The sequence below is a fragment of the Homo sapiens genome, chromosome Y, assembly GCF_000001405.40.
Source record: "Homo sapiens chromosome Y, GRCh38.p14 Primary Assembly".
Taxonomy (NCBI): domain Eukaryota; kingdom Metazoa; phylum Chordata; class Mammalia; order Primates; family Hominidae; genus Homo; species Homo sapiens.
In genome coordinates this window covers 25,949,783-26,021,871 of record NC_000024.10, presented here as the reverse complement: position 1 = coordinate 26,021,871, position 72,089 = coordinate 25,949,783, and the positions used below count along the sequence as shown (strand labels likewise).

Here is a 72,089-nt window from a genome sequence, read left to right as displayed (position 1 = left end):
GGCAGCCCTTCTAGCTACTGATAAAAAAATATGCAGATTCCAGCTTCAACCTGGGTGTTACTTGTACCTCCCTGGCTAGAAGCAGAAGGGTGTCCCCATATGGCAGCATTGAAAACTCTAACTCTCTACTTTCCCTTATGTGATTCCACTCCAGCAGAGGGTTGGGGTGCCTCATTACTGCCTGGTGCTCTCTATGTTTCAACTTAAACATTGTTGTCCTGGCTAGCTTTTTTGGTTTGCTTTGTTTTCTGTTGTAATGTTTGACTAAAGTAGGAAGGCTATTGTAAAAATATTTTTCTCTTTGTAAGGTGTCCCTTTCCTAGCCATGTGGCTATAGAAGTTGGGTTTTGGGAGAACTTTTTGCCTGTACTTATTTACATTTTTGGGTACCAGCTCCATTAGGATCAAGTCTGTGATAACACCAGGCAAAAAGAATCCAGGAAACTCAACCATCTTATCACTTGTTGCATCTTAAATTTCCTCACCCGTTTATCTTCTTGCTCCATCCTTCAGTCTTATGTTTGCTTTATATACATTATGTGGTGCTATTAATTGTATTTATGTAAGGGGGAAAGTACATTTGCTCCATCTACTTCATTACTCAAGTGATGACCCAAGATGAAGAACGTCCGTGATGTTCCTTTTGGGCAGAAAATTCAAAGTAGTTTTTGTTGTTGAAACAGTTTAGTTTAACCTAGATGGAGAGAGAATACCTAAGAAGGTACAAGGTCTTTGAATCCTAGAGGAAGCTAGGATATTTTCTGGGTTAGACTACTCCGTGATTGATTACATTAAAATCTTGTCAGGATGTTCCTCAAAATACAAAGAATTTGCAGAGAGTGGGAATGAACAGATATTCTAATCATGCTGATTACTTTACATTTTGCATTTGCTTTCTCTTTTTCCTCATTCACCCTCTCTCTACCCCTCCCTGTGCTTGTTTTATTGTTGCTTTTGTTGTTTTTTTGACACTTGCATTATTCTGGCCTTAAATTTACAATAATGTATTCCTCATTTTAATCTGTCTCAGTCCATCTTTCATTACTTTATCCTCACTTTCTAAAATATCATTTTCTTTTTTCTTTGTTGTCTTGGGGTTCACCCAAGTTAATCTTTTCACTTTTTATTTATTTGGCATTATCCATTTTATTGTTGTCCATTCTTTTGAGATGAAGTCTTACTCTATCACACAGGCTGGAGTGCAAAGGCAGGATCTCAGCTCACTGCAACCTCCACCTCCCAGGCTCAAGTGATTCTCCTGCCTCAGCCTCCTAACTAGCTTGGATTACAGGCACACATCACCAGGCTTCACAATTGTTGATTTTTTAGAAAAGATATGGTTGCACCATGTTGGCCTTGAACCACTGACCTCAGGTGTTCTACCCATCTTAGCCTCCCAAAATGCTGAGATTACAGGCCTGAGCCATCACCACTGGCCTAATTTTTTTAAACATTCTTCATATTAACTATTTAACCATGTCCATCGCACTACCCTCTGAAAATCCAGCGTGAGAACTAAAAAGTTAATAGTATGTGGACATAGGTGAAATGATCTTTGTCTTGTGTCATGCTCTGCCAGGAAAGGAAATCAGGATTCCCTTTTTATAGCATTGATTCTAAATTTCTTCTACTTATGCACAATCTGAAAATATAGGCATAGGGTAAGATGGCACCACTAGGTTTCCATACTGAGGAATCTGTCTGACCAAATCCATACTCCATTCCAATTTCAGTTGTCCCAGAAAACTGAGTGATGAATCTTGTCAGGCCTTAGCTGGTGACACCAAATGTTGCATAATATACCAAATCCACAGTGAATGCTCCTTCTGAACAATTGTGCAGCTGGATCCCCAGTGTAAGCCATTTCAGCACAACAACTGAGAATCTCTACAGCAAATAAAGGAAGGAGTGGCAAAGATAAAGCTATTCTTTCAGGCAAGGACCTGCCAGTCAAAGCAGAAGATGAAAAATAATTTTTAGAAGAAGCTGGGAAAAATCACAACCAGACCTTTTTTTCCAAAATGGTGGAATAGGAACAGCTCCAATCTACATCTCCCAGTAAGACTGATGCAGACGATGGGTAATTTCTGCATTTCCCACTGAGGTACGGGGTTCACATCACTGGGACTTGTCAGACAGTGGGTGCAGGACAGTGGGTTCAGCGCACTGAGCATGAGCCAAAGCAGGGCAAGGCATCACCTCACCCAGGAAGCACAAGGGGTCAGGGAATTCCCTTTCCTAGCCAAGGAAAGCTGTGACAGATGGCACCTGGAAAATCAGGTCACTCTCACCCTAATACTGCACTTTTCCAATGGTCTTAGCAAACAGGACACCAGGAGATTAGATCCCACACATGGCTCGGAGGATCCCATGCCCACAGAGCCTCACTCATTGCTAGCACAGCAGTTGGAGATCCACCTGCAAGGTGGCAGTGAGGCTGGGGGAATGGCACCCACCATTGCTGAGGCCTGAGTAGGTAAACAGAGTGGACAGGAAGCTCGAACTGGGTGGAGCCCACCCCAGCTCAAGGAGGCCTGCCTGCTTCTACAGACTCCACATCTGGAGGCAGGACATAGCCAAACAAAAGGCAGCAGAAACCTCTGCAGACTTAAATGTCCCTGTCAGACAGCTTTCAAGAGAGTAGTGGTTCTCCCAGCACGAAGTTTCAGATCTGACAACAGACAGAGTGCCTCCTCACATGGGTCCCTGACCCCCAAGTAACCTAACTGGGAGGCATGCCCCAGTAGGGGCAGACTGACACCTCACATGGCTGGGTACCTATCTGAGATGAAACTTTCAGAGGAATGATCAGGCAGCAACATTTGCTGTTCAGCAATATTCACTGTTTTGCAGCCTCCACTGCTGATAACCAGGCAAACAGGGTCTGGAGTGGACCTCCAGCAAACTCCAGCAGATGTGCAGCTGAGGGTCCTGATTGTTAGAAGGAAAACTAACAAACAGAAAGGACATCCATACCAAAACCCCATTTGTACATCACCATCATGAAAGACCAAAGGAAGATGAAACCACAAAGATGGGGAAAAAACAGAGCAGAAAACCTGAAAATTCTAAAAATCAGGGCACCTCTCACTCGCCAAAGGAACACAACTCCTCAGCAGCAATGGAACAAAGCTGGACGGACAATGACTTTGATGAGTTGAGAGAAGAAGGCTTCAGACAATCAAACTTCTCCAAGATAAAGGAGGAAGTTCAAACCCATCACAAAGAAGCTAAAAACCTTGAAAAAAGTTTAGCTGAATGGCTAATTAGAATAACCAATGTGCAGAAGTCCTTAAATAACCTGAGGGAGGTGAAAACCATGGCACGAGAACTACATGATGAATGCACAAGCTTCATTAACTAATCCAATCAACTGGAAGAAAGGGTATCAGAGATTGAAGATAAAATGAATGAAATGAAGTGAGAAGAGAAGTTTAGAGAAAAAATGAATAAAAAGAAATGAACAAAGCCTCCAAGAAATATGGGACTATGTGAAAAGACCAAATCTACGTCTGATTGGTGTACCTGAAAGTGAAGTTGAGAATGGAACCAAATTGGAAAACACTCTGCAGGATATTATCCAGGAGAACTTCCCCAACTTAGAAAGGCAGGCCAACTTTCAAATTCATTAAATACAGATAATGCAACAAAGATATTCCTCGAGAAGAGCAACTGCAAGACACAAAATTTTCAGATTCACCAAAGTTGAAAAGAAGGAAAAAATGTTAAGGGCAGCCAGGGAGAAAGGTCGGGTTACCCACAAAGGGAACCCCGTTAGACTAACAGTGGATCTCTCAAAAGAAACTCTGAAAGCCAGAAGAGAGTGGGGGCCAATATTTAACATTCATAAAGAAAATATTTTTCAACCCAGAATTTCATATCGAGCCACACTAAGCTTCATAAGTGAAGAAGAAAAAAAAATCCTTTACAGACAAGCAAATGCTGAGAGATTTTGTCACAACAAGGCCTGCCCTACAAGAGCTCCTGAAGGAAGCACTAAACATGGAAAGGAAAAACTGGTACCAGCCACTGTAAAAATGTGCCAAATTTTAAAGACCATCAATGCTAGGAAGAAACTGCATCAACTAACGAGCAAAATAACCAGCTAATATCATAATGACAGGATCAAATTCACACATAACACCATTAACCTTAAATATAAATGGGCCAAATGCTCCAATTAAAAGATGCAGACTGGCAAATCGGATAAAGAATCAAGATCCATCAGTGTGCTGTATTCAGGAAACCCATCTCACATGCAGAGACACACATAGGCTTAAAATAAAGGGATGGAGGAAGATCTACCAAGCAAATGGAAAACAAAAAGAGGCAGCGGTTGCAATCCTAGTCTCTGATAAAACAGGCTTTAAACCAACAAGAACAAAAGAGAAAAAGAAGGCCATTACATAATGGTAAAGGGATAAATACAACAAGAAGAGCTAACTATCCTAAATATATATGCGCCCAATACAGGAGCACCCAAATTCATAAAGCAAGTTCTTAGAGACCTACAAAGAGACTTGGACTCCCACAGAATAATAATGGGAGGCTTTAACACCCCACTGTCTACATTAGACAGATCAATGAGACAGAAAGTTAACAATGACATCCAGGAATTGAACTCAGCTCTGCACCAAGCAGACCTAATAGACATCTACAGAACTCTCCACCACAAATCAACATAATATACATTCCTCTCAGCACCACATCTCACTTATTCCAAAATTGACCACATAGTTGGAAGTAAAGCACTCCTCAGCAAATGTAGAAGAACAGACATTATAGCAAACTGTCTGTCAGACCATGGTGCAATCAAACTAGAACTTAGGATTAAGAAACTCACTCAAAACCACTCAACTACATGGAAACTGAACATCATGCTCCTGAATGACTACTTGGGTACATAACAAAATGAAGGCACAAATAAAGATGTTCTTTGAAACCAATGAGAAGAAAGACACAACATACCAGAATCTCTGCGACACATTTAAAACAGTGTGTAGAGGGAAATTTATAGCACTAAATGCCCACAAGAGAAAGCAGGAAAGATCCAAAATTCACACCCTAACATCACAATTAAAAGAACTAGAGAAGCATGAGGAAACATATTCAAAAGCTAGCAGAAGGCAAGAAATAACTAATATCAGAGCAGAACTGAAGGAAATTGAGACCCAAAAACCCTTCAAAAAATCAATGAATCCAGGAGCTGGTTTTTGGAAAAGATCAACAAAATTGATAGACCGCTACCAAGACTAACAAAGAAGAAAAGAGAGAAGAATCAAATAAACGCAATAAAGAATGATAAAGGGGATATCACCACTGATCTCACAGAAGTACAAACTACCATCATAGAATACTATAAACACCTCTATGCAAATAAACTAGAAAATCTAGAAGAAATGGATAAATTCCTTGACACACACATCCTCCCAAGACTAAACCAGGAAGAAGTTGAACCTCTGAATAGACCAATAGCAGGCTCTGAAATTGAGGCAATAATTAGTAGCTTACCAACCAAAAAAAGTGCAGGACCAGATGGATTCACGACCGAATTCTACAAGAGGTACAAGGAGGAGCTGGTACCATTCCATCTGAAACTGTTCCAATCCACAGAAAAAGAGGGAATCCTCTCTAGCTCATTGTATGCAGCCAGCATCATCCTGATACCAAAGCCTGGCAAAGACACACAAAAAAAGAGAATTTTAGACCAATATCCCACATGAACATTGATGCAAAAATCCTCAATAAAATACTGACAAACTAAATCCAGAAACACATCAAAAACCTTATCCACCATGACCAAGCTGGTTTCATCCCTGGGATGCAAGGCTGGTTCAATGTACACAAATCAATAAATGCAATCCAGCATATAAACAGAAAAAAAGACAAAAACCACATGATTGTCTCAATAGATGCAGAAAAGGCCTTTGACAAAATTCAACAGCCTTCATGCTAAAAACTCTCAATAAATTAGGTGTTCATGGGATGTATCTCAAAATAATAAGAGCTATGTATGACAAACCCACTGCCAATATCATACTGAATGGGCAAAAACTGGAAGCATTCCCTTTGAAAACTGGCACAAGACAGGGATGCCCTCTCTCACCACTCCTATTCAACATACTGTTGGAAGTTCTGACCAGGGCTATCAGGCAAGAGAAAGAAAGAAATGGTATTCAATTAGGAAAAGCTGAAGTCAAATTGTCCCTGTTCGCAAATGACATGATTGCATATCTAGAAAACCCCATCATCTCAGCCCAAAATCTCCTTAAGCTGATAAGCAACTTCAGCAAAGTCTCAGGATACAAAGTCAATGTGCAAAAATCACAAGCATTCTTATACACCAATAACAGACAAACAGAGAGCCACATCATGAGTGAACTCCCATGTAAAATTGCTTCAAAGAGAATAAAATACCTAGGAATCCAACTTACAAGGGATGTGAAGGACCTCTTCAAGGAGAACTACAAACCACTGCTCAATAAAATAAAAGAGGAAACATACAAATGGAAGTTTATTCCATGCTCATGGATAGGAAGAATCAATATTGTGAAAATGGCCATACTGCTCAAGGTAATTTATAGATTCAATGCCATCCCCATCAAGCTACCAATGACTTTCTTCACAGCATTGGAAAAAACTACTTTAAAGTTCATATGGAACCAAAAAAGAGCTCTCATTGCCAAGTCAATCCTAAGCTAAAAGAACAAAGATGGAGGCATTGCGCTATCTGACTTCAAACTATACTACAAAGTTACAGTAATCAAAACAGCATGGTACTGGTACCAAAACAGAGATATAGACCAATGGAGCAGAACAGAGCCCTCAGAAATGATACGACATATCTACAACCATCTGATCTTTGCCAAACCTGACAAAAACAAGAAATGAGGAAAGGATTCCCTATTTAATAAATGGTGCTGGGAAAACTGGATAGCCATATGCAGAAAGCTGAAACTGGATCCCTTCCTTACACCTTACACAAAAATTAATTCAAGATGTATTAAAGACTTAAATGTTAGACCTAAAACCATAAAAACCCTGGAAGAAATCCTAGGCAATACCATTAGGATGTAGGCATGGGCAAGGACTTCATGTCAAAAACAAAAAAAGCATGGCAACAAAAGCCAAAATACAAATGAGACCTAATTAAACTAAAGAGCTTCTGCAGACCAAAAAAAAAAAAAAAAAAAAAAGTACCAGCAAAGCGAATAGGCAACCTACACGACTGGCAGAACATTTTTGCAATCTACTCATCTGACAAAGGGCTAATACCCAAAATCTACAAAGAACTCAAACAAATTTACAAGGAAAAAACAAACAACCCCATCCAAAAGTGGGTGAAGGATATGAACAGAGACTTTCTCAAAACAAGACATTTATGCAGCCAACAGACACATGAAAAAATGCTTGTCATCACTAGCCATCATAGAAATGCAAATCAAAACCACAATGAGGTACCATCTCACACCAGCTATAATAGCAATCATGAAAAAGTCAGGAAACAACTGGTGCTCAAGAGAATGTGGAGAAATAGGAACAGTTTTACATAATTGATGGGAGTGTAAACTACTTCAACCATGTGGAAGACAGTGTGGTGATTCCTCAAGGATCTAGAACTAGAAATATCATTTCACCCAGCCATCCCATTACTGGGTATATACCCAAAGGATTATAAATCATGCTTTTATAAAAACACACACACGTGTGTATTCACTGTGGCACTGTTCACAATAGCAAAGACTTCGAACCAACCCAAAATGTCCATGAATGACAGACTGGATTAAGAAAATGTGGCACATACACACCATGGAATACTATGCAGCTATAAAAAGTGATGAGTTCATGTCCTTTGTAGGGACATGGATGAAGCTGGAAATCATCCTTCTCAGGGAACTATTGCAAGGACAAAAAAACCAAACACCTCATGTTGTCACTCATAGGTGGGAATTGAACATTGAGAACACTTGGACACAGGAAAGGGAACATCACACACTGGGGCCTGTTGTGGAATGGTGGGGGAGGTATAGCATTAGGAGATATATCTAATGTAAATGACGAGTTAACAGGTGCAACACACCAACATGGCACATGTATACATATGTAACAGACCTGAACGTTGTGCACATGTAACCTAGAACTTAAAGTATAATAAAATATACAAATATATATAAAAATATATACAATATATTTAGAAAAATATGCAAATAAATATACAAAAAATATACAAATATAAAAATATACAAATATAAAAAAATAAAATATACAAATATGTAAATAATATATACACATTATACAAATATATAATATATGAATAATATAATATATAAATATATAAATATTTTTTACAATATATATAAATATAAATATATAAATAAATTTTTTACAAAAATGTAAAATATAACAAACATATACAAATAAATATACAAAAATATACAAACAAAAATATACAAATATAAAACATATACAAATATAAAAAATACATATACAAAAAATATACAAATATATACATATATAAAAAAACATACCTATACCGAAAAAGAAAGCGTGATAGTTGAAATGATAACCAGGGATGTTAATCTCAGTAAGTCAAAATTATTGCACCTCTAGTGAACAAAACTCTGACCTACCCTTTTATGAAAAGTTGTGGTGAGTAATGAAGAATAACAAGTAATACCACAACACCAATAATGTTCATTTTTGACAATGAAAATAGATTTTATGGTTGTATGTCCACAGTCAACATTCACAAATTCACATACATATGTGTGTGTGTGTGTGTGTGTGTGTGTGTGTGTGTATATATAAATACAAAAATGTACATATATGTATTAGGTACTGTGTGACATCAGTGCTGGGTGTCCAGGAGACACAGACAGACAGACAAGAAAACTAATGTGACAGATAAGAAGCACCTCCTGGAAGGAGTGATGTCTGTGTTGTAGGAGTCTTAAGTAGGCAAATCGGGAGAGAGCATTTATCTCCAAGAAAAAATGGGGCCCAAGTTACAAGATAGGAAAGGGCATGGCTGAAAGTGGAGTTGTCCAGATGTTGCTCCAACTGGACTGTGGTGAAACAGAAAGACATGAAGCTGACAGGAAAATAAATATTAGGTCTGGAAGGGATTTGTTCAGCCATGCTGAGGATATGGATTCAGAATCTAAAAGGTATCAAATCCTGACAAAAGCCATGAAATCTGACTTTGTATAGATGAAACCAATGTGATGAACATCTGTATTAGAGGAGGGGTTTGGTGGCTCAACCTTGTAATTCCAGCACTTTTAGGGGCCAGGGTGGGTGGATCACGTGAGGCCAGGAATTCAAGACCATCCTGGCCAATTTGGTGAAACTCCGTTTCTACGAAAAATACAAAAATTAGCCCAGCTTGGTGGGCATATATAATTTTACCTACTCAAAAGTTTGAGGCACAGTAATTACTTGAACCCAGAGGCTGAGGTTGCAGTGAGCTGAAATAATGCCACTGCTCTCCAGCCAGGGTAACACAGTAAGACTATCTCAAAGAAAAGAAGAAGCAAGGAAATGTGCATTAGAAAACATGAAACATGGACTCTAACAGGAGGTAATGAAAGGCACAAACATGTTGGAATCCTTTAATGTAAGATCAAAAGTGTGTACTGTTAATGTTAGCTCCTGATCTAAAATGCTTCTTGTTGAAATCTTCATTGAATAAAGTAGGTATAAGTGAAGCATTTTTAACACCAATTCTTCTTTTCACCCTTACTAAATGCTGGGGACAGCCACGTTTGAAATTTGGATTATAATAAAACTTTAACTAAAACCAAAGAAAAAGGTAATTCAGTGCCATTTTAAACCGGGAGACAAGTGACAATAACAAACATAACACATAAAATATCAGATTTCTCTTTCGTCACACAAACTTAATGACATCAAATAATTCATGAACATTATTTGCTATTTTTAAGAAAGTGCTTGTTGGGAAAAAAAAGCACTCAAATTGTTAAGCCCTCAGGTGAAAACATGTTATATATTAATAGCAACATTACATTAAGTGGCTTTGATACATTTATTTGGAGTTCACTGGTAAGATTCAAAGTTTTAGCAACATTTCTGAAAACTCTGAAAGGTTGATGCTCAAGCTGAACTCAATAATTTCAAAAAAATAAATAATTTCTACCTTAATATTTTATATAATTTTCAACATCTGGTCTTGTTGCATGTATTAACATATTTACTGATGTTCAAAGTAAAATTACATACATACTTTACATAGAGTGGTAACTGAAATATGTTAAATGCTTTGCTTAAGGCATCGGATTCTTTCTCTTCTGCCAGAAAGGTGGCTAGAAAGGCAGATCTTTGAAAATTCTGTCGCAACGGAGACCTACTGGAGGCTTCTGAACCAGTTAACTAATCTTTGGGAGAAACATCTTGAATTTCTGAAGAAACATGTGCCATCTCAAATAAACATTTCTTAAAAGGCCGGGCGCGGTGGCTCACGCCTGTAATCCCAGCACTTTGGGAGGCCGAGGCGGGTGGATCACGAGGTCAGGAGATCGAGACCATCCCGGCTAAAACGGTGAAACCCCGTCTCTACTAAAAATACAAAAAATTAGCCGGGCGTAGCGGCGGGCGCCTGTAGTCCCAGCTACTTGGGAGGCTGAGGCAGGAGAATGGCGTGAACCCGGGAGGCGGAGCTTGCAGTGAGCCGAGATCGCGCCACTGCACTCCAGCCTGGGCGACAGAGCGAGACTCCGTCTCAAAAAAAAAAAAAAAATGAAAATTCTGTCGCAACGGAGACCTACTGGAGGCTTCTGAACCAGTTAACTAATCTTTGGGAGAAACATCTTGAATTTCTGAAGAAACATGTGCCATCTCAAATAAACATTTCTTTAGCTACTCTTCCAGCCTGCATGGTTTTCAAGACTGCGGCTTCAAATGCTGCTTCAGAAGGCCTAGGCAGGTAAAGAAATCTAGACCATCACGATGTTCCCAAGGTGAGTAGCAATGACATCACAAGAGGATTTTGGTCTCCTAGCAACCAACAAAAAATCTGACCAAAAGTGCTTCCTTCCCAGTCTGAGAAATGTATCCATTGAAAATCAAATATACACTGCTAACTTACACAGTGTCAGCTGCAAAAATCTCATCCCTTCAGCATGATTTAAATAAACAAGAAAATAGTGTCCTCAATCCCAGAAATAAATGTAATTTTCTCCCTGACACACACACTTACTAGATTGGTGACAGGAGCATAGGTAATTGCAAAACAAAACAAAAAAAGGAAATTATTTAAATAGCAAGTGCTTAATTGTGTTACCATACCATAAACAGAGAATGTGTCCCCATGTACAAATGTTCTCATTTCCCCAGCAAATATCAAAAACAATGTAATGATAATTTTAAAGCTTATAATCTTTTTAATTTATTTATAAAAAGGTAAGTAAATAATCATTAACATCATCATGGTAATTATGCCATAACTAACTTAAGCAATACTTTCTTATCAAAGCTTAACATATTTATATATAGCAATCCTTTGGTATCTGTAGGGGATTGGCTCCAGAAACATCTCAAATACCAAAATGTATGTCTGCTCAAGCTTCTGCTTTATAATGATGCAGTACATAAGTATAATGCACACCCATCCTCCTGTGTAGTTTACTTTATCTCTACATAAATAATTAATAAAATGTAAATGCTATGTAGACAGATATTTTACTCTAATGACTTTAAATTTGTTACATTTTACCATAGTATTGATTTTTTTGTTTTTGTTTTCAAACACTTTAATATATGTCTAGGGAAATCTGTTTGCAGAACCTTTATATGCAAAAGGTCTCTTATTTGTTGCAAATCAGAAAACATTACTGACACAGAGAGTGATGGCTATGTGGTTCCATATAGCCACTACTATCTGTGTTACTTCTCTAATATTTTCTTTTATGCAATTAAGCAGAATTTGGTGTGAGTAAACTGAAGATACAAAGTAAGCAATAATGATAGCAGTTAATACTTATAGTGCTTAAAGTCAAGGTAATACACTAAGAGCTGCACACATATTAATAAATTTAATCCTCACTGTCCTTTCTTTTTGTGTGACAGTTTCACTCTCTTCACCTAGAATGCAGTGCAATGGCAGGATCTAGGCTCACTGCAACCTAGACCTCCCAGATTCAAGCGATTCACCTGTCCCAGCCTCCCCAGTAGCTAGTATTACAGGCATCTGCCGCCACGCCTGGCTAATTTTCATATTTTTAGTAGAGATGGGGCTTCACCCTGTTGGCAAAGCTGGACTCTCTGTCTTATGAAAAGGTAAAACCTATACATAATACTTTAAACGGTGTGAATTAAGAGTGGCAGGCAGGGTGAAAAGAAATTGTTCCAAGTCTCAGAGGTGAAAATAGCAGGCAGTATGCTGTTAAAAATAAACCACAATTTAAATGGCAGCTAAGTGCAAGATAATGCAGACAGCTTGGAGGTGAGATGTTATGAAGGTCAAGAAAGACATACCTGTCATTTAATATATAATATCTTCAAAGACATTTTACCATTATATATCCTAGTCAAATTGCAAAGAAATAAAATTAGCTGGTTAGGCCTAAAGAAAGAGACCTGTTTGTGAAACTACAAGTGGTCGTTAAAATCTGTTGGAAGCCCATAAAATGAAGGAACATTTTTGCTTCAAGAGATTTTTATAGTAGAAAAAGAATAATGCTTTCTTCTACCAACTCTTCAAGATTCAATCATTAAAATGCAATTTATTTTAGAGTAGAGATGAAAACAATCTGGGAGATTATTTTACATCTCAAATTATTCACCTAATGAGAATAACTTTTTTTTTCCTAGTCAGTCATTCGATTTTGTCAATAACATTCTCCTTTAAGCCAGTTATCATCTTGACTACCTCTCTGATACCGTGCAAATACTAAAGAGAAAGCAGAAGTTAATTTTGTGGATGAGCACAAACACTTCTAATTGTCTTCTGGTTGTTTTCAATGAGATAATTATTTTTTTCAAAACTGAACAAAACAAACTTTTTATCACATTTTACAATGATGTGCATTTGCACATTCAATTTGATACACTGTTCCACAGAATGAAGAAGATTTTGAAGACTGTTCATGTCCACATTTAAAGTTGTAAAAGATTTCTCACATTTGTATCAAAAGATATTATTTAAAATACAAATTATAAAATGTATTTTTTACTTTTATTTGTGAAGACAGGTTCTTTGTCACTGAAGCTAAAATGCAGTGGCACAATTCCAGTTCACTGTGGTCTCAAACTCTTTGGCTTGAGCTGGGGTTTCCCTAATCAGTATCCATCTGCGTCTTGTTATGAACTGGGGCTACACATCAACAGGTGAGTGGTGGCCAAGCATGGAAACCTTATCTCTATTTAAAACACTAAGTATGGTTCACAGTACTGCCTGAGATCCGCTTTCTGAAGATCAGTGGCAGCATCCGATTTTTATAGAAGCGAGGGAACTACTATTTACTGCACTTGAGAGAAATTTACGTTTTGCACTCTTTATAAGAATCAAAACAACTGATCACCTGCAACAGTCTCCCATCACCCACAGATAGAACCATCTAGCTACAGGAAAATAAGTTTAGGGCTCCCACCGAGTCTACATTATGGTGAGATGTATAATTATTTTGTTAAATATTATAATGTAATAATAAGACAAATAAAGCGCAAAATCAATGGAGGGTACTCAAATCTTCCAAAAACTGTCTCCACAACCCCAGTTGATGAAAATCTTGTCTTTCACAAAAACAGGCCCTGGTGCCAAGTGATAGCAGATGATCACATATAGATGCATGCACACATAAATTATTGAGTGAAAGTTTTGAAGACAGAAGCTCAAAGAGTTATAATAATTTGAGAGAACAAGAACAGAAATGTTGACTAGATTGCAGAAAAAGAAATGTTTTGAGTAGAGAAAGCTAATGAAAATAAATTGTTGACACAAGAAAAAATGAGAGTGAGGGACGTGTGCAGATAAAGAATTGAAATATGTAAATTAGAATTATATATGCAAATCATATTTATAACCTAGGTTTACAGTTTAGCTATGAAATTTGGAAACTTTTACTGAAAGCTATAATGGGCAGTCAGTTAATTACACGTGCACTAAAGACTTTTAAAGGAAATCTAAGTGATATGCTAATACATAGAAAGGGAACTACTGTGAGTAAAACAGAAGACAGCCCAGAAATCAGAAGATCCCTTTTTCTTCCTACCTCTGAGCTATCTAAGAAATACCTTCTTGAAAGAACACTAAACTCTTTCTCTGTGTGTGTGTGTGGTTTTGTGTGCATGTGTGGTTGTGTGTGTTTGTGTGGCACAGCTTCTCTTCATTACTCAGTCTGCAATGCAGCAACACGGTTACAGCTCAGGTGATGTTTTCGCCTTAGTGTCCCGGATAGATGGGACTAGTGCAGACAATTACACTCAGCTAATTTATTGCATCTTAGTAGAGATGGGATATCACCATGTTGCACAGGCTGGTTTTGAACTCCTGAAATCAAGTAATCTGACTCCCTTGGCTTCCCAAAGTGCTAAGGCTATCCATGTGAGTGACAGGGCCTGGCCTAGTTGAGATTTTTCAAATCTAAACACGGACCAAGTGTTATTGGTCACTTTTGTAAGAGGCTCAAAATCTATGAGATTACATTCAGGCTTGCAAAAATTATGTGTATATTACATGAAGTTATAGATTATATATTTATATAAAAGTATATCATATATATTTTATCTTGCAGGACTAGGAAGCAGTACTTTTTTGTCAGTGATTAAAAGGTTTATTTGATAATAAAAATGCTTATTTGATGATGAGTAATATGGATTTCTGAGGTGATTATTATACATAATCTCAGGCATAAACATTACTCTAGAAACTAAAAGACATCATTGATGTGCTAGTCTAAATTGAACAGTATAATGAGGAAAGTGTAATCAAATATCAAAGTTAGTCAAATAAATGGTATTTTATCTTTCCAAGTAGCTGATACTACAGGCTCATATATCCACACCTGAATAATTTTTGTTTTGTTTTCATAGAGGCAGGGTTTTCTACGTTGCCCAAGGTTGTAAAATAATTTGTATTATGTGTGATAACAGTACCCTGGTCATATATTTTTGAAAAAACTTTAGGGATGTATTAAAATATCTGTACACTTAAAAAATGTACTTGACATTTGCTTCATTTGAGAACTGTTAAATCAAGGAGATGACTTCATTTTAATATTTTGATTATATAGATTACAAATCTTCCTATAAGAAGTCAATTATACCTTAAGAGATGAAAGAATACAGTGGCCTGTCTTTGCTGTGACAATTTTAACCTTTTTCTATTAGTATGACAATAATAAAAATGATCAAGAAATGCAGCTAGGATATTACTATTTTTTAAATATTACATGCCAAATAAACTATGTATTTTAAAGATCTATTTAAAAAATTTAATGTACAGACGATTTTATCAAAATTAAATTGATAAATCACCCATAATTTACCTGAAGTGTTTCCAAAAAATTTTCAGTACATAGTATTTTAGTCAGAAGGCAACTAAATGTAAAAGAGGCTTGAAGGTGTCTTTGGACACGAATATTGTTCTCTTTCCTATCTTCTATCTTGTTTAATGTGGGCTCATCTTTAAATTTATGACGTTAACTACGTACATCATTTTGGAGATGAGCATTGCTATAGAAACCAAAATACATTGGTGATGCACTAATCTAACGTTAAAATATAATAAAAGAAGTTGAAATAAATACCAAAACTTAGTTAATAAGATGATATGCATGTTTTAATATTATTTTCAAAGAACTTATTGTTTTTAATGTTTAGGATTAGTGATTATTTCACAGGGGGACCATCAGAAAGAGATCACAGAAAAATTATCCTTAGCAATAATAAAACAATAGCATATATTGCAGGTAATAAAATATACTACAGTGTTGTTGAGTAGACAGATTAAAAACAAATCAGTGCTCTGCCATATGAGGAATAAGATACTTTGTTCTCCTAGAATTCAGTGTCTTCTTGTGATTTTAATGCATTTTTACAGATTTCATGATATAATTTATGTGATGTATTTGGAATTATTACTGCACAATAAGTACAGCTATTAAGAGTAGTTGTGGAAGGAATGAGAGCACACACAGGAACGCCAAAGGTCATAATTTCCTTATAGCTACAGAGCAAAATACAGTTGTTTTACACATATCTCTCATGTTTCTGTATGTTTTTCTCTACATCTGAGGTTTTTGATACAATAATGAACAATATCCAGTTTGTGCCCTGATGAAGTTCATTGTATAGAAAAAGCAGCTAGGCAGACATGCAGCCACAGTAAAGCGCTAAGACATCATAAAGCACAAGCAATGAAGCACAAAGGTGGGGATTTAATTTGAATTTTATATTCTGTCTGCCTCATTCACTTCTTGCCAGTGTAATTAACCATCTCTATCTGTTTTAAATTCAAAACCCTAGGGGTAAAACTGATTACAGTACAAGGAACTAAATTTTACTTTTTGTTGTTGTTGTTGTTTATTAGTGACTATTAACCAAGTGTTAGCGAACGTCCCATATGGACATTCTACTAAAAGAAATGCTACCAAGGTTTTAATGCCTGCGTGGTGTGATCTATCAGATCTAGAAAGGGAGAGGCAAGTGTGTTTTTAATCTCCATAAATGATAAATGCTGAGATGCTATTTGAAAACCAAACTATTTCTGATTACTGAGGAAGAGAAATGTAGAAATTTAAGATTTATTACAATTAAAATATTCTAATTTCTTTATTTAGTTTCTATCAATACCTATGCAAAAAGTAAAGGAACTACTTGAGTACAAACATTTCCAAAATTCAAGTTTTTGGTATTCACTTATTTAATAGCTATATCTTAAATATGTAATCTGCCACTAAAACCTAATATTTTTGCTGCTTTATTTTCAACCAGATACTTTTTATTTTCAACCAGATGTTTTATACCCTTAGCAGCCTGATTGTAATAGTTACGTCATGTTGCTAACAGGTCCATGTAGCATTATCTGAAAATCAATTTTTTTCCTTAGCAGAAAAAACCCTAATTTGAGAAAAATATTTAGAGAATCCTAAAAATAAGCACAACTTATATAACACAGATAGAACAGTAAAAAAGCCTACTTTATAAAACAAGATGAGAATATAATTATTAAAAACAAAAATTTCTCATTATCCAAAGAATGAATTGCATTTACCATGTTGTGCAAATGTGATTATATCAACCATGCTTTGAAAACAACAAAAAACATTGATAAATATTATTAACTAAAATTTCAACTTACTAGATAGTGATCACAATAAATATGCCAGTCATAGTATCTCAGATATTATAGCCATATCATCAAAATGCAGTCCTGATAAAACCTCATGAAACTATACTAATTTGAGGAAGAACAACAGTATCTACTATGAGAATATTCAAAAAATGATAATTAAAACTTACCTCACAATTTTGTTTCTCATCTTTGAACGATCATCGAGTTCATCACTAACTGTGTTTTCAATTGTAGAAATACTGTTTCTGATGACTGGGATTATGTATAGTTGCTGGATCACAGAATTATTAACCACAGACTTCTTAAGTCCACATTTTTAATGACATTGCTTCTGTAACAATTTTCTTAGAAAAGGTCATGCATGATGGTATAATATTAAATTCTAATGTGTTACACAGACTTAGCATTAATCATTACAAATTTACATATTAAAAAACTTTTGCACTTAAGTGTATTCAATACATTTTAATCAGAACTTTACATAAATAGAACTTTAGAGTTTTCTCAGTTTTAATTGAGCACTACATTTACATTATTGTTCTGATTCATAAAAACTATAATCTTCACATAAATATCACTTTCTTCCTCAGCTAATAGTGATAATTGTTTTATCTATGTTCATAGTTTTATTGTGAGATGAAGTCAATTAGAAGTTGTCTTTAAAATACCTGTGAAAATTGTAAATGCTACTTTTTGTAAAACTGAATATGACTTACACATAAATCCAACTTAGAGATGGATTACATAAATTAGAGCACATTGAACTGCAAGTTATGTAGCTACAAAACAGAATTAAATAGATCTTGTTGTATTGACAGGCGTGTGACTAAGTACAAAACAAGGTTAACCATATTGTATATAAACTCATTACTTAAAAAGTCAGATCATTCTGTGTCCTGTGGGATCTATGTAGAGAGAAGAGTTTCCTTTTTGAAAACACTTTTTTTTTGTTAATTTGTTTAACTATTGTATTAGAATAGTAAATATATATTTTCAAAAGATTTTTTTACTTTGATCAGAAATATGATCATTTCTGTAAGAAAAAAAAATAGCTAATTGTATGAAGATGTGCATATATCTCAAAGAAAATCTCTGTACCAGAAATATAATATTGGTGGCAAGATAATAGTTTTTAGTGCATGTCCTCTTGTATATTTGAAAATATATATTAATCACAAGAAAACATTGGCTAGTTTAACAACAATACTGTTTATTTTAAAAAATCTCTTTTGAAAATACAAATTTACTATTCCAATACAATAGTTAAACAAATTAACAAAAAAAAAAGTGTTTTCAAAAAGGAAACTCTTCTCTCTACATAGATCCCACAGGACACAGAATGATCTGACCTTTTAAGTAATGAGTTTAGCTAGAAACTCCTACAATGTACTAAAAAATATACTCACACAGAGAAAAACATAAATATAATTTCACATTTTCCAATTAAATATCTGTACAGAATGCTGTTGTTAATTATGTACTTAACCCTCAGATTTCTCTTGAAATCAACTAAATTTCATGTTATTACTTGTTAATTTACTTACATTGGCTCCCACTCTGAGTTTCAGTTTTGTGTAAGATTTCAACATTGCTACCTATTTTGCTTAACTAATATGGACATTTAAAAGTAATAAAATGCACTCAAATGTTCTCTTCTCACATTATGATTTTTAAAACAATACCTCTCTTATAATATAACTAAAATACCATGAAACAACTTCAAAGTTTGGGTTATGAAAATCTTTTTAATGCATACAGTTTAAATATAAAGTTTTTGTAGCATTAAATTTGGCTTCTTGTATTCTAAAGGGTTAGTATTTTTTTTTCACATACAACTAAATAAAACCCACTGTGGTAAATTACCAAAACCAGCTATAGGAGAGAAGTTAAGAAATACATGCTTATTTTGAAAAATAATGTTCTCTTACTTACATGGTTTTAATTATATACCTGATGGCTACAAAATGGTAAACTAGTTAATCAAAAAGAAAAAACCCATAAGTTAATTTTTGCAAATGAAATAATAGAATTTTAAACTAAAGTGTGATTAATGAACAAAAACTTCTTTATAATTTAAAATATTCACTAGTTATTGCTTTGTCTTTGTAATATGTTTCAGTCAAACAGTCTAGCATCATTGTGAGATTTTTTACACAGCCAATAGCTGGTGCTGCAAGCAGCTCAAAACCAGGGTTGATGGTAGTGGGTCAGTTACAGACAAGAACAGCCTTCTCTGCTAGCAGTTATTCACTTCTTATGTATTGCAGGTGAACTTTAGATGAAGGCAAGATGAAAACGAATTAATTTCTAGTAAGTTAGAAGAAGTAATCACATATTATTAGTAGAAAAGACAGGTTATAAAAACTTTATTTTCAAAGAAAATACCTTTAAGTCTATTTCACATAATTAAACATCTCAATGTATCTTGAAACAATTTTGAATTTTCTTACAAAAGAAAATCCTGAGGAAAAAAAACTGAGTGCAATCAACTAATGTAACTAATTATCCAAATTAGATTTTTACAGAAATTTCTAAAACTTCAGAACTTTACACCAAAGCAAAATAACATTCTAAATATACCTACTATTTTAGTTACATATTAATAAAAATAAATTAATTTCCAAGTATAATACATTAAAATTATATTATTTTTCTTGAATTATGAGACATATAAAGAAACTCATCAAAAATATGATGTAGAAAATAAGGTTTTGCAAGATGGACTTTTTTATTCAATTAGAAATTCAATCAGGGGCCAGGCATGGCGATTCACACGTGTAATTCCAGTACTTTTGGAAGCCAAGGCAGGCAGAGTACTTGAGGTCTGAATATTGAGACAAGCATGACCAATATGGTAAAAACACATGAGGTGTGGTGGTGCACACCTGTAATCTCAGCTATTCAAGAAGCCGAGGAAGAATAAATACTTGAAGCTGGGAAGCAGGGTGCTGCAGTGTGCTAAGATTGCACCAGTGCACTCCAGCCAAAGAGGCAATGTGAGATATCATTCTAAAATTAAAAGAAAACAAATTCAATCAATTAAAAATTGAGATGTACTACTTATTTAACTTTTCAATGCAGTTTGTGACAACTCTGATTTTTAATTACAAAATGTTTTAAATAAAGTGTGCACACATTTCAAAGTTACTACAACCCCACATCCAGAAAAAAATGTTTTATTTTTATTTAATTAATTTAATTTTGTTTTATATTAAGTTCCACAGTACATGCAGGACATCCTGGTTTATTTCACAAATGACAGAATGTTAGAACAGCAGCAAGTTAGAGAAAATGTCAGGATGGCAGAATAGCCAAAAGTTAGAGAAAAATGAGATCTCATATAAAATTTCAGCAATTTTTTTTTTAAGACAGAGCTTTGCTCTTGTCATACAGGCTGCAGTGCAATGGTGTGATCTCAGCTCACTGCAACCTCCACCTCCTGGATTTAAGCAATTTTCCTGCCTCAATATCCCAAGTAGCCGGGATTCCAGCTGTCCACCACCATGCCCACCTAATTTTTCTTTCTCTATGTGTGTGTGTGTGTGTGTGTGTGTGCGTGCGTGTGTGTAATTTTAGTGAAAAAGAGGTTTCACCCTATTGACCAGGCTGGTCTAGAACTCCTAACCTCAGGTGATCCCACTGCCTCAGCCTCCCAAGGTGCTGGGATTACAGGTGTGAACCACCCCTCCTGGCATCTGCAACATTTTAAAAAGTGGTTTTTAATTTATTCTTCAGAACTCTCTAGAATAGTGAATGTCAACAATTTAGATTCCATGAGACACAAACGTATTAGGGTATTTCAACCACAGAAAAATGATGTTACTATTGCATTTAACAGAAAATGCCAGAAATGCACTCATCATCTTACAATGCCCAGCAAAAGTGCCTCCCAAACAGAAACTACATAAGTACAAAATGTCAAAGTCCAGGAATTAGAAATATTGTTTCATAAGCAAGCTTCATAATCTACTAAAAGAATGCTAATCTGAAGCCCAATGCCATGCTAGGCACCATGGTGGGTGCCTGTAATCCCAGCTGCTTGGGAGGCAGAGGTGCACTGAGCTGAGACCATGCCATTGCACTCCAGCATGGACTACAAAAGTGAAAGTCCATCTTTAAAAAAAAAATGCAGTGTACATAAGATGGATCAGGTGGTTCAATGCAAATAATAATCTTTCAAATTTGATTTTGTAAAAATTTTGAAATATAATCATTTCCAAATAAGGTTAAAAAAATCCAAAATGTAGGACACTGAATTTTCAGTATTTCAAGAACTAAAAGAAGTAAGTCATTTAAACACAACCAGCTATGCTGCTTTTGCAATGGGATTTTAGGGGAGTCACTTTGTCAGATGAAATCCTCTGTGGCCAGTGGGGCCTTTCCCTGAGCTTTAATCAAGCCTGCTAAATTTGTTCTACCCACACTACCTGGCAGGCTACACCCAGCTGGAGTTACTGGAGTTATCACCTGCCAAGGGCAAACATGGATGAGTGGTGAGAGGTGTATGAGCAAGTGTGGCTTCCAGCCTCTAGACATGGTCAGTCATGCCAGCTGTGTCAGGTCAGGAAGTTTTAGGTGCCAACAGAACTGCTAGATCACTGAAAAGCTGCAACTGGGCCAGGCCTACTGCAAGCAGCCTCCACAGCTGATACTGGGGAATGTAGTGATGCCCAGAAGCTTGGAGATGCCAGAAAAGGCAAAGCCCCAAGGAAGGTGTGACAGCCCTCCCTGGCTTTGAGAGCTCCCTGGTCTGTGCGCCCTGAAGGGCCACAGCTCTCGTTTTATTTTTGTCTACCACAATGTGATAAGCAAGGGGAATGTTTTCTACCCGTTTGTGTTCCAGGTCATTCAGCCCTGCCATTCAGGTGATCTCATATTATTTTCCTGCATCCAGGAAAAACGAAGTTCATGCTGCCATGAGCCCTTCCACCTGTGTCTGTAGAGATAATCCCTGCGCTGGTTATGGCAACAGTGATGGCCTCCCCTAGAAGATGCTTGAGTATTCATTCTACTCAACACCTAGAATTATCTAGCCCTGGCTATAATCCTTGAAATCTTGGTTTTCATTTGGCTTGGTTATTGTAAAATCTTCACAACTTTTCTGTCATAAGAGACATTTAATATTTGTCTTATGGCAATCATTACGCTCGATGGGTATGCATAATGTAGTGTACCAATGCACATGTGTGCATCTGTATTCTGTATGCCTTCCAGTCGTATTCCGGATTAGCTCTATCCCAAAAGGCTTTGATTCAGTTTTCTCCATGGTATCTCAAAAATAGAGTGTGCCTAGGGTTTTATTTTGCTATATTAGCGTTTTACATAAATATTTAAAAATAATGGAAAAGAAAAGGGGAGAAAAAGGAAATATTTAGTTTACCTTTTTGTTTTTATTTGTTTTTTTGGAAACGGAGTCTCGCTCTGTTGCCCAGGCTGGAGTGCAGTGGCGCGATCTCAGCTTGCTGCAAACTCTGCCTCCCGGGTGTTCACGCCATTCTGCCTCAGCTTCCGGAGGAGCTGGGACTACTGGCTCCCGCCACCATGTCCCGCTAATTTTTTTTCTTTCTTTTTTTTTTTTTGTATTTTTAGTAGAGACGGGGTTTCACCAAGTTAGCCTGGATGGTCCCCATCTCCTGACCTGGTGATTGGACAGCCTTGGCCTCCCAAAGTGCTGGGATTACAGGCGTGAGCCACCGCACCCGGCCTATAGTTTAATTTCTAATTATTGATTAACTGAACTGACTTTACTTTACTAACGCTTACCCTAACTTGAATCAACTGAACTTTAAAAGAGCTTCTTAAAATCCTTCCGATTTACAGAAACCAGGGATTTTGAGTTAAGTGACTGTGAATATACAAAATCAAATTGTTCTAAAAGTGTGCTCCTATTTTTTTGTTTACAATTTTCTGGAGAGATGGTTCAATACTGTTAATTGCTCAAAGGTGCCTGACAGTAGATTTTAAGATATTCAACAGCATTTCTAGCCTCTTGGCACTAGATGCTAGTAACAACCTTACCAATTCCACTTCCAGTCATGAACTTGGCTTAGAGTAAAACTCAAGTAAAATCTACTGACCTGTAGAAACCCTAGACAATCACATGGACTTTGTGTTACCCCCATGAGCTCATTGTCTGCAATCGTTTTCCTTCCACAGTCTGCTCCATCCACAGTGACCTGGTCGTTTTTCAAACTGTTTATACAGGCTTCTGCCAGAGATCATCACACTTGTAGATCTTGCTGCATGCTTACATAATTATTCCCTTATTGTTTTATTTAGATATGTACTTGAAAGTCACTTTGGAAACAAATTATTTTATACTTTTTGTTTGTTTTTATTTTTTATTATACTTTAAGTTTTCGGGTACATGTGCACAACGTGCAGGTTTGTTACATATATACATGTTTTACATAAAACCAAGATGTACTACATAAGAGAATATTGCCCCTTGCCCTTTATACTAAATTGATAATATCAATCAATAGAAAGCAAACAACAAACTTCATACCGTAACCACTAAAACAAAAACCTAACAACTGGAAACATAAATTAAAAGTGTAACTTTCAATTTAAGTGTTTTAAACAACATTTTCATGGGACAAAAACATAGATCTCCTAAATAAAAATAAACTCTGAGATTACAAAACAATCAGTGCTTCCCAAATAAAAACGCAGGCAAAACTGCAGGCCTGGCAGCTTTGAACCATTCAAAGAAACATCACACCAATCAAACACTGTCTGAACCCTGTAAATCAATTGTTTGTATCAACCAAGGAATCCATCCAAAGAGACAATTTTAAAGTAGTAAATTTTTTTTGGATTGCCATACTGCCTCCCAGGCACAGATGAAGCCTTCAAAATTGAAATCCACATTTTCCATTTTAAACCCTGGTTCCTAATTCTGGGAGGAGTGAAGAAGCACTTGTGTGTTAATTTATTGTGTTTGTTCTAGTCTTTCTAGAAGATAAATAAACAATTGATGAAACATATTTATTACTGTTTTGCCAAACTCAGAAGTCACTCTTGGTTGAAAATGCCAGGAATTGGTCACAAACAAAATTTTAAGTTGTTGAAAGCAAAGAATACAGTTATTTCCTACAATAGACAATATAACAGATTTGTTAATACAGATCCAGTATTTAAAAAATAATAGTTTATATATCACTCTTATTCATAATGCTAATGGAATGTATTCAATGTGTGGTTAACCTTTCTCTAAAAAAAAAAGAAATGCTATTACTATTACAATTCTGGCAAAGTTAGCTATTACTATTACAGCTCTGGTAGGCAGCTATTACATAAAAAATTACAAATTTACTTTAATGGACACTCAGTGTGTGCAGATAAAATCTGAGACAATAATATAAATTGAGAAAGAAAAGTATAAGAGCAGCATATATTTATATTGTTGAAATTAAAATTTAGATTATTCAAATAAGTTAATATTATTCAAAGAAGGCTCTATTAAGTTTAGAATACAATTAAAGTCCCAAATATAATGAATTATAACATAAAAATACAGAAAAAAGTTTTAAAAAGTTAACATTTTTAATGGACAAAGGAGAAATTGAGGATCCAATAAAATAAAGAACATATAGAAAAAAAGTAAAATGTCAGAGTAATTTTTTACTTGTAATAACTTTAAATGTGAGCTCTTACATAAAAACACACAGACTGGCACAAATGCACCTTTAAAAGAACAATTCACTCGTGATTTCTATGCAAGTCTTACTTTAGGTTCAAAGAAACAGGGATTGAAACTAAAATAATACAGTTTCTTGGAAAAGCATGACAACTTATTTTCAAACATTAAAAAAAAAAATTCTGGGCCAGTTCCAGTGGCTCTCAGAAAAAAAAATATTCTGGAGATGAAAAGTAAAACAATTGACATTAAAATTGACTAGAGGCCTGCAATTCCAGCACTTTGGGATGCCAAGGTACAGATCATAAGGTCAAGAAGTTGTGACTATCCAAGCCAACATGATGAAACCCCATCTTTACTAAAAACACACAAATTAGCTGGGTGTGGTGACACATATCTATAGTTCCAGCTACTCAAGAGACTGAGGCAGGAGAATCAGTTGAACCCGAGAGGCAGAGGTTGCAGTGAGCCAAGATTGTGCACTGTACTCCAGCCTGGTGACAAAGCAAGACTCCATCTCAAAAAAAATTGTATAAATAACTAACTAAATAAGTACTACAGACATTTAAAAGGAGACTTGAGCATACAGAAGAAAATGTCACCAAATTGAATAAAAGGGGCAATTGAAATTATTAAGTCAGGAAGAGAAAAAATAAATAAATAAATGTGAAAACAGTCTAGAAACCAGTGTGACACCATCAAGCAGACCCACTTATCCATTTTGGAAGTTCAAGGAAAAGAAACAAAGAAATAGGGAAACTAAAAAAATGTGGTCAAACCTGTCACAAATTTAAGATAATAAATACCGAAGAAACTGAACAAACTCCAAGTAAAATAAACTCAAAGAGGCACATTCAAACATACATGATAGTTAAACTGTCTAAAATAAAGACAAAGAGAATCTTGAAAGCAGCCAAAGAAATTTTGACCAGTAATGTATGAAAGAACCCCTCATAAATAATCAGGGAATTTCTTATCTGAAAACTCAGGGTAGACTCATATATTCCAAATGCACTAAGAAAAAAAAATTCAAACAAATGTTATGTTTAAACAAAGTGTCCATCAAAAATGAGGGAGAAATTATGAAATTCCCAAATAAAAGCCACATTCTTTTGCCAGTAGACAACCATTTAATAAATGCCTTATGTATTATTCCAGGGTAAAATGAAAGGACACCGAACAGCAGTACAAATAAACAAAGATTAAGGTAAAGATAAATATCCTGATGCAGAACAGACTGGAGGAGAGAACAGGTGCAAGATACACCCACTAATGTCTCAGGGGTCTGGCTCGGTTACTGCTTCCATGGTTACGGGCTCAGCTAACAAGGAAGGTACACTGGTATTAGCAATTCCATAAACAGCCAATGGAAGAAAAAAAATCCATACATTTGTTCCAAGCATGAGAGGGGGGAAAAGAGAGATTATTGATGATGAAAAAGACCAGCCTTTTATCAAAAGGATGTATTTAACCATAAGGCTAATAGAAAGTGCCAGTAGACTCAGAAACATTTTGGTGAGGGAAAATGATGGCTTTACCCAGAAAGTGCTATCAATGAGATTGACAGAGAACAACTCACTAAATATTGAAGTAATGAAAAAAAATCAAGAATGCTCTGTATAGGGCTGCTGCAGATGACAGGAAGCTTATGCTGCCTAGTGCAGATGGCTGCGTCCCTTGCTGAGGTCTTGATTTTGTTTGCATTTAAGAAATGACAGAAACAGAGAAAGCATTGTAAGAGTGGATACTGTAAAGAACATTGTGAATAGTTTCATTCAGTTTAAGAAGCCTATTGTTGTATCAGCCAATAGCCCAGCCATTTGACTAGATGCATCCATACTTCCTCTTTGTGATTTGGTTTAGGCTAACAAAAAGGCTTGGTTTTAAACTGCTTCTATGACCTTTGGACAGAGTCCAGGTTGCTGTTTTACCATTAAATTTCCCAAGATGATGGGTGAAGCATAGGCCAATGTAATGTTGATTGGTGGGAGAAAGCTGAAAGCATGGGAGGCATGTGCCAGAGACCTGGTCTCTCAGGTGTCTTGGACTGCAACTTTTCCCCCAAGTGGTTATGACTCAAATTAAGGACTTTGCCTCATATAATTCAGTTGTGCTAGAGAAAAGTAATGCCCTTATTTACTGTAAAGTTAAAGATGAAGTTAAAACAGGTCAATGAGAGAGTGTGGTGTGCCGAAAAAAATCTGAATCTCAGCACAAGGAATAGAATCTGTGTTGATGTTAAGTGTGGGTTTCTGTGTTTCAGCCTTGTTTCTGTTACTAATCTTCAGGTTCTCCATTAAGTGGGTCTTGAATTCTTGATGCATATCCAGGGAGAATTATGTATGTGGAAAACAGGAGAATAATTAGGGTAAATAGATGCTTTATTGAGTGATGGCGCAGCTTTCAGGAGACAGAAAGTGGGTAAGTCCATTTCAAAAACAGGAAATACCTGCATCTCTGCAACACTCAGTGAAGACAGGGCCAAGAGAGACAAGATGAAGAAGCAGGTTGTTAAAACATCACTGAAGGCTTCAGTGGAGAGAAGTTTCAGAGTGGGTAGCGTCTATCTGCAGGAAGGTTGTTGAGATGTATCTGCAGCTTTAAGTTTGGAGAAGACATATCCATTTGCAGCCGTGCAATCCCAAGAAGTGTACAACTCACAGTGAAGAGGTGGCACATTGTTGGTAGATCCACTTTAAGTCAGGTTATTTCAAAGTCTGATGCAGGGCATGGTGGCTTTTGTCGATAATACCAGCAATTCAGGAGGCCAAGGCAGATGGATCACTTGCAGTTGAAAGTTTGAGACCAGCCTGACAAACATGGAGAAACCGTGTCTCTAATAAAAATACAAAATTAGTTAGGTGTGATGGTGGATGCCTTTAATCTCAGCTACTCAGGAGCTGAGGTAGGATAATCACTTCAACCTGGGAGGCGGAGGTTGTGTGAGTTGAGGTCAAACCATACTACTCCAGTCACGTCAACAAGAGTGAAACTCCGTCTCCAATAAATAAATAAACAAACATATATAAACAAACAAACAAATAAACAAATAAATAATCTAAATACGTATGGAATGCATATGAACCTCAGAAGTCAGAAAGAGAGTGCTGATTAGTCGGGTGAAGATGGGTGAAAAAGATGTCTAACCCTAAATATAACCCCTATTACTAACACTAAAACACTAACAATAACCCTCAAGCCCTAACCCTAATCTCCACATAAACCCAACCTGAACCATTAACAAAACATATCCCTATCCATAAATATAACCCTACCGCAACCCATAACCCTAAACATACACCTACACCTACCCCTAACCCTAAATCTACCCCAAACCCTAAATCTACCCTTAAACATAACACTCAGAAAAACACTAACAGAAATACTAAACCAAACCCTAACTCTAACACTACCTCTAAACACTGAACCCTAACCCCTAACTCTAACTCTGACCCCTAAAGCTCCTTCAAACCTAACCCTAAAAGCACCCTTAACTCTAACCTGAAAATTAAAATTCTAACCTTAAAAACATAAGCATAACACATAACCAACATCCCTAATCCAAATTCCTACCCCAACCCTAATTCTAAAAATACGCTGACCATATCCCTAAACTTAATCCTGACACTAACCCTAACCCTAACTCTAACCCACAACCTCAAATGCAACTGCAACCATAGCTCTAACACTAAAACTTAAATGCTAACTATAATCACATATAATAAACCCAATCCCAACTGTAACCCTGAACTCTAACCCTAAAACTAAACCCACCCTAACGCTAACCCTAAAGCTTAACACTAGGCCAAACACTAACCCCTCATCCTAACCCTAAAGTGACCCTAACCCTAACCTAAATGCTAAACAATAACCCTAAAAATAACACTGCACCCTAAACACTAACCCTAATGCTAACCTGAAACCCTAAACCGAATCCTTATTCTTATCCTAACACAAACCCTAAACCCAAACCCTAACGCTAATGCACTAACCCTCTTACCCTAACCCTCACCGTCACCTTAACTCTCACCCTAAGCACTAACTCTAACCCTCACCATGAAGTTAAGCCAGAACCTAACCCTACACTAACAACAACCTCTAACTGTAGGCCTATTTCTTACCCTAAACCTAAACATAACCTGACCCTAAAACTAACATCTAATCTTGATTCTAACTGTAGCCCTAAACATAACACTAAACTTTAACCCTGTCCCTAATCCTAATCCTAATCATAACCCTAATCCTACCACAACACTGACCTCTAACCCAACCCCAGATCTAACCCTCAATCTAAACTTTTTTCTGCAATTGTAAACCCCTATTCCTAATCCCAAACTTCTATCCCATTCTTAATATTATCATATCACCCTTCAAAGAATTTTAAATATATCATCTATGACTCTAACCCCTAATGCCCATAAGAGTACACTTAACCTTACCTCTTAACTCCAATTGAAAATTGAATTAAACAGATGATGTCACTGGGACAAAACACTAAATGTTAACAAATATGATAATTAGAGACATTAGATTATGTAACCAAATAATAGTACATGGAATTAACTACACGAGGAAGACATTATGCACCTATGTGATTACGTTTTTTTTCTAGAAAATTGAGGCTTGTTTTAACATTCTGAAGCCATCCCTCTTCAATATACCATGTAAATTAAATGCTGGGAAAACAGTACATGTATATCTCAACTGTTACAGAAAATACTTAAAGTTAGTCAACATGTTTACTGATAACAACATCCAATAAACTGTGATTAAAATGTCTTTCACATGATAACACGTCTTTATACAAAACCCATAACAATCAGCGTCTGAATTGTTGGGAACAAAAGCTTTAAGATGAAGAACACAGCACTGATGCTCACTTTCATCATTGCATTTGATACTGTATTAGAAGTTCCATCCGAAATAATTGGAAAAGAAAAATATATATGAAGCCATTCATATGTCAAAAAATAAAATAAAACTACCTACTCATGGATCTCATGATCTCATATACAGAAAATCATAAGAAATCAACAAGAAATAATAAAATCTAATAAACAAATTAAACAAACATACAGTATATATATCAATACACTAAAATCTATTTGTATACACTAGCAATAAATGATATGAAAATGAAATTAACACAACAATTTTATTTGTAAAAACAACAAGCTGCATGTTCTCCAACTTCCCTTGAACACACAGGAGCAGGCAGCTGGGGTTGGGGGTGGCCTTGGAGTGGGGTCTGTGCTGCTTTATTGGGACCTGGGCTGCACTGTCCATGGGCTAAGCAGAAACTACTCAAGTTCCTGGGGAGTCAAAGTAGAAATACTTAAGTACATAATGGATGAAGAGTAGAAAATCTACAGTGGTTTTGAAAGCCCTCATGCCACGACGTCAAATGGATATCTTCAGAGTCATAAATTAATGATAAAAAGAGAACATGCATGAACATCAACAACAGTGAAAGCCAGGGAGAGTGGCCCAGGTCATTTTGCTGAGAAGAAATGCATTGAGTTTAATTTGAGAGACGTCCCTTCACAAGTGCTGCTAAAGGCATACACATATTTTACCTAAATGTTTCACTGCGCCTACAGTTCCACAGAAATTCCTAAATTCCCATTTCACCTGAAACTGCAGTAGAACTGTTGATGGCTGTGAACTTTCTATATTGTATATAAATACAATTGATTTATAGGATAAAATAAATTAGAATAAACTCTTAAATTTTTTTTAGTGTTTAAGGCCTGTGGTTCAGTTCATATTTTTTATAGGCAGCACATTCCCTGTATGCAAGGTAACTATAAAATTAATCGCAGAAATCAAAACCACAATGAGATACCATCTCACACCAGTTAGAATGGCAATCATTGAAAAGTCAGGAAACAACAGGTGCTGGAGAGGATGTGGAGAAATAGGAACACTTTTACACTGTTGGTGGGACTGTGAACTAGTTCAACCATTGTGGAAGTCAGCGTGGCGATTCCTCAGGGATCTAGAACTAGAAATACCATTTGACCCAGCCATCCCATTACTGGGTATATACCCAAAGGACTATAAATCATGCTGCTATAAAGACACATGCACACATATGTTTATTGCGGCATTATTCACAATAGCAAAGACTTGGAACCAACCCAAATATCCAACAATGATAGACTGGATTAAGGAAATGTGGCACATATACACCATGGAATACTATACAGCCATAAGAAATGATGAGTTCATGTCCTTTGTAGGGACATGGATGAAATTGGAAATCATTGTTCTCAGTAAACTATCACAAGAACAAAAAACCCAACACCGCATATTCTCACTCATAGGTCGGAATTGAACAATGAGATCACATGGACACAGGAAGGGGAACATCACACTCTGGGGACTGTTGTGGGGTGGGGGGAGGGGGGAGGGATAGCACTGGGAGATATATCTAATGCTAGATGATGAGTTAGTGGGTGCAGCGCACCAGCATGGCACATGTATACATATGTAACTAACCTGCACAATGTGCACATGTACCCTAAAACTTAAAGTATAGTAATAAAAGAAAAAAATTAATTGCAAAGAAGATTCTATTCTGTTTTTTTGCATAACAGAGTTGAAATTTATTTGTATTCTGAAAAAACTATGGACATTTTCACAAACAGAGAAATAAACAAATATGCCAATTCATAGGCGGTTTTGCCTTACCCCTTGAATATGACTTTAAAATGAGTAATGTTGACATAGAAAATGATGAAAATTAGACATATATAATTGCATAATATGCATGTTCATAACTTAGCCAAAAGATTGATTTTTATCTAACCCTAACATAAATGTTATGTTAATGCCTGTAATCTCAGCACTTTTGGAGGCCAAGGCAGGCAGATAATGTGAGTCCAGGCATTTAAGACAGGTCCAGGCAACATGGCAAGTCTTTGTCTCTCTCAAAAAATACAAAAAGTTAGCCAGATATGATAACTGAAGCTAAGGCAGAAGATCAGTTGAGCTCAGCAGTTAGAGGCTGCAGTGAGCCATCATAGCACTTCTGCACTCCAGGCTGGGAAAAAGAATGAGACCCTGTCTCAAAATAAAAATAAAAGGAGAAGAAGAAGGAAAGGAATAAGAGTTGAAATTTTGTATGTCCTTTGATAAACCTCAGTAATGTTTAATATTGTCTTTTCATTTTGTTTATTGCTACAATTTAAGAAATTTACTTAAAAACACTTTTGGAAGGTTGCTGGGTACAATTTTTGAAGAAGCAACAGAACTATACCCAGATGGTCAACAGGTCAAATATATGACTTACAAGCAAAGCATCCTTGGCAACTTTAAAAACAGAAAGAAAAAAAAATCCATAAGGTTTGATGGGTTAGGTTATTTTCTATGTTTTTAGATTTAAGAAATCCCTTTTTTCTCTTAGATAATTATAATTTATAACACTTTAATAGGTTATACTTTTGTAAACAGAAATGAAACACTTGTTAAAAAAAATTAACTCTCCTGTCCCCCCGCCAACCACAGCCATCTGAATGGACCCCTCCTTTTGATCAAGAGCATTCCAAAATTGCTTCACTTCCTGACAAGAAAGAGGGACACACATGCTTCATTACATACTATTCCCTTTTGAACTTTAGAAAAAGCTGACCACCACTAACAGCAACACATACCTTAAATCTGATAAGGAATATTTACCACCTATTTTCTCGAGCCTGCTACATGGAGGCTTCATCATCATAATAAAACTTTGGTCTCTACAGCCCTTATTATTTATTGTAACCCAGTCATTCCTGTCTATTGATTTTATGTTTTTAGATAATAATTTAACTCTTTCAGCCAACTGCCAATTAAAACATATTTATATCTACCTGTAACTTGAAAGCCCAGCCCCACACCATCACTATTTTCAAGTTGTCCATCCTTCCTGGACCAAACCAATGTACATCTTACATGTGTTTGATTGATGTCTCAGGTCTCTCTAAAATGCATAAATGTAGGCTGTGAACATACCACCTGGGGCACATGTTCTCAGGATCTCCTGAGTAGGGATGTGTCATGGACCATTTGTCACTCATATCTGGATCAGAATTCTTCAACTAATTTTATGGCATAATATCAAAGTTTGATATTGTTAGTATATCTCAGCTAATGTAGGATGTCAATATGTATAAAGCAGACATTTACATTACCATTACAAATGCACTCTCAGTTAAACTGTGACTGTCTCAGGAAAAGAAAAAATGTTGCTAACCAGGCATATATCATATATTTAAACTTACATAATAATTCAAGTTCTAATATGCCTACTTAAAAAATGTTTCTATATTGTTTCAACTACTTTAGTTCTCTAAGAAAAATGAGTTATTAAAGCATGAAAAAAAGTGTTGTTGGAGGTTGCGATGTCTCCCCTGGCCTCAGCCCATCGTGGTTCCACTCAGCGCCTCTCCTTTCTCTGTACCAGAATCTCCGCCAGAAACAAGCCCAGATCATCTGCAAACCACACTTTGGTAGCTGTGACAATGCGTGGTCACTGCCTCACTCAAGGGACACTTTTGTAAGGTCAGAATTGGAGGCCAGGGCTGGGAAGTAAGGCCCAGGGCAGTGCCCCTCCTCAGTTCTGGGTGCTGCAGACAGGGTGTCTTTTCCTCACTTGGCCGCCAGATGTCTCAATGCCATGTACTCTCCTGGGAGGGTCCTGAGGAGACGTCTTTATTCTCACCCTGGTCGTAGCACCAGGTGACTTGTAGCAACGGCCACTCCTGGACATGTCCAGAAGAGAAGGAGGTTTTATCCTCATGGTGGACCCGACCCCAGGTGTCCCAAAGCCGCGGCCACTCTTGGGCGGGTCCTGAGATGAAGTAGGCTTAGTCTTCTTCATGAACGTGGCCACAGATGTCCCCAAGTGCCCTGAAACCACGGCCTCTCTCGAGTGTCCTGAGAAGGAAGCTCTGTCCGAGGCACTGTGAAGATAACCTGCTTCTCAGAGAGTTGGTTTGCAGGCTCAGTGCATCAGCTCCGTGCACCCTCTGGTGGTAGCCTTGGAAAATCTCTGAAATTTGGGGTGGGTTAATCCAGGCGGTCATCTCACGAAGTGGAAGTGAGATACAGCCAACCTTCCCATATCTAGAATGGAGATAAAAGGAAGCAAAGAAGACGGTCAATATACAAAACTCAATTGATTTTCTCTATATCAGCAATAATGAATATAAATAATTGGATTTTGAAATATTAAAACACCATTTACAATACTACCTGCAAAATTGAATCCATTAAGTATAACTGTAACAAAATATGCAGAATTCATTCAGAAAACAATGAGTCACCATTGGGAGAAATCAAAGGAAATGTTAGCAAATGCAGACAGGCTAGGCACGTTGTCACACGCCTGTAATCCCAGCACCTCGGGAGTCTGCAGCAGGCAGATACCTTGAGCCCATGAATTGGAGACCACCCTGGGGAACACGGTGAAAGCCCATCTCTGCCCAAAATACAAAAAAAATAAGCTGAGCTTGGTGGTGCATGCCTGTGGTCCCAGCTACTTGGGTCGTTGAAGTGGGAGAATCTGTGAGCTGAGATCATGCCACCGCACACCAACCTGGGTGACACAACTCCTTCTCACAAAGTAAATAAATAGATGTTTCTTGTTCTGGAGAAGCACATTTATTATTATTTCAGCTATATTCCAATCAAATTCCAGGTAAATATATCAACAACTTTTCCTAAACCTAGAATAGATGAAATAAGACTGAAGAAGTGCAATGCCAGATGTGATATGAATACTTACACTAAAGCTAATGTAATAAACAAGAGTGTGTCATTCATGATTTAATAGACAAGCAGATAAGTGGAACAGAATAGTCAGCCCCAAAACAGGCCCAAGTCAAATGATTTTGTCGAAAATGCAAAGAATGTCCTTTGGAAACAATAAGTCTCTTTCACAAGTGGCAAGAAAACAGCTGGAAACTATACGGAAACAAATGAACATAGACACAAATTTTACAGTTAAAAAAATTAGTCAAAAATACCCACACATTAAATTTTTTCAGTGCAAAGTTGTAATTGGAAAATATCTTCATGAGCTTGGGTTTAGTGATGAGTTATTATCAAGTCCATGAAAGAAAAAAAAACGGATAATATGAACTTTATTGAAAGTTGAAATGTCTACTCTGTAAAACACTCTGTTACCATTGGGCATGGCAGTTCAAGCTTGTAATCTCAGCACTTTTGGAGGTCGAAGCGGCCAGATCACCTGAGGACAGGGATTCCAGATCAGCATGGTAAACATGGTGAAACCCCGTCTCTAGGAAAAATTCAAAAATTTAACTGTGAGTTCTGGCGTGCACCTGTAATCCTAGCTGCTCAGGAGTCTGAGCCAGGAGTTTGAATCCCTTGAACTTGGGCGGTGGGGATTGCGGTAAGGCCATATAGGGTCATTGCACCCCAGCCTGGGTGACAAAATGAGACTCCACCTCCAGCTACTCGGGAGGCTGAGGCAGGAGAATGGCGTGAACCCGGGAGGCGGAGCTTGCAATGAGCCAGGATCGCGCCACTGCACTCCAGCCTAGGTGACAGAGTGAGACCCCGTTTCAGAAAAAAAAAAAAAAAGAACCAAAGAACCAGCCACAGCCATAGATAGAAAAATTTAGCAAACTTATCTGAAAAGTGACTTGTATGCACAACATATGCAGAAACTCTAAAACTCAAAAAGATAAGCAACCCAATTCCAAGGTAAAAACCTGAGTAGATACATCACTAAGGAAGATACAGAGATGGAAAACAGGCAGACACACCAAACACTGCTTGCGGAAAGCCTGCTGCTTCTGCTGAAGGCTGACTCTAAGCCGTCCCATGGGGAGCAGCAGTGGCTGCCAGAGCGGCAAGTGGCTCCAGAGACCGCCCCCACCTACCCCACCTCCGCTCTTCCTCCAAGGTCCAAGGGTCCTGAAGGCACTAGGCATACTCTCCTAGAAAGAACCGGAAGCTGGATACTTTATTTCTCGGCTTTCCTTAAAGTTCTGGAAGCTGCCAAGTATCCTTAAGTTGGAAGTTTTATTTTTTTCCTAAGCACCTTGAGGCACTGAGAAGCATTAGGAGAGGTGGTTTTTAACTCACACTTGTCTTCATAAAGAGATAAAAGAATTTGCTCCAACCCCTTTGTATTAAGTTGTTTTAAAATGTTTGGTTCAATATGTTGTTATTTTGCTTTCCTCCAGACACGAAACACAGAAAAAGCATTAAGTAAAAACCGAATAGGGAGTCATCATAAATTCATGGATACTATTTAGTTTTTCATTTAACCTGCCTTTTTTTATTGTAATTTAAATTATAGGATACATGTGCAGAACAGGCAGTTTTGTTACATAGGTGTACATGTGCCACGGTGGTTTGCTGCACCCATCAACCCATCATGTAAGTTTTAAGCCCTGAATGCATTAGGTATTTGTCCTAATGATCTCCTTCCACTTACCCCCTACTCCCTGACAGGCCCCATTGTGTCCTCATTGTTCCATTCCCACTTATGCATGAGAATAGGTAGTGTTTGCTTTTCTGTTCCTGTGTTAGCTTGCTGAGAATGACGGTTTCCACTTCATTCATGTCTCTGAAAAGGACATGAACTTATTCATTTTTGTGGCTGCATAGTATTCCATCGTGTATATGTGCCACATTTTCTTTATCCAGTCTATAATTGATGGGCATCTGGGTTTGTGCCATGTCTTTTTTGTGTGTAAATAGTGCTGCAATAAGCATACATGTGCAGTTTCCTTAGAGTAGAATGATTTACAATACTCTGGGTGTATACCACATAATGGGATTGCTGGGTCAAATGGTATTTCTGGTTATAGATCCTTGAGGAATCACCACACTGTCTTCCACAGTGATTGAACTAATTTATACTCCCACCAGCAGCATAGAGCATTCCTTTTTCTCCACATCTTCGCCAGCATCTGTGGTTTCCTGACTTTTTAATGGTCACCATTCTGACCGATGTGAGACAGTATCTCATTGTGGTTTTGATGTGCATTTCTCTAATGCTCAGTGATGCTGAGCTTTTTTTATATATATTTGTTGGCTGATTAAATGTCTTCTTTTGAGAAGTGTCTGTTGATATCCTTTACCACTTTTTGTTGGGGTTTGTTTTTTATTTTCTTATAAAATTTTTTAAGTTCCTTGTAGCTTTTGGATATTAGACCTTTGTCAGATAGATAGGTTGAAAAAATGTTTTCACATTCTGTATGTTGCCTGTTCACTCTGACGATATTTTCTTTTGCTGTGGAGAAGCTCCTTAGATTAATTAGGTCCCATTTGTCAATTTCGGATTTTGTTGCAATTGTTTTTTGGTCTTTTTGTCATGAAGTTTTTGCCCATGCCTATATCCTGAATGGTATTGCCTAGATTTTCTTCTAGGGTTTTTAGGGTTTTAGGTTTTACATTTAAGTCTTTTAATTCATCTTGAGTTAAGTTTTGTATGTGATGTAAGAAAGGGATTCAGTTTCAGGTTTCTGCATATGGCTCGCCAGTTTTCCCAGACCAGGGAATCCTTCCCTAGTTGCTTGTTTTTGTCAGGCTTGTCAAAGATCAGATCACTGTAGATGTGTGAATTACTTTAAGCAGTATGGTCATTTTAGGATAGAGCAGGATTTCAATCCCAGCTTTTTTTTTTTTTTTTACTTTCCATTTGCTTTGTAAATATTCCTCCATCCTTTTATTTTGAGCCTATGTGTGTCTTCACCCATGATATCAGTCTCCTGAATACAGCACACCAAAGGGTCTTGATTCTATCCAATTTGTCAGTCTGTGCACTTTAATTGGCAAATTTAGTTCACTTACATTTAAGGTTAATATTTGTACGGGTCAATTTGATCCTGGCATGGCAATACTAGCTGGTTATTTTGCATATTAATTGATCCACTTTCTTCTTAGTGTTGTTGGTCTTTATATTTTGCTACTTTTTTTAGTGATGAATACTGGTTTTGTTTTGTGTTGTTTTGTTTTCTGAGACAGAGTCTCGCTTTATTGGCCAGTATGGAGTGCAGTGCTGCGATGTCAGCTCACTGCAAGCTCCAACTCCCAGGTTCCTGCCATTCTCCTGCCTCAGCCTCCTGAGTCCAAGTACCTTTGACTACAGGCACCCGCCACCATGCCCAGCTAATTTTTTGTATTTTTAGTAGAAATGGGGTTTCACCATATTAGACAGGATGGCCTTTTACCTTTAGTTAAATAAGTTAGAGTAGAAACAAAGGAATGCGGGGTGTTTACCTAAGTAGCTTGCTTAGTCATGTGGTCCTAAGACTAATATTTGACTTAGCACAGTGCTAAATTGCTTTCTAACTGGGAAGTCCACACTGTCAATTACCCTTTAGTGGTGTTAACTAGAGCCTTGGTCAATTAATCCTTACTGAATAAATGCAAGTCTCACTAGCTGGCTGGGGCCACAGTCAAAACTGTTTGCAATAATTTGCCTGTAGTCTGTAAGCAGCTTGATGTTCAGCTGGACTGGCAAAGCATAATATCTGTGTGCTTTATTCATCCATTTATTCATTGTAGAAATCATGAATTAAAAAAATAACAGGATAAATGCGACAATATGTACTAGCATATTTTTTTCTTTCTTTTTTTTTAGTTTTTACTAAGTAGAGCTTAGAATATGATCAGTTTTCTGTGGCACAACACATGCCTGCTTCTTTTGGCAGCAATTATAGAATAATGAGAAAACAATAATAACAAAAAGTGCCAGTCTGAAGAGATCATGTATTTTATGATCATATTTCTATGACATTATAGAAATGTCTACAGAGAAGGTAAGCAGACCTGTGATGTACAGTGGTTTGTAGGGGAAAGAGAGTGAGTTGAATAGGGGAATAGGATGTTGGAAAGGGGGTACAAATGGGCCAGTTAGACTTAGACTGCCTCTGGTTCGTGAGGTCATGCTTGGTGTGTGGAAGAGCCAGGAGTGTGTAGTACAAGCATGATAAGAAGGTTTCTACTCAGCCAGATGTGGTGGCTCACCACATCTGCAGTCCCACCACTTTGGGAGGCTGAGTTGGGTGGATCACTAGGTCACGAGGTTGAGACCATCATGGCTAACACGGTGACACCCTACCTCTACTAAAAATACAAAAATTAGCCAGGCATGGTGGTGGGCACCTTTAGTCCCAGCTACTCAGGAGGCTGATGAAGGAGAATGGCATGAATATGGGAGTTGGAGCTTGCAGTGAGCAGAGACCACACCACTGCACACCAACCTAGGCCACAAAGGAAGACTCTGTTTCAAAACAAAAACAAACACAAAACAACAACAGCAACAAAAAACAAAGGCTTCTACTCACTCTAGGAGAGAGAAGGGTCCTCTTCTTTCCACATGGAACTATCTCAGGACTAGTTCTCAGGAAGCCTTTTTGGTATGTGGTAAAAGAAACGTAACATAAATTTACCAATCTAAACATTTGTAGGTGTACAGGTAAGTGGCATTATGTATGTTCATGTTACTGTGCAACCATCACCACCATTTCACATTCTCACCAGCAATGCACAAGGGTTCCATTTTCTCCACATACTCCCCAACTCTCCCTTTTTCAAAAAAAAAAAAAAAGACATTCTAGTGGGTTTAAGGTGATAATCTCATTGTGATTTAGATATCCATTTACCTAATGGCTAATGATGTCGAACATATCTTTCTGCGCTTATTGGCACTGAACTTGTTAATGGTTTCCTGGGTATGACAGAGAATGCACAGAAAACAAAAGAAAAAATAGATAAATTGAACTTCATTAAAACTAAAATCTTTCATGCTTCAAAGGGCACTATCAGGATGGTCAATAGAAAACCAACAGCATAGGACAAAATATTTTCAAGTCATATATAAGGGTAAGGGCCTAGTATCCAGGATATAGGAGAAATTCTTACAACTCAAGAACAAAAAGACAATCAACCCAATTAAAAAAATGATAGAGAAATTGAAAATACTTTTCTCCAAAGATACACACACACACAAAAACACATAAAAATTAGCTCAACATCACTTATTTCAGGGAAATGCAGATCAAAACCACAAGAAGACACCACTTTTCACCCATTGTAATTATTATTATTTAAAAACCATGAACGAACAAGGGTTGACGTGGAAGTGGAGAAAAACAAAAGTAAAATAGTTCATCTGCTGTGGAAAATAGTTTGGTGTTTCTGCAAAAAGCTAAACATGGAACCATCATAGAAACCAGCAAATCCCCCCCACCTCAGGTATATACACAAAAAATATAAAGCAGGTATTCAAACAAAACTGTGTGTGCACATATACTCATGGAAGAATTATTCACAATAACTAAAATGTGGAAACAAACCAAATGTCCACAAACAAATAATAGGAAAACAAAATGTAGTATACCTATACAATGGCATAATATCTAGCCATAAAAAGATTGAGACACTCATACTACAATGTGAAGATACTGCAAAACCATTGTGTTTAAAGAAGCTAAGCACAAAAGTCACATAGTGTATGATTTTATGTATATAAATGTCCAGAATAAGTAATTTCATAGAGAAAGAAAGCAGATTTGCTAATTGTCAGGGGTCAGAAAGAGGACAGATTGGGTAGTAGTTCCTTAATAGGTAGGGGATTTACTTCAGTAAAAAATATCCTATCCCCAGTATTCCAACAGCAGGCTGAGCTCTCATTCCATGGTGTCCCCTTAACCTGGGGTTCAAGTCCCCCCACAGTCCGGAAGTGCCTGGGGCCTGAGCAGGCACATTCTGGACACATACTCCAGCCATTGTGTCCACCAGCTCCTAGACCTGTTACCGGTGAAAAGTATCTGAGTTACTGGCAGCAAATCCGTCCGGGTCTTTAGCAATATCAATTCTTGCCTCCTCAGGTGAAAGAATTCAACTGGTGGGCATAAAGAAGGAAGAAGGAAGAAAATGCCATGGCAAGTTTCACAGCAGGAGTGGACGTTTATTAAAAAGCTTTAGAGCAGGAAAGAATGAAAATTGCACTCGAAAGAGATCCAAATGGGTGACTTGAAGAAGTGTGGCCATTAACCTTCCTTCTGGGACATTTTAGGCTGGCCTACCGCCAGCATCTGGTGCACCCTTTCCCATGATTCTTCCCCTAGCATGGGCTGCCCACAGGCACAGTGCCCTCCTTACCCTTGGGAAGTAAGTATAGACAGTGTGTTTAAGCAGTTATATGTATGCCCATCTGAGGCTTCCTCCCTTTTATTGGTGGGGTGACCCCAGAAAGTCATACTCCACCATTTTGTCTCTTAATGTGCACTCCTGGGTTCAGTCATCCAATGTCTGAGATTTTATGGGACGCCCTTTTTCCTCCTCTCTGGCATGTGAGTTTAATTAACACTTTAATGTTACCAGCTGTGTATCAGGCTATCCCTGGCCCCAGCCGCTAAATTATTATTTTTAGAGAAGCAATATGATAACTGTCCAACCATCACCCGATGGCCTGACATTCCTGGTATGCGGATGTGGAGAACCCGCTCTTGCCCCACTCATGACTGTTTAACCAACTGTAACAAACCCACGGGCCAATTTCACTTCCAGGTCAGTTTTTCTCTGCTGCCTTTCCGGACACCCAGTGATCAGTGATGCCTCCTCAGGGTTTACAAGGTCTTCAGTATCATGCTCTATTTTGATCCAGACCTCAGCACATAATATCCATGGGTTGTTCCATTTCAATAAAGGGAAATTAACATTTTCTGATCACAAGTGCATGCAGGTGTCTTACTCAGGTGAACTCACAGCAACTCTGCAAAGTATGGGTAGTCCCACATGTAGAGAAAAATGCCAGGATCCAGTGACTGAGTGACTCACTTTCAATCACACAGCTTCCAAGTAACTTCATACTCACATTCCAGCCCATGGCCTGGTCTCCAGTTGTCATTTAGAAAAGGTTTGCGAGTACTTGAACATATGCCCAGGCCACACCCAGACTTATTTGTAACAACAAAGATGAGCTCCAGGGACAATGGTTGACAAGACCCACCCAGTCATCTTTCTTCCATTCAGAGCCATTGTAGTACTCGATACTCATCAGAAACAGTCTCTTATCCCAAAGCCCTCTCATACATAGGGTGTATCAATGGGAATGGGTCACACATGGGGCACAAAGGGCAAATTTAGTGAGGGAATCAGAGCCAGCACATAAAGAAGGAGCTGGTGATTCCAAGTGTAAAGAAAGGCGGTATGCTAAGAAGTTATTGCCCTGGAGGGTGAAGGATACAAGAGGTTTGTATGACTAAATCAGAGGGAGCAAGAGAGAAAGCAGGCAATGGACCAAACACTTAGCACAAGGGACAGTGATTCCTTAACAAGGTCGATGCAGACCTACCATGACATGATGTGGCCACTGCACTCCTAGGAATGAACCATGAGAAATGAAGGCAAGCTCACAGGCTACATACATAAATAAATATTCATGACATCCTTACACATAATGGTCCCAAACCAGGAGCCCAAATGCCCATACACAGAAGAAGGGTGAACAAGCTGTGGCACATCTATACAATGGCATGTGGCTCAGCATGAAAAGGAATGGACTGTTGATGCACTCAGAACAGAGTGACTCTGAAAGTAGTTCTGCTGAATAAAAGAAGCCAGATCAGAACGACGCACAAAGACCCAAGTACATACTGTATTTACCTGTAATTCTATAAAATACCCACAAGTTTTTAGTGAAAGAAGCAGATCTGTGGTCCTAGGGTGGCCAGGGAGTGATCGTTATTGATGGGAGGAAGATGTGTTTTCATGACCTTCATCACACTTCTGGCCTTGCGGTGAATGAAATACTCACATGGAGAAACCATCAGTTCTTCCATCTACACAGGTGCAGTTTACCATATGCCAATCACATGCCAACAAAGCTGTTTTTAAATAAGCAATCATGATCCAGAGCAAGGAATAAGGTTGGGCAGGAGACCTGATGAGGCAGATTGTTTTCTTTTCCTAATCTATAAGGCTGCACACTGAAATTAAGTTGGCCCTGAGCTCAGACACTGAACAGGCCTTTGGGAAAGGCTCACACAGTCCTTCCTCCTGAACAGAAGAGTGACCACCTAACACAATACCCAGCTGCCCCTCAGGAACTTTATATGTCAATGTGACCTTCCCATCCTTGTGTCTGTTTTCTGCAATTTCCTCTTTCAGGCAGAAGCCAATGTGGCCTCTGATGTAGAGGAAATAATGTTAAAGTTCTAATATGGACATTCTGGTTCCATCATAGTAGAGAAACGGGTTGCATCTTCTCTCTTCACGACAAAGAGAAGGGAAAAGCCATGAGAACAATGTCCACAGTTGTGTGATCAGGTTGCAAGTGGAGGAAGAACATCGCCATGCCAAGGAAGCAGCAGGGCAACTGAAGGTGAAGGTTTCTGCAGAGGAAAGAAGGAAGCTTAGGGATTCCCAGAGGAAATCATCCTTCCCATTTGTAGGCCCCTGGTTTGAAGGCCAGTTCCTCTTGTCCCAATGTGAAATGAGCGTGTGACAATCCCCATTTCAGCCTTAATGCTAATTACAGAGGCAAACGTGAGAGACCAACAGTTTTTAAAAAATGCAAACAAACAAAAAAAACAAACAAAGGCAAATATGATCAACAGACAACTCACCTCCAGAGAAATGAGTCTTTAAGATCCTTCTTCCTTCTGGCCTCAAGACCTCTGTTCAAGGAAAGTTCAGAACACATGCTCCCCGTAGTCTCAGAGAAGTATAAAATATTGCATCCCTGAAAAATAACAAAATTTAGGAAGATAATAGGAAAATTCAGAGATTAGGAACAACAGCTTGAAATTCTCTTAAAATGTGTAACTCTCAAAAATTGGAAGACAGAATCTAAAAAATATTTCAAAACCACATACAATTAACAAAATAAACCTAAGAAAAGTGGTTAGCTCTCTGGGAGATTTGTCCCATAGTTGCAGTAGCGAAATAGCATTTGACATGTAAAAACCCAGGGAGGCAGTTATAAAAGCTCTGGGAATGACAGCTCCACCCCAGGCCTAGAGAGATGTTGGTGGGATAGGAACAGGAAAACGGAAGGTGTCCACCAGTGATTTTTCAGGTGGGAGGTTAGAAATGAGGGAAGATGATAAGGATGTGATAAAAGGAGATTTAATTTGAATTTTAATTTAGTTCCAACTTAATTTAATTTAATTTTAAATTTAATTTAATTTTAATTTAATTTAATTTTAATTTAATTTTAAATAGAAAGAAAGAAGAAAAGGCAATTAGAAACTCCAAGAAAAGAGAAAGCTAAAGAAAAAATATGTATATACCTATAGAATACCAAGAAATGTAGGTGAATTCAAAGTGCCAATATACTTCCTACAAGAAGAAAGTCACAAGATTCTATTGCATTGGATTGAAAAAATATATACATAAATATACATATACTCTACAGTTACTTTCAACATCAATGATAACTAAGAAAGAAACTAAAATCATGATATTTCTATCATTGTGTGAGGGTGGAGGAAAGGTCAGAGGTCTAAGAAACTCAGCCTTCCTCTGTTGTACCAGGTGTTAACAGGTAATTCAGGGGACTAGGGTTAGGTGCACATGGTGGCAGTTCCTTCTGAGTTACCCTTGCCTCATCTCTGTATTTTTCAGTCATGTGCATATATTTTTATTTTCAAAATAAAATATATGGGAAGTAATTTGTGGTGTCAGAGACTCTAGGAAGATTCTCTGTTCCAGGGTACGGGTTCCACATCTAATTAAACACCACAGATTCCAGCAGAAAATCCTAGCTCTACCCACACTTCCACTCCCTCAAACAAGACTCAAGTAATCACCACATCCAGCTCAAAAACTCAAGATCTGTCCAAAGCAGATCCACGTGTAGCCATCAGCAAGGGTATCAATAGACACAGCCACAGAGGTGTCTGCAGTGCATCATGAAGTCCAGCCGCTAGCAGTAGACCAACTGCACAGTCTGGAAGGAAATTTTCTTGGAGGATGCCAATGCTAGAGGAACCAGCCATGATGCAGGTGCAGCCATAGAGGGGTCCATCATGTTACTGCAAGCAGCCAGAGGGCAGAGGTAATGAGCAGGAAAGATGAGGGGGAGGGTGGCGACATCATGGTTGGGCCCCTACTGGTACATGTTGCCACCCTGCAGTGGCCTGTGGGAAACAGAGAACACCGTATTTTGGTGGGCAGAGGCTCTCTCAGGCCAGAGCAGTAGGACCTGGAAAGAAACTGAAGCCAAGCTCAGGAATGTGGGTTCCTGTTTCAATTTGGCTACTGGTGGCTGTGGACCCCAGGATATAACAAATTACATGCCTTTACCGTTTTCCCTGTGGCTGCAAAGACTTGGGTCAGGCTCTGAATTACCTGGCCCCCTTGAGGCGCTTAATAAAGCTTATTACTGGAAACTGATAATATATTAGCACTTTATTTACAATGACCTTCAATGAAGTGTTGTCCTCCAGTATTGAAAATAGGAAAACAATTATCAAGAGCTTAATAGTTATGGGATTAAATGATGGTTGATCCTCAAGAACTATTAGGCAGCACTTGATAATAAAGCATTGGTATTTCATGAATGCTCACTGTGTCTCAATTGTACTCTTAGGCTTTTGACAACCAGCCTGACTTAAGCTTTGCAAAAATCCCCATGGCAGATCCTGGCACCATCTCTATTTTACAGGTGAAAGGTCACATGAACCTGCTTAGGGACACATACCTGGGCAGGGCAGGATCTAAATGGAAGCAGGCCCAAGAGGTGTCAAGAAAGATGCTAATATCCTAATGGTATGTGGAAAGGAGGAGCAAATGTGCACATGGTGTGAAGGCCAGACAAGATTTAGGACAGCCCTAAATGTAGAACAGATCCACAGCAGGCCAGCCTCCAGTTTTCTTATTCTTAAATGATCCTCCTCATCAAGTAAAGATCACAGAGTGCAGGGAGGCTGCTCAAAAAAGTACTGATATGTAGCAGAAACATGAGAAAAGCAAAAGAAACAAAATACTAAAAATAAACACACCACAATGACAGCTGAGTTTGTCTTTAGGTGGCCGGCCTACAAGTGTCTTTTTCTAAGTCTGTTTTCACCATTCTCCAAAATAGACATAAATTTAGGTAATGTGTCCAGCTGCAGGAACAAGTGTTGGGTCAGAGGAAACTGCTTCCCAAACCTGGCCCCTGACCCAGGCTCCTTGCTGGCAGCTTCCCCTTCCCTGTGGTCTGTCCTGATCCCAGTGACAGGGCACTATCATCCCTACACATATTCCATGTCCTAGTCCCCACTAAAATGTAGAGGGGTACTGAACAGGTGAGATGTTCTCATGGCCCATATGATGACAGTACCTGGCAGTCAGTGCCATTCAAATTGTCTTGTCTCCAGGAAAGTAGAAAGCCAAGCCCAGTGGCTCCCATTGTCCTTGAGTGGTCTCTTGGGATTGTTGAGGCCCATTTTATTCATGTCTCTCTAAAAGAGATAAGATGGGAGAAGAGGTTTTGTGGGACTCTGAGGTACATCCTTCTTCCCAGCAGGTAAAGCAAGCCTGCTGGCTGGAAAATGCTGTTACCACAGGGGCACCCCAATATTCTTTGTTCATCTCTGGCCCTATCTTTGGTCTAAACCAACAACCCATAATTACTAACTGTGGGAAACAAAGTTTCTGGGGTGCCAATTAAGTTGGTCTCCCCTGTATGAGACACCCATGGGGAGCCATGGGCAGCCTCTGAGAAGAAAAATCTCCTTATTACCTTCATGTATTTATGCCCCCAGAGCATAACCACTCAGCGGCATTCCACTGGTTGCTCAGGAAGATAACGTTCCCTTGAAGCAGTGGAATATAATAAAACATCTTGGCTCCTCCTGAAACCCACTCCCACCCATTTCAGTCATGATAAGTTGAAGATCTTAAGTAGTTTAGACACATGCCTTTGCTCAAGGAAATTCACAGAAACCACCAGTGCTATACATCTTATTGAATGGCTGATGAGTTCTCCTTCACTGCTTAATCCTTTTCCTTATTCCTTCCTCCCCCTCCCATCTCCTTAAGGACAAAGAATTTGTAAACCAATAAATTGGGTGGAGCCTGAGAGCTCCAGGCCATGAGCAAGTCTCCAATGCTCTGGTGCCCTGGACCTACCTTTTAAGTGCTTATTCTGTCTCTTTCTAACACCTTTGTCTCCTCCAGATTCGGGGTACCCACTGGGTCTTATGTGGCTGGTTTCCCCAACACTAACCTGGGACATTCCAAATCTTGGTGCTTGTGTTGTCTCTCAAATCAACTCACCAAGCCCTCCTCAGAAAACGCAATGCCCTTTTCTGCAGCCAAAGACCTCATTATGCCACACAGTGACCTTGAAATGCAGAGGGGCAGCCACAACCCCACTTGGGCCTGTTCTGAACCTGAGATCTCTGGTTTCAGTGATCTCACAGCCAGTTGATTGAAAGGGACAGGGAAGTGTGTGGAGGAAGCACTCTCCACACCACTGCACTGCAGCCTGGACAACAGAATGAGACCCCATCTCAAAAAAAAAAAAAAAAAAAACCTTTAAAAATGCATCCTATTTTTTTCTGAGGGTGTTCCAATATGGCCAAATAGGAACAGCTCCAGTCTGCAGCTCCCAGCATGATCAATGCAGAAGATCAGTGATTTCTGCATTTCCCACTGAGGTATCTGGTTCATCTCATTGGGAATGGCAGGGCAGTGGGTGCAGCCCACAGTGAATGAGCTGAAGCAGGGCAGGGCATCACCCCTCCTGTGAAGTGCAAGCAGTCGGGGAATTTCCCTTTCCTAGCCAAGGGAAGCTGTGACAGACTACCTGGAAAAACGGAGCACTCCTGCCCAAATACTGCACTTTACCCAAGGTCTTAGCATCCAGCAGACAAAGTAATTCTCTCCCATGCCTAGCTTGGTGGGTCCCATGCCTGGCTTGGTGGGTCCCATGCCCACAGAGCCTTGCTCACTGCTAGCTCAGCAGTCTGAGATCAAGCTCTGATGTGGCAGCCTGGCTGGTAGAAAGGCGTTCACAATTGCTAAGTCTTGAGCAGGTAAACAAAGCACCCAGGAAGCTAAAACTGGGTGGAGCCCACCACAGCTCAACAAGGCCTACTGCCTGTAGACTACACCTCTGTGGGCAGGGCACAGTTGAAATAAAGGCAGCAGACAACTTTGGCAGACTTAAATGTCCCTGTCTGACAGCTCTGAAGAGAGCAGTGGTTCTCCTAGCATGCCATTTGAAGTCTGAGAATGGACAGGCTGCCTCCTCTCATCTGTCCCTGACCCCTGTGTAACCTATCTGGGAGACAGCTCCCAGTAGGGGCTGACAGACACCTCATATAGGCAGCTGCCCCTCTGGGATGAAGCTTCCAGAGGAAGGATCAGGCAGCAATATTTGCTGTTCTGAAATATTTGCTGTTCTGCATCCTCTGCTGGTGACACCCAGGCAAACACAATCTGCAGTGGACTACACCAAATCCCAAAAGTCCTGCAGCTGAGGGACCTAAGTGTTAGAAGGAAAACTAACAAATAGAAAGGAAGAGCATCAACATAAGCAAAAAGTTCATCTACACCAAAACTCCATCTGTAGGTCAACAACATCAAAGACACAAGGTAGATAAAACCACAAAGATGGAGAGAAACTACAGCAGAAAAGCTGAAAGTTTTAAAAATTGAGTGCTTCTTCTGCAATGGATCACAATTCCTCACAAGCAATGCAACAAAACTGGACAGAGAATGAATCTGATGAGCTGACAGAAGTAGGCTTCAGGAGGTTGGTAATAACAAAACTATTTGAGCTAAAGTTTCATGTTCCAATCTATCACAAGGAAGCTAAAAACCTTGGAAAAAGATGAGATGAATGGCTAACTAGAATAAATAGTGTAGAGAGGATTTTAAATGACCTGACGGAGCTGAAAACTGTGGCACAAGAACTTTGTCATGCATGCACAAGCTTCAGTAGCTGATTCAATCAAGTGGAAGAAAGGGTATCAGTGACTGAAGATCTCATTAATAAAAGAAACTGAGAAGACAAGGTTAGAGAAAAAAGAGTAAAAAGAAACAAAATCTCTGAGAAATATGGGACTAAGTGAAAAGACCAAATCTAAGTTTAATTGGTGTATCTGAAAGTGATGGAAAGAATGGAACCAACTTAGAAAACACTCTTCAGGATATTATCCAGGAGAACTTCCCCAACCTAACAAGGCAGGCCAACATTCAAATTCAGGAAATACAGAGAATGCCACAAAGATACTCCTTGAGAAAAGCAACCACAAGACATACAATTGTCAGGTTCACCAAGGTTGACATGATGGAAAAAGTGTTAAGGTCAGACAGAGAGAAAGGTTGAGTTACCCACAAAGGGAAGCCCATCAGACTAACATTGGATCTCTTAGCAGAAACCCTACAAGCCAGAAGAGAGTGGGGGGCGAATATTCAACATTCTTAAAGAAAAGAATTTTCAGCACAGAATTTCATATCCAGCCAAACTAAGCTTTATAAGTGAAGCAGAAATAAAATCCTTTAAAAATAAGGAAATTCTGAGAGATTCTGTCACGACCAGGCCTGCCTTACAAGAGTTCCTGAAGGAAACACTAAACATGGAAAAAAACAACCAGTATCAGCAACTGCAAAAGCAAATTTTAAAGACCATCGATGCTATCAAGAGACTGTATCAATTAACAGGCAAACTACACAGCCAACGTCATAATGACAGGACCAAATTTACACATAACAATATTAACCTTAAGTGTAAAGAGGCTACATGCCCCAGTTCAAAGACACAGATGGGTAAATTGGATAAAGAGTCAAGATCCATCAGTGTGCTGTATTCAGGAGACCCATCTCACATGCAAAGATGCACATAAGCTCACAATAAATGAATGGAAGAAGATATACCAAGCAAATGGAAAGCAGAAAAAAATATAAGTAGGAGTTGCAATCCTAGCCTCTGATAAAACAGACTTTTAACGAACAAAGATCAAAAGAGACAAAGAAGGCCATTACCTAATGATAAAGGGATCAATTCATGAAGAAGAGCTAAGAATTCTAAATATATATTCACCCAATACACAACCCAGATTCAGAAAGTAAGTCCTTAGAGACCTACAAAGAGACTTAGACACCCACACAATAATAATGGGAGACTTCAACACCCCACAGTCAATGTTGTCTCATTAATCAACAGATCAATGAGACAGAAGGTTAACAAGGATATCCAGCACTTAAACTCAGCTCTGTAACAAACCGGCCTAATAGACACCTACAGAACTCTCCACCCTAAATCAAGAGCATATACATTCTTCTCAGCACCACATCACACTTATTCTAAAATTGACCACATAACCTGAAGTAAAGCACTCCTCAGCAATTGTAAAAGAACAGAAATCACAACAAAGTGTCTCTCAGACCACAGTGTAATCAAATTAGAACTCAGCATTAAGAAACTCACTCAAAACTGCACAACTACAGGGGAACTTAACAACTTGCTCCTGAATGATTGCTGGGTAAATAACAAAATGAAGGCAGATATACAGACATTCCTTGAAACCAATGAGAACAAAGACACAACATGCCACAATCTCTGAAACACATTTAAAGCAGTCGGCAGAGGGAAATGTATAGCAGTAAATGTCACAAAAGATAGCAGGAAAGATATAAAATTGACAACCTAACATCAGAACTAAAAGAAATAGAGAGGCAAGAGCAAACAAATTCGAAAGGTAGCAGAAGGCAAGAAATAACTAAGATCAGAGCAGAGCAGAACGGAAAGAGATAGAGACACAAAAAACCCTTCAAAAAATCAATGAATCCAGGAACTGGGTTTTTTTTTTTTTTTTTTTTTTTTTGAAAAGATCAACAAAATTGAAAGACCCCTAGCAAGGCTAATAAAGAAGCAAAGAGAGAAGAATAAAATAGAAGCTATAAAAAATGATAAAGGGGATATCACCATCGATCCCACAGAAGTACAAACTACCCTCAGAGAATACTATAAACACCTCTAACAAAATAAACTAGAAAATCTAGAAGAAATGGATAAATTCCTGACACATACACCCTTCAAAAACTAAACCAGGAAGAAGTTGAATCTCTGAATAGACTAGCAACAGCCTCTGAAATTGAGTAAATAATTAATAGCTTACCAACCAAAAAAAAGCCCAGGACCAGGTGGATTCACACCCAAATTCTACCAGAGGTACAAAGAGGGACTGGTACCATTCCTTCTGAAACTATTCCAATCAATAAAAAAAAGAGAGAATCCTCCCCAACTCATTTTATGAGGACAACTTCATCCTGATACCAAGGCCTGGCAGAGACACACAAGCAAAAAGAGAAGTTTAGACCAATAGCCCAGATAAACATCCATGCGAACATCCTCAATAAAATACTGGCAAACTGAATCCATCAGCACAACAAAAAGCTTATCTACTACTATCACATCAGCTTCATCCCTGGGATGCAAATGTGGTTCAATTTATGTAAATCAATATACCTAATCCATCATATAAACTGAACCAATGACAAAAATCACATGATTATCTCAATAGATGCAGGAAAGGCCTTTGACAAAATTCAACAACCCTTCATGCTAAAAACTCTCAATAAACTAGGTATTGATGGAACATATCTCAAAATAATAAAAGCTACTGACAAACCCACAGACAATATCCGACAGAGTGGACAAATACTGGAGGCATTCCTTTGGAAAACCGGCACAAGACAAGGATGCCCTCTCTCACCATTCCTATTCAACATAGTGTTGGAAGTTCTGTCCAGGGCAATCAGGCAAGAGAAAGAAATAAAGGGTATTCAATAAGGAAAAGAGGAAGTCAAATTGTCCCTGTTTTCGGATAACATGATTGTATATTGAGAAAACCCATTGTCTCAGCCCAAAATCTACTTAAGCTGATAAGCAACTTCAGCAAAGTCTCAGCATACAAAATCAGTGTGCAAAAATCACAAACACTCCTGTACACCATTAACAGACAAACAGAGAGCCAAATCACAAGTGAACTCCCATTCACAAGTGCTTCAAAGAGTATAAAATACCTAGGAATCCAGCTTACAAGGAATGTGAAGGACCTCTTCAGGAAAAACTACAAAACACTGCTCAACGAAATCAAAAAGGACAGAAACAAATGGAAGGATATTCTACGATAATGAGTATGAAGAATGAATACCTTGAAAATGGCCATAGTGTCCAAAGTAATTTATACAAGCAATGCCATTCCCATCAAGCCACCAGTGACTTTCTTCAGAGATTTGGAAAAAAAAAGGTACAGTTCATATGGAGCCCAAAAATAGGCCATATTGCTAAGATAATCCTAAGAAGAAGAAGAAAAAAAAAGCTGGAGACATCATGCTACCTGACTTCAAACTATACTACAAGCCTACAGTAAACAAAACAGTATGGTACTTGTACCAAAAGAGATGTATTGACCAATGGAACAGAAAAGAGGCCTCTGAAATAATACCACACATCTGCAATCATCTTATCTCTGATGAATCTGACAAAAAGAAGAAATGGGGAATTGACTCCCTATGTCGTAAATGGTGCTGGGAAAAGGGGCTGGCCATTTTTAGAAGGCTGAAACTGGATCTCTTCCTTACACCTTACATAAAAGCTAATTCAATATGAATTAAAGACTTAAATATTAAATATAAAACCGTAAAAACCCTAGAAGAAAACATAGACAATACCATTCAGGACATAGGCATGGGCAAGTACTTCATGACTAAAACACCAAAATTAATGGCAACAGAGGCCAAAATAGACAAATAAGATCTAATTAAACTAAAGAACTTCTGAATGGCAAAAGAAACTACCATCAGAGTGAACAGGCAACGTACAGAATGGGAGAAAATTTTTGCAATCTACCCATCTTACAAATGGCTAATATCAGAATCTACAAAGAACACAAACAAATTTTCATTAAAAAAAAAAAACACCTCATCAAAAGGAGGGCAAAGGATATGAACAGACACTTCTCAAAAGAAGACATTTATGCAGCCAACAGACACATGAAGAAATGCTCATCATCACTGGTCAACAGGGAAATGCAAATCAAAACCAAAATGAGATATCATCTCAAGCCACTTGGAACGGCAATCATTAAAAAGTCAGGAAACGACAGATGCTGGTGTGGATGTGGAGAAATAGGAATGCTTTTACACTGTTTGGGAGAGTGTAAATTAGTTCAACCATTGTGGAAGACAGTGTGGTAATTCCGCAAGGATTTAAAATTAGAATTACCATTTGACCCAGCAATCCCATTACTGAGTATATACCCAAAGGGTTATAAATCATGCTGCTATAAAGATACATGCACACGTATGTTTATTATCGCACTATTCACCATAGCAAAGACTTGAAACCAACCAAATTGTCCATCAATGATAGACTGGATTAAGAAAATATGGCACATATAAACCGTGGAATACTATGCAGCCATAAAAAGGACAAGTTATTAATGGTATTATAATTAATATCTTGAATTAATAATAATATAGTGTGAATTATAACAACTGAGCATTGACATTATACAAAAATCATTTTCCCATACTGTTTTCCCCAACTTTCTATTTTTTTGTCAAAAATAGTTTGTTATGCAACATTTGCTAACAACCCAGATGTGTAATTATTGCTTTATTTTTTGTCATTTCTTTATTTTATTATTGTATTGTATTTTAATTCATTGAGACAGGGTTTCAGTCACACAGGCTAAACATGGTTCACTACAGCCTCGAGCTCCTGGGCTCAAGGGACCCTTCCAACTCAGTGCCCTATGTTCTGGGGACAGAAGTCCATGTCACCACAGCTGGCTAATTTTGTTTATTTTCTCAAAAGACGGTCACATTTTGTTGCCCTGGCTGGTCTCAAACTCCCAGACTCAAGGAAATCCCCCTACTTTGTTGGGATTACAGTTGTGAGATACCTTTAAATCCAGTAGAAAAATAAAGTCACAGAAAACCCAAATATAATAATATTGGCTTTTCTATTTCGTGACGTAATTATTTTATTGATGTTCTTATTTCTTTATTTGCACATGAGGCACTATTTTTCTTTCATTCCTTGCTTGTTTTCATCATGTTTTGTAAGGCTGATCTAGTAGTAATGTACTCTCTTTAATTATGTTTGCTTGGAAATGCCTTATTTGCTCATAAAGTTAAATTTTTGTTTGGCCAGATATTGAGTTTATGATTGACTTTATCTTCTTATTCCAGCACTTTAAAGATCTCATCACAGTGACTTCTTTCCACTATAATTTTTAATGAGAAATTGGCTGTTAATGTTATGAAGGATAACTTGCATGTGGTGAGTTACTTCTGTCTTGATTCTTTTAAAGTTCTCTATTTATTTGTCTTCTGTCAATTTCAGTGCATGTGTTTCAGTGTGGATATCTTGGATTTTATTCTCCCTGGAGTATTGTGTTCTTTAGAGATACTTGGATCAGTAGATTTGCATCTATCGACACTTTTGGGAAGTTTCAACCACTATTCATTTAAATATTCTTTTTTTCCCCATCTCACCTATTCCAGTGGGACTCCCATTATGAATATGTTGATATTCTTGATGGTGTCCCATGGAAACCTTAGTTTTGATCATTATTCTTGTTTCTCTTCTTGTTCCTTACACTGAACAATATCAAACAATCCATCTTCAAGTTGCCTCATTAGGCTTTCTACATGCTCACACATGCTATTCAGTCCTTCTAGTTACAGATTATTGATTTCATTTTTCAAAATAATTCATACATTTTTATTGATATTTTCAATTTTGAATCACTGTTCTCCTGGGTTCCCTTAGGTCTTTGAGAACACTAAAATGAAATGAATTGAAATATTTCCCTGGTTACTACCATGACTGAGTTTCCTGAAATAGTTTCTTTTAATTATGTTTTGAGTGTAACCTTTTTTTTTTTCTTTGAGTGCCTTTTATTTTATTGTTGAACAGTGAACACTTTGGATATTATTCAGCATATTTGGATAACAAAATATTGACCTCCATAACTGTTTACTTGGTGGGTTGTTTACTTGTTTAGCAACCCTTTAAAGCTATTTTTGTAGTCTGTACTCTTTGTCATGTATGGCCACTTAACCTGTGTTCTGTCACCCTTTTGGTCATCTACTCCTCTTGACATATTTTAAAAGAAAAAAAGAGGAAAATAAAGAAAATAAAATAAAAACCACCCAGACTTCGCATATGGACTCTGTGAGGAACTCTAGTGTTTAGCCCAAAGTCAGGGAAAACGAAAAGCTTTGGGGTCTTCTCCGTGCATGCATCCAAAAATGGACATACTTATATTCTTCTAAATATACAATAGGAGTCTGGGTGTGGTGGTTCATATCTGTAATCCCACCAATTTGGAAAACTTAGGAGAACAAATTACTTGAGCCCAGAAGTGCGAGACCAGCCTTGACAACATGGCAATATCTTTTCTATAAAAAAATAAAAAAAAATAAGCTGGTTGTGGTAACACATGCCTGTAGTGTGAGACGCTGAGGTGGAAGGATAGGTGGAGTCCAGGGAGGTGAGATGGTCAGGAGGCTGAGGTCGGAAGATCAATTTGAACCCAAGGAGGTTGAGGCTTCAGTGGGCCATAATCCCTCCAATGTGGGCCACAAGGCAAGCTCTGTCTCTATTTACAACTCAATCCAAAATGAAAAACAACAAACTGTGAGAGTTTTTCAAAGCTGATTTTGCTCATCAGTTTTCTTCCTCAGCCTCTTCCTTCCAGGCATTTTCTTTGTGTACTGCTTGACCTGACTCTTATTCCTTGCTACAGACAGCTCTGACTAGTGTATTCCCTTCCCACAAATGCCTCCTGAGAGTCACTTTCTGCCCCCAAGAAAAATCTGAGGTGGGCTAAAGGAAAGCCTCTGAGCTAATAATCACCAAGGGAACCTCAGACATTTTAAATCACACAGCCCACATTCTGTCTTGCCCAAACTTAGAGGTCAGGTCTTTCTTCATTAAACACTCCCCTGATTACTTAGTTAGATTCCAGAGCTCTGAAAATCAAGTCTGAGGTTTTTTTCTATTCCTTATATCTCTTCACTTTTAACCTAATGAACTTTAATGACAGCATAAAATAGAAAGTTGATTAAATTCACCTTGCTTTTTAAAGTTCAGAGAGATGTTTTTGAGATGAGTTTCACTCTCTCACCCAGGCTAGACTGCAGTGGTGAGATCTCAGCTCCCTGGAACCTCTGCCTTCCGGGTTCAAGGGATCCTTTTGCCTCAGCCTCCTGAGTAGCTGGGATTACAGCCATGCACCCCCATGCCTGGCTAATGCTCTTACTTTTAGCAGAGAGGGAGTTTCACCCTGTTGGCCAGGCTAGTGACAAACTCTTGACCTCAAGTCGTCCAGCTGCCTCAGCCTTCCAAAGTGCTGGGATTACAGGCATGAGCCATCATGTCCAGAGTGTTTTGTAAGATTTTATTTGAGGCTGCTTCCATCATTATCACGAGACACATTATGTCTTTCATATAATAAGAAATAGTTGAAAGATGGCTGAATAGGAACAGCTCTGGTCTACGGCTCCCAGCGTGAGCGACGCAGAAGACAGGTGATTTCTGCATTTCCTTCTGAGGCACCGGGTTCATCTCACTAGGGAGTGCCAGACAGTGGGTGCAGGACAGTGGGTGCAGCACACTGTGTGTGAACCAAAGCAGGGCGAGGCATTGCCTCACTCAGGAAGCGCAAGAGGCCAGGGAGTTCCCTTTCCTAGTCAAAGAAAGGGGTGACAGATGGCACCTGGAAAATCGGGTCACTCCCATCCCACTACCGCGCTTTTCCAATGGGTTTAAAAAACAGTGCACCAGGAGATTATATCCCACACATGGCTCAGAAGGTCCTACGCCCATGGAGTCTCACTGATTGCTAGCACAGCAGTCTGAGATCAAACTGCAAGTCGGCAGCGAGGCTGGAGGAGGGGCGCCCACCATTTCCCAGGCTTGCTTAAGTAAACAAAGCAGCCCAGAAGCTCGAACTGGGTGGAGCTCACCACAGCTAAAGGAGGCCTGCCTGCCTCTGTAGGCTCCACCTCTGGGAGCAGGGCACAGACAAACAAAAAGACAGCAGTAACCTCTGCAGACTTATATGTCCCTGTCTGACAGATTTGAAGAGAGAAGTGATTCTCCCAGCATGCAGCTGGAGATCTGAGAACCGGCAGACTGCCTCCTCACCTGGGTCCCTGACCCCTGACCCCCAAGCAGCCTAACTGGGGGGCACCCCCCAGCAGGGGCAGACTGACACCTCACACGGCCGGGTACTCCAACAGACCTGCAGCTGAGGGTCCTGTCTGTTAGAAGGAAAACTAACAAACAGAAAAGACATCCACACCAAAAACCCATCTGTACATCACCATCATCAAAGACCAAAAGTAGACAAAACCACAAAGATGGGGAAAAAACAGCAGAAAAACTGGAAACTCTAAAAAGCAGAGCACCTCTCCTCCTCCAAAGGAACGCAGCTCCTCAAGAGCAATGGAATAAAGCTGGACGGAGAATGACTTTGACAAGTTGAGAGAAGAAGGCTTCAGATGATCAAACTACTCTGAGCTACAGGAGGAAATTCAAACCAAAGCCAAAGAAGTTGAAAACTTTGAAAAACATTTAGATGAATGTATAACTAGAATAACCAATACACAGAAATGCTTAAAGGAGTTGATGGAGCTGAAAGCCAAGGCTTGAGAACTACATGAAGAATGCAGAAGGCTCAGGAGCTGATGCAATCAACTGGAAGAAAGGGTATCAGTGATGGAAGATGAAATGAATGAAATGAAGCGAGAAGGGAAGTTTAGATAAAAAAGAATAAAAAGAAACGAACAAAGCCTCCAAGAAACATGGGACTATGTGAAAAGACCAAATCTACGTCTGATTGGTGTACCTGAAAGTGACGGGGAGAATGGAACCAAGCTGGAAAACACTCTGCAGGATATTATCCAGGAGTACTTCCCCAATCTAGCAAGGCAGGCCAACATTCAGATTCAGGAAATACAGAGAACGCCACAAAGATACTCCTCGAGAAGAGCAACTCCAAGACACATAATTGTCAGATTCACCAAAGTTGAAATGAAGGAAAAAATGTTAAGGGCAGGCAGAGAGAAGGGTCAGATTACCCACAAAGGGAAGCCCATTAGACCAACAGCAGATCTCTCAGCAGAAACTCTACAAGACAGAAGAGAGTGGGGGCCAATATTCAACATTCTTAAAGAAAAGAATTTTCAACCCAGAATTTCATATTCAGCCAAATTAAGCTTCATAAGTAAAGGAGAAATAAAATCCTTTACAGACAAGCAAATGCTGAGAGATTTTGTCACCACCAGGCCTGCCCTAAAAGAGCTCCTGAAGGAAGCACTAAACATGGAAAGGAACAACTGGTACCAGCCACTGCAAAATCATGCCAAATTGTAAAGACCATTGAGGCTAGGAAGAAACTGCATCAACTAATGAGCAACATAACCAGCTCACATCATAATGACAGGATCAAATTCACACATAATGATACTAACTTTAAATGTAAATAGACTAAATGCTCCAATTAAAAGACACAGACTGGCAGATCAGATAAAGAGTGATGACCCATCAGTGTGCTGTATTCAGGAAACCCATCTCACATGCAGAGACACACACAGGCTCAAAATAAAAGGATGGAGGAAGATCTACCAAGCCAATGGAAAACAAAAAAAGGCAGGGGTTGCAATCCCAGTCTCTGATAAAACAGACTTTAAACCAACAAAGATCAAAAGAGACAAAGAAGGCCATTACATAATGGTAAAGGGATCAATTCAACAAGAAGAGCTAACTATCCTAAATATATATGCACCCAATACAGGAGCACCCAGATTCATAAAGCAAGTCCTGAGTGACCTACAAACAGACTTAGACTCCCACACAATAATAATGGGAGACTTTAACACCCCACTGTCAACATTAGACAGATCAACGACAGAGAAGGTTAACAAGGATACCCAGGAATTGAACTCAGCTCTGCACCAAGCAGACCTAATAGACATCTACAGAACTCTCCACCCCAAATCAACAGAATATACATTTTTTTTCAGCACCACACCACACCTATTCCAAAATTGACCACATAGTTGGAAGTAAAGCTCTCCTCAGCAAATGTAAAAGATCAGAAATTATAACAAACTGTCTCTCAGACCACAGTGAAATCAAACTAGTACTCAGGATTAAGAAACTCACTGAAAACAGCTCAACTATATGGAAACTGACCAATCTGCTCCTGAATGACTACTGGGTACATAACAAAATGAAGGCAGAAATAAAGATGTTCTCTGAAACCAACGAGAACAAAGACACAACATACCAGAGTCTCAGGGACACATTCAAAGCAGTGTGTAGAGGGAAATTTATAGCACTAAATGCCCACAAGAGAAAGCAGGAAAGATCCAAAATTGACACCCTAACATCACAATTAAAAGAACTAGAAAAGCAAGAACAAACACATTCAAAAGCTAGCAGAAGGCAAGCAATAACTAAAATCAGAGCAGAACTGAAGGAAATGGAGACACAAAAAACCCTTCAAAAATTAATGAATCCAGGAGCTGGTTTTCTGAAAGGATCAACAAAATTGATAGACTGCTAGCAAGACTAATAAAGAAGAAAAGAGAGAAGAATCCAATAGACACAATAAAAAATGATAAAGGGGATATCACCACCGATCCCACAGAAATACAAACTACCACCAGAGAATACCACAAACACCTCTATGCAAAAAAACTAGAAAATCTAGAAGAAATGGAGAAATTCCTTGACACATACACCCTCCCAGGACTAAACCAGGAAGAAGTTGAATCTCTGAATAGACCAATAACAGGCTCTGAAATTGTGGCAATAATCAATAGCTTACCAACCAAAAAGAGTGCAGGACCAGATGGATTCACAGCCAAATTCTACCAGAGGTACAAGGAAGAACTGGTACCATTCCTTCTGAAACTATTCCAATTAATAGAAAAAGAGGGAATCCACCCTAACTCATTTTATGAGGCCAGCATCATCCTGATACCAAAGCAAGGCAGAGACACAACCAAAAAAGAGAATTTTAGGCCAATATCCGTGATGAACATTGATGCAAAAATCCTCAATAAAATACTGGCAAACTGAATCCAGCAGCACATCAAAAAGCTTATCCACCATGATCAAATGGGCTTCATCCCTGGGATGCAAGGCTGGTTCAATATATGCAAATCAATAAATATAATCCAGCATATAAAGAGAACCAAAGACAAAAACCACATGATTCTCTCAATAGATGCAGGAAATGCCTTTGACAGAATTCAACAAAGCTTCATGCTGAAAACTCTCAATAAATTAGGTATTGATGGGATGTATCTCAAAATAATAAGAGCTATCCATGACAAACCCACAGCCAATAACATACTGAATGGGCAAAAACTGGAAGCATTCCCTTGGAAAACTGGCACAAGACAGGGATGCTCTCTCTCACCACTCATATTCAACACAGTGTTGGAAGTTCTGGCCAAGGCAATTAGGCAGGAGAAGGAAATAAATGGTATTCAATTAGGAAAAGAGGAAGTCAAATTGTCCCTGTTTGCAGATGATATGATTGTATATCTAGAAAACCCCATTGTCTCAGCCCAAAATCTCCTTAAGCTGATACAAAATCCATGTACAAAAATCACAAGCATTCTTATACACCAATAACAGACAAACAGAGAGCCAAATCATGAGTGAACTCCCATTCACAATGGCTTCAAAGAGAATAAAATACCTAGGAATCCAACTTACAAGGGATGTGAAGGACCTCTTCAAGGAGAACTACAAACTACTGCTCAATGAAATAAAAGAGGATACAAACAAATGGAAGAACATTCCATGCTCATGGGTTGGAAGAATCAATATCCTGAAAATGGCCATACTGCCCAAGGTAATTTGTAAATTGAATGCTATCCCCATCGAACTACCAATGACTTTCTTCACATAATTGGAAAAAACTACTTTAAAGTTCATATGGAACCAAAAGAGAGCCTGCATCTCCAAGTCAATCCTAAGCCAAAAGAACAAAGCTGGAGGCATCACGCTACCTGACTTCAAACTATACTACAAGGCTACAGTAACCAAAACAGCATGGTACTGGTACCAAAACAGAGATATAGATCAATGGAACAGAAAAGAGCCCTCAGAAATAATGCCGCATATCTACAACAATGTGATCTTTGACAAACCTGAGAAAAACAAGCAATGGGGAAAGGATTCCCTATTTAATAAATGGTGCTGGGAAAACTGGCTAGCCATATGCAGGAAACTGAAACTGCATGTCTTCCTTACACCTTATACAAAAATTAATTCAAGATGGATTAAAGACTTAAATGTTAGACCTAAAACCATAAAAACCCTAGAAGAAAACCTAGGCAATACTATTCAGGACACAGGCACGGGCAAGAACCTCATGTCTAAAACACCAAAAGCAACGGCAACAAAAGCCAAAATTGACAAAAGGGATCTAATTAAACTAAAGAGCTTCTGCACAGCAAAAGAAACTGCCATCAGAGTGAACAGGCAACCTACAAAATGGGAGAAAATGTTCACAACCTACTCATCTGACAAAGGGCTAATATCCAGAATCTACAATGAACTCAAACAAATTTACAAGAAGAAAACAAACAACCCCATCAAAAAGTGGGTGAAGGACATGAACAGACAATTCTCAAAAGAAGACATTTATGCAGCCAAAAAACACATGAAAAAATGCTCACCATCACTGACCTTCAGAGAAATGCAAATCAAAACCACGGTGAGATACCATCTCACACCAGTTAGAATGGCAATCATTAAAAAGTCAGGAAACAACAGGTGCTGGAGAGGATGTGGAGAAATAGGAACACTTTTACTCTGTCAGTGGGACTGTAAAGTAGGTCAACCATTGTGGAAGTCAGTGTGGTGATTCCTCAGGGATCTAGAACTGGAAATATCATTTGACCCAGCCATCCCATTACTGGGTATATACCCAAAGGACTATCAGTCATGCTGCTATAAAGACACATGCCCACGTATGTTTATTGTGGCACTATTCACAATAGCAAAGACTTGGAACCAACACAAATATCCAACAATGATAGACTGGATTAAGAAATTGTGGCACATATACACCATGTGATACTATGCAGCCATAAAAAATGATGAGTTCATGTCCTTTGTAGGGACATGGATGAAACTGGAAATCATCATTCTCAGTAAACTATCGCAAGGACAAAAAACCAAACACTGCATATTCTCATTCATAGGTGGGAATTGAACAACAGGAACACATGGACACAGGAAGGGGAAAATCACACTCTGGGGACTGTTGTGGAGTCGGGGAGGAGGGAGGGATAGCATTAGGAGATATACCTAATGCTAAATGACAAGTTAATGGGAGCAGCGCACAAGCATGGCACATGTATACATATGTAACTAACCTGCACATTGTGCACATGTACCCTAAAACTTAAAAGTATAATAATAAAATAAATAGTTAAGAAATATAGTTTTTTTAAAATAACTTTTAAGTGAAATAACTTTATTATTTTCCAAATTATTAAGATTTCAGTTAATTCATTTCACCACAGTATGGTAGTTGTTACAAATAATTAAGTTCCATCTAGGGCCAATTTAATTTCACAGTCTCTAACTAAAGTATTTGAGTGTAAAAATTAACTCTATAATTAGACTACGTAATGAACAGCTCATATATTATTCTCACTTTAGTGGTGTTTTATATAATTAAATGTAACAGTGATATTTTAGGACATTATCATATTGATCCTGTAGAGTCATACCCTCCAAAGAAGACAGAATTATACTGTGTAGTTGTAGGCATATCACTAGGGAATTCAAAACACACTCCTCAGATTTCATTGGGAAATGAAAAGTGACTGTTCTGTAAATATGACCCTAACCAATAAGGAGATGGCTTGTATCTTCTATGATAAGAACAACGATAATGAATTACTTGAGATTTTCCCACATGTTTGTTTCTTATATTGAGTTTTAAATAATGAAAAATCTAAATAATATTTGTTATAATAAATTTAAGTAATAAAAACATTTAAACAAATTTTAAATATTAAACATTATATTTAGCTATATGAATTAAATGGTCATTGTACATTTCTTTATTCATATAACCTCAACAGACTCTCAAGTATAGGGAAGAATATGCCACTTTCACACCTCTAAATGTCTTATAGCTAGTATGGATAGAAATGGAAGGAGTGAGTTAAAAAAATAACAAGCTCATCTGCAACACAACTAAAATCTTGTTTCATAAATAATCTATAGACTTAGTATTCAAAAATTTAATGCTGAAATTACAAAGTTGTGTTATTTATTATAATATTAAACACTTATAGAGAGGTTATGATATCTCAGACTTTTAGCTTAAAATTGTGGTATAATAGGAAATAACACTGAAATGGCTCCTCTCTCATAAAGTAACAGTTAATAGTAAAGCAGAAAGGAAGAATAAAAAGAAAAAGAAAAGCGATGTGCTTTATTCATTGAAAGGAAGAATAATTCTAGAACCCTCAGTGAAAAATAAATTGAATATAGTAACACAGAAGGAGGAAGTAGATTAAGATGTTGATACTACAATTTAGGGAGCAATGAATGATGACCTCCAGTAGAATGTATAAGCAGCAACAAGAAAAACACATTTGTAAGTGGTAGATAATAAAAAAAGTTATTATAGGTAAAATGTGAAAGAGATGAGGGAAAATAATGTATTTGGAATATTTTTATGTTATATAGATGATGTATTTTGGGACAAAAATGATGGAAGGGAGAGGTATGTAGAAAGTGTAAGGAAGTTCAGGGGAAGCTTTCAATTTAGCTGTCTTAATCTTGGAACGCTCATAAGAGAAAAAAATCACAATGTATAGGAATTCAGAGGTCATATCACTGAATTCCTTAGAACTACAGGTTTAAAACCTTACAGGCTTTTGTCTCAAAACATCAATAAAAAGCCAGGTGTGGTGGTGTGCATCTGTAGTCTCAGCTACTGAGGAGATCAAAGCAGGAAAATTATTTGAGCCCAGGAATTTGAGGTTGTAGTCAGTCCAGGTCTCACTACTGCACTCCAGGCTGGGTGGCAGAACAGTTTCCTAAAAAAAGAAAACGAAAAAAAAAAAAAAAAAAAAAAGAAAATGGGAAGGGAAAAGGGAAAGGAGAAAGGGAAAGAGAAAGAGGTATTCTGTGTAGTTAGATTAGTGGTCTAATGAATAGATATCTATGAGATAAAATGAAACCAAAGGCACTGACAATTAAATAGAGAAATCAGAGGAAAGTTGAGTCATGTAATCCAAAGCAAAATAGTATTTCAGGAATGAGGGTGTGAATCAGTTTTACAGATACACATGACGGTTTGAGTAATATGCAACAGATAAGTGAAATATGGTATTTAGTGAGAAGTATAAGATATGATTCTAAAAAACAGGGTAAATGCCTGAAGAAAGGAGGGTTAAGAGAAATAAAATTAAACCTTGTCAGGGCCAACTCTTTCCATGAGTCTTGCTATCACAGAAAATAAATACATGAGTTGAGAGTGGCATATCTAAGGCTAAGACAAGCAGCATGTAGATCTGGCAAAGAAAATGATCAAGCCGGATGTAGTGTCTCATACCTGTAATTCCAGCATTTTGGGAAGCTGAGAGGGTAGATCACTTGAGGTCAGTTCAAGACCAGCCTTGGCAAAATGGTGAAACCCTGTCACAATTAAAAATTCTAAAATTGGCCAAGCATGGTTGTGCATGCCTGTAATATCGGATACTCAGCAAGCTGAGGCAGGAGAACCACCTGAATCTGGGAGGCCCAGGTTGCAGTGAGCCGAAATTGTGCTGGAGACTCTGTCTGAAAAAAATTAAACTAAAATATAATAAAAAGAAAAGATCCTGCAGGTAGAGCGAAGAAGTAATGGTACAAGGAGACAACAAATAATAAGTAAATCAGTGTTTTAAGAAGCTGTGAAATCCAAAGCAAAGGTGAAGAGGGTCATAGCTAGGGGCAGAAAAAAATATTCGCAAATCTACACGAGCTTTATTTTTGGTGGTGATTTCTCATGAGAAAGAAACAGAAAAGAAAGTGTGACAAGAAAGTTGTCACCATTGCTTTGGTAGAAAAAAAAGGAGAAAAAAGAACAAAAAATAATGTAAATTATATACTATTTAGCTTTAATGTTCTTCATCCGTTCCCATGGTGTTTGTTTCCCCAAGAAATAACAGAAGCCAAATAGCCAAAATAGAAGAAAACATTTGCATATATTACTGTCTATATATATTAAGCCAAGTTTATTTTAATTTTAATTCATTTTTAAAAAATTTTTATTTTAAATTAACAATTGTAAATATTTATGGGATGCAAAGTGATTTTATAATGCATGTATATATTGCAAAAGAATTAAATTGGGCTAGTTACCCTATCCATCACCTCACATACTTATCATGTCTCTCTTGTGGTACGAATACATAAATTCTGCTTTTTAAACAATCTGTTTTTTTGATATAGTTTTGCTCTTGTTCCCCAGACTTGAGTGCAGTGGTGCAACCTCAGCTCATTTCAACTGCCACCTCCTGAGTTGAAGTTATTCTTTTGCCTCAGCCACTCGAGTAGCTGGGATGACATGCACATGCCACCAAACCTGGCTAATTTTTATATTTTCAGTAGAGACAGTGTTTCATCATTTTGGCCAGGCTGGTCTCGAACTCCTGACCACTAGTGATCCTCCCACCATGTCTACCCAAAGTGCTGGGATTTCAGACTTGGGCCACCATGCCTGCCCTTTTTTTTTTTAATTAAGCAATTTTGAAGTTGGCATTCATTAACTGTGGTCACCGTTCTGTGCAACGGATCACCAGAACTTCTTCCTATCTCACTGAAATTTGTTACCCTTTGATGAACACATCCCATTTCTCTATCCACTGCCATCTCCACCCCACACTCCAATCTCTGACTACATTTTGTGTATTTGTATAAAGAGTCAGGGCCTTGTTGCATTGCCCAGGCTGGAGTACATTGACACAGCTATGGCTCACTGTGGCCTCAAATTTCTGACCTCAAGTGATCCAACCACCTCATCCTCCCAAAGTGCTGAAGTTACAGGCATGAGCCACCACCGCTGGCATATTCACAGTTTGAATGAGTTCAACTTTTTTAGATTTTACATATAATTGTGATCATTCTTTACTAGTCTTTCTGTGCCTCTCTTAGTACACTGAGCATAGTATCTTCCAATTCCATTCATTTGGTCACAAATGTATAACAAAACTTCCTCCTTTTTTAAGGCTGTATAGTATATCTCATTGTGTTTATGTGCCACACTTTATCTGTTGATCTGTTGATGAGCACTTGGGTTGTTACCATATCTTGGCTATTATGAATAACGCTGAGATGAATATAGGAGTGCAGATATCTTTCTGACATGTTAATTTTATATCCCTTGAGTACACATTCTGAAGTAGAGTAGTTGGATCATGTGTTAATTCTATTTTCAATTTAATTTAATTTTTGAAACCTCAATGCTATGGCCCCAAAAGCACAGAATACAAAAGCACAACAAAAAACAATTGAATCACGTTATATCAAACTAAAATGTTTCTGCACAGCAAAGGGAAAAGGGAAACAAATAGTAGAGTGAAGAGACAACCCAAACACTTGCAGAAAATATCTGCAAACCATATATATGATAAAGGGTGAATAATAAATACATACAAGGAACTCAAGCAATTTAACAACAACAACAACAACAACAACAAAACTAAGCCTATTAAATATGGTCAAAGACCTAAATTTATATTTCGCTAAAGAAGACATATAACTGGCCAACAACTCTATATTTAATATTGATTGATTGTTTGATGGATTGATTGATTGTTTGATGGATTGATGGATGGATTGATTTCATTTCTATTCTCACTCTGTCACCCAGCCTGGAGTGCAGTGGTGTGATCTTAGCTCACTGAGTCTTCTACCCACTGGTTTCCAGCAATTCTGCCTCAGCCTCCCTAGTAGCTGGGATTACAAATGTACGCTACTTTGCCCAGCTAATTTCTGAACAACTGTATACTTAAAGATGCTCAACACCACCAATCATCAGGGAAATGCAAATTAAAATCAACAATGAGCTCTCCTCTTACACATGTTGGAATGCCTATTACTATCAAGATGAAAGATGACAAGTGTTTTTGAGAATGTAGAGCACAGAGAATTCTTGTGCACTATTGGTAGGAATGTAAATTTGTATTTTAAATTATTAACCTGAGTATTTCCTCTTAATAGAACAGGTTTTGTCCTTTAAGATGCATTAATATGAGTTGCTTTCTGTTAGTCAAGGTTTAATGAGAAAGACTTTCGATATCTTAAATTAATATAAATAGGATTGTACTCATAAGACTTCTGTTTCAGGCTCTTCTTAAGTACAGAATGAAATCTGCGGTAAGTACTCTTTCTGAAAAGAAAATGTTCTCTGATAATATATGTGCTAGATTACAAACACTTGTTAAATTAAAAACATAGGTACCAAAAATATACTAGGTGAAAAATTCATTATGGTTATTTTTTCTGTTCAGTTTTTGGACAGAGATGGATTTTTTATTTTGTTTTGTTTAATAAGTTGTACAATTATATTTAAGAAAACAAAAATTACTTATGCATAGTCACAGGAGAAAGATCAATCTTATTGGAAGCTACTTCCAAGGTTTTGCTGTTTATAATTTTTATGAGTATCTTTGTAATGTCATATTCAGCCTCTTTACTCTTTGTTCTGTGAAAGTATATATGGATAGTTTATGGATATTGCATATGTTTTTTATTGAAAATATCCAACCCTTCTCCATGAGTGATATTAATTCCTCAGCTGCTTATTTTTATTCTTTTAATTGAGTTTTCTCCAGATGTTTACACAATATCACAGTGCTTCTGAATGATTTTCAGTATGTCCTCGCAAAAATTTTCTTGACCACCTTGGGTGCAAATACTGACAGAAGAGGAGCATAAAGCCAATGGCTAATAGTTAGGTTATGATGAACTACATGGCAATTAATGAGTCACAAGACTTCAGTGAAATTTTCCCTCCAACGAACATAAATATCAATATTATTATCACATTTTCTAAAAACTAGAAGCTGTAGTGTAGGATTCTATGGCCCACCTCAGTCTCTTGTCAATTACTTCCTCATTTGAGAGCTGCAGTTTCAGTGCTGACCAGCCAGAGAAGTTGATAGCAGCATATAGTAGCATGATTAAGGTAAGCATCCGTATGTACCCACCATGCTGGAATTATTTTCTGTGTTGTTATGAAGATGAGCTCCACTTTTCCAAAACTCCAGCCATGGTGCCAACAATAATACAAAATATATGATTAATAGTAATGGTAGGCTCCTCTGTTTCAGAGATGCAGGAAAAAATTCCAGAGTCACTACACGTGAGATAATCACCAAGGAACACCGTATCATGACAGATGAATTTTATCGCTTGTAGCTTAATGTCAGGAAAGTCGTTGCTGGTATGGATGGCCAGTGTATTGCAGTGAATGGCCGCATACACAAGTGGTAAGAAGGAACATGTCATCAGCAATGCTACTAAAGATAAACAAGAAAATGTTAGAGAATAATTTTCATTAGTAATGACCACTTTCTCTTTTAAAGTTTCCATGTTAAGGTATATTCCTCCCAACCCGCATCCTTCAGAAAATAATTTACTTAAAAAAAGAAAAAAAAATTGTTAATTTTACATTATCAGGGATTTAGTAAATATATGCATGCAAAACCTATATTACACATGGGAAAAACAAATAATAAGTAAATACATACATACCCATGTTTGTAAATGTACATACACATCCCCCCAATAAAAAAAATAACTGGAACACATGCAATTGGATAGAGACATTCATATCTGATACTATAAGGTGTGAAAGCACATAGAAAGAAGTCTCAATTAAGAAAAAGCAAAATTACCTGATTAGATTTTGAAAAGGTAGTTACCTTCTCATAGAAAGCTAGAGTGTAAAGAGGAAATTACAATGCAAAGTGGAGGCAAATATAATGTAAACTGTGTTTTAGACTATGGTGATAAAGGGAAATAGAAATAAGCTGTGCAGTTAAAGTAAATCCTGGAAGTGGAGCTGACAGATTTTGCTGAGTGATAAAATACAAGGTATCAGAGAAGCAGAAAAATTAAACATTTTAGAAATTAAGTGGTATGAGTGTGCATGTTTTTGTTTGTGTGTATTCATGTAATTTTATCAGAAAGTTTTTAATAAGCAAATTAATTTAATTTTGACATTGTTCTCCCAATAATTAGACTAATATGCAAAAGGAACCAAGTCAAAATTATGAAGTAGTTGAATAATCAGTTTAAACAATTTTGTACTACCTTTAGTTGAAAGAGTAAAATTTCATTTCCCATAAACAGGTGGGTTAAAAAATACACTCTTCATACACAATGAAATGAAGCCAGAAAACAAAAAGAGGCCATATAGTCATTACTCATCTAAAGTAATTATTCATTTTCTAACACCATTTAGAAAATGAATATCAAGAGTTCATTTATTCCTTCAGGAATACCCAGAGAGAAACTAAAGCAATAACATGCTTAATTGCATTTATCAGAAATAAGACTGAATAAAAGTAAATGACCTAAAAATTAAATTTTAGAAAGTAAATTTTAGCTGGGTGTAGTAACTCATACCCTTAATCCTAGCACTTTAGGAAGCTGAGGTGAATAGATCACTTGAGCCCAACAAAAACAAAACCCAAAAAATATTAGCCAGGCATAGCTGCACATGCCTGTAGTCTCTACTACTCAGTAGGTGGAGGTTGGAGGATTCCTTGGGCAAAGGAAGTAGGCATAGGACTTTTTTGCCTTGGGACTTTGATTTGCCTGTCCCCTGACCCCAGCACTTTGGGAGGCTGATACCCAGGGGTAATCTTGCAGACCAACCGCAGCAACAGACTAGAAACTATGACCTCAGCCGAATGGACTTGAGTTCGAGTCAATATTCCTGCTGATTGACTACTGTAACCTCAGGCCCCGAATAAGGAGCAGAGGGCAGACCATGGAAGCTACAGGCCTTGAGTGCACCAAGTGCTCAACTGTGTGCTACAGGTACAACCTGGCACTGAGTCAGCTTTGTGTATAAATTAATCCAGCCATGAAAATCTGCTCATTAGTGTTTCCCCTAGTGCTACCAGGGCTGAAGGTATCATAGGCTTAAAGACCTTAATTTCCTTCTTCTCCTTGCCCTGAATCTCTGGACAGGCTTACTGTGGGAGAAAGCATCCAAACAAAGCCAAAGCGTGAACACTGAATTAGGCACCTACATCACTGCACAGATTTCCATGCATAGTCACAAGGATTAGGATCAATGAGAAAAACATGACATCAAGTGGTCAAAGTAAGGTGCCAGTGGTGACTGACCCAAAAGAGATGTGTATGGACACATGGCCCAAAAAGGAATTTAAAATAGTTATTTTATGACAATGCAGTGGACTTCAGCAAAACACAAAGAATTCCGAAATTTATCAGAGAAACTCACCCAAGAGACTAAAATAATGGGAGGAAAAAACAAACAGAAATCTTGAAGAATAAAACACAACAAAATAAAAAATGCAATTGACAGCACTTACAACAGAAGTGGTCAAGCAGCAAAACTCAGACAGGTCAATTGAAAATATACAGTTAGAGGAGAAAACATAAATAAGATTCATGAGATTAATGAGATAATATCCAAAGAGCAAAGGTATTAGACACTGGCATTTAAGAGCTTGGTAGAGCTGGGCATGATGGCTCATGCCTATATCTCCAGCACTTTGGGAGGCCAAGGTGGGTGGATCGTATGTTGTCAGGAGCTTGAGAGCAGCCTGGACAATGTGGTGAAAACATTTTTCTATTAAAATACAAAAATTAGTCAAGTATATTGGTGGACACCTGTAATCCCAGCTACTCATAAGGCTGAGTCAGGAGAATCACTGCAACCCAGGGTGTCGAGGTTGCAGTAAGCCACAATCACACCATTGTACTCCAACCTGAGAGACAAGAGCAAACCTCCATCTCAAAAAGAAAAGGAAAGAAAAGAAAAGTACAAAAAAAAGAGTAGAAAGCCTATTTAGAGAAATAATAACAGAAACCTTTCTAAACTTAAATAAAATACAAATATTCTGCTACAGGAATATCGAAGACTTCCAATCACATTCAATTTCAATAAAAATATCCCCATAGCTTAATGTAATCTTAATGTAATCAAACCACCAAATATCAAAGACAAAAAGAAGATACAGAATTAAGGAGGAGAAAAATAAAAGAAAATATTATACCAGGAATATACCTATATAACTAATATAAGCATACATATAATTCAAATGTTAATAGATCAAAAGGAAGAAAAAAAGTGCAAGATAATACTGGAAAACTTCAGCACCTTACTTTCAGCAATGAATAGATAATGCAGACATAATTCAATAAGTAAACATTGGACTAAAATGCCCTGTAGGACAAATGCTAAAAACAGGCACTGAACTATCCATCCAAGAGCTATGGAATAAACATTCTTCTCCACTGCATATATGGAACATCTTCCAGGATATATCATACATTAGGCAAAAATCACTTCTTAACGAATTGGAAATGATCAAAGTCATATCAAGTATCTCTTCTGAAATCACTAATTCTTAAGTACATCAAAATTAAATAATATACTCCTGAAAAACCAATGAGTCAATGAAGACATTAAAGACAAAACACCATATTTCTTGAGACAAAAATAGAAACACAACACACCAAAACCTAAGGGATACAACCAAAGCAGTTTTCAGAGTGAAGTTATGGCAATAAATGCTTTCAACTAAAAGAAGATACCAAAAACACAACCTGATGTTTCAATCAAGGAATTAGAAAAACAAAAAGCTAAACTCAAAAGTACAAAAAAAGCCCCTAATAAAGAAAATCAGAGTCAAAAAAGAGATACCATAACTCATACCAAGAAACAAATTAATGGTAAGAAATCAAATCAGCAGTAAAAAGTCACCTATTAAAGATAAACCTATTACCTGATATATTCACTGCTGCATTCCTCTTACCACAAAAAAGAAACTACTGCAACTTTTTTTAATGTAGTCAAAACAAAACGAAAAAAAAACAAACAACAAAAAAGAAGATATGGGAACTGT

The 72,089-nt window shown here is 37.8% G+C and overlaps 6 pseudogenes; 2 read left to right on the top strand and 4 right to left on the bottom strand.

Moving 5' to 3' along the window:
* On the bottom strand, positions 9,635-10,437 carry HSFY8P (heat shock transcription factor Y-linked 8, pseudogene; annotated as a pseudogene).
* USP9YP26 (USP9Y pseudogene 26) lies at positions 13,016-19,618 on the bottom strand (annotated as a pseudogene).
* On the top strand, positions 26,074-27,281 carry CDY23P (chromodomain Y-linked 23 pseudogene; annotated as a pseudogene).
* On the top strand, positions 30,300-30,631 carry ELOCP11 (elongin C pseudogene 11; annotated as a pseudogene).
* PRYP4 (PTPN13 like Y-linked pseudogene 4) lies at positions 33,136-46,477 on the bottom strand (annotated as a pseudogene).
* Positions 67,485-69,282, bottom strand: XKRYP6 (XK related, Y-linked pseudogene 6; annotated as a pseudogene).